The sequence below is a fragment of the Ylistrum balloti genome, unplaced genomic scaffold (assembly GCF_031769215.1).
Source record: "Ylistrum balloti isolate Yb309-2 unplaced genomic scaffold, AGI_CSIRO_Ybal_v1 Utg370452, whole genome shotgun sequence".
NCBI lineage: Eukaryota > Metazoa > Mollusca > Bivalvia > Pectinida > Pectinidae > Ylistrum > Ylistrum balloti.
Window position 1 is genome coordinate 1,853,371 of NW_026782300.1, and position 72,089 is coordinate 1,925,459.

Genomic DNA, 72,089 nt, shown 5'->3' on the forward strand with positions numbered 1-72,089 from the left:
GACATTTTGTGAAATAAGACAGATGAAATCATGAATATCATAAAAGAATTCGGGAGGCGTTGCCTAATAATACTAATCCGGAAATCTTCTGTGTAAATATATTGTACCGACAAGTCAGCTTATCTATAAGCTCTCTCTATAACTTATTCGAGTAAATATTTCAAAGGTATCTGTATCGGATAGCGTATATATTTAACCTCTGTTCTAAATTTAGAACTTAAGGTTATCAAGTATGTTTTGCTTTAACTTTCTACATCTGTTTTGTTTGTTTATTGAAATTTATGTTTATTTATATCAAGTTGCTACTGATTTTTAGAAATTTATTTTTAATATCTGGCCATATTTCAGCATTAACCTTCAACTAGTAAAGGTGGACTGGTTTCAAGCTTGACCACTCGACCTTTATTTATCAATGGAAATATACCACGCGGTAGACATCGCGTGTAGGCCCGGTTCATGTACACTTATCAAACGAAATAATTTCAAACACAACTCTTTCTATTTGGATTTAAACTGGAATTCCACTTTACATCCCTTATCAAACGTACACGGGTATATAAAGACTTCCATAATGGAAGTTAATTCAGATCATAATAAATAGTATCCCAGCACCTGTAGTTTTACTGAAATACGTCCGAGAAAAATGCGGTATGAAGAGCTACAACTCCGTTTCTGGCAGGTAAACCATGCATTTTGTGAAAACTAAAAAAGATATTTGTTTTATTTTTAAGTCGCAGATACATATTTGATAAAATTAATATTCCAGTGTTTTGTTTCAAACTTAAATACGAACGCTTTCAATGATTTTATCATTGCATCATTCTCATTTTACATTAATTTCGTTTCATGTGTTCAAAACTGAAGGCTAATGTTTTAATCATTTATTTTCAGACAATTTTGGCGATGTTTACATGTGTATGTCTCACTCGTACAATGCTGGTCCCGTGCAGAGATCCATCCAATTTACTTCAGCGTCTGGCGTCCAATAACCCTACCATCAACATCACACAGTTCATGTCGGACTTTAATGAAGACAGTTGCTCGGATGTAGTGCAATCCGAACGAGACATCACGCAACGATGCAATAACAGGGACATGCATCGCCATAGTAACCATCTACGTGACAGGTCAACGTGCCCTTGGGTAACGGAAGTGACGTGTGATATGAATAGATATCCAATTGATCTTCATAATGCACGCTGTTGCCGCCGTCATAATTGTAACGGAAGGTCCCATAACCACAATTGTGAGTCCATAACAATAATGATTACAGTGTTAATGAGGTCTGGGCGATGTATCAACGGATTTCATGAATATATCGAACAGCAAGAACAGATAAGTGTCGGCTGCACATGCGCAGCACGGCGACGTCACCGACATGGATGAACAATAATATTAATTTATCAACAGTGACAACATACATAACTAACCTTGCAGGTCGTAAATATGTATAAATTGACTTTGTTTGATGGACGATAGACGAGATTGCTATTTTACCTTTTTATGTTTGCCCATTTACCTTAAAACAGTATAATTTATGTTTTACTTTAAAATGCATTTGGTACATAACTTATTGGAGACGTTTTCCCGATAATAAAATGTTGGTATCCATGATAAGGGTATCACTTGTGTCCATTATCCGGAATAGTTAAGAGGTTTCCTTCCGAACCGGATCGAAAACTTCCGATTTTTTATTACATGTGAAGTGGCTTAGTCGTGGTATGTGTGTGGGTGATAGTAAACTATCGACGTCAGACCCTTTCTTCTTTCTCAAGATAAGGTTGTCTGTTGTCTGTCCGTCCGTCCGTCGGGTTGTCTGTCTGTTTGTCTGATTGGAGTGAACATTTTCAATATAAATAGAAGGGTGTTATACTGTTGCCCATTGTGCAATTTAATGTGTTGATGTGTAGTTGTATGCAGATTGAATCCATATGTTTCATTGTGAACTAGTAAACTTGAGTGTATGATGTATGGCAGGGTATTATGATGTGTTACACAAAATATTAAGTTATTGTCAAATAAGTTGATTTTACTGAATATTTATTTCTGTGAAATAAAAAGAAAAGTTGTGAAAACCTGTAAGAATGTTTTCTTTGGTTTTGAGATACATAATAGTACAACCAATGGAAGCTCTCTGTAATCAACACATTGTAAAAAGTTAGAAAATGAACATTAGGAAATTAGAAAAAAACTGTTACGTCATTTGCTCTTTACTGGTCAAAGTATCATTAAAACAACGACCACGGAAACACTGAAACAAAGACTAGATACGATTCAAAAGATGATGAACATTTACCTTATTATTCAAACAGAATGTGATCTTTCAATAGCTGGTTAGATAAATACACAAAAATTACAAATCAAAAAGATTCTATTATATTTGGTTCTAACTAATTAAAACTAACAGAAAAAAAACGAAATTTCAAACGAAATCAGAGATATCTTATGTAAAAACATTAACTGAAAATATGTTTTTAGCTCTAACGAAATGTTGTTTTCTAAGAATTTGAATGGTAAATATTAAACGATATTTCATATACTATAACGTACTTGATGACATCTAAAACATATTCTTACTTGGGTAAGACATCAGTTTTGTTTGCTGGTTAAGTTTCCAGCAAATCCAGTGTGATACAACATATTGTCTTGTGAGATTGATATCATTTCAGCATCTAGTGTTATCATGAAAGTCGCTGCACGTGTGTTCGGTGATATCCCCGACAGAGGACAAAATAACTAATACCCGATATTATCTCAGTATAACAGATAACTTTATTCCCTGAGTAAACTCCATCGACTCGGTGCAGCTAGCTGAAGAGGAGAAAACTAGTGTTATATATAGATATTATAGTAACGTACATTTCAGGTGAACCTCCTAGGATTTTTGTGTCAATTACCTTCAATTTTAATGCTCAAATAACACATGATAACAAAGGTCCTTATTTTATATAAATATCGCCTAAATGTATGGGAAAACGTGTGTGTTTGTATAGTAAATTTATCATTTCCTTATTTCGATACTTACCTTGATGTAAAAATGAAAAAAAAATTGCAAAATATTGGTATAGAGGAGGGATGTAAACAATGGACAATATCGTGTTAGATTCAGGTAAAAATTATCTGTTGCATTAGAAACCCTCCTCAGTATAATTGTCTGAACCGTAAAATTATATTTTTCCAATATAAAATTTTATCTGTTATTACTCTAAAAAAGGTAATAAATCATCCAAATAAGAACTGATTAACGGATATATCATATCGTATTGGACAAAGAGCTGAAAGGAGGTATGATGTGAGAAGGACAATTCACAATGTGTCATCATAGTTATAGTGGTTTTATACCACTGTTATATGCCATAAGTTTTAACCAATAACAACGGAGTGAATGATATAAAATAAACTTACATGATATTATCTGATATTAGTAATACTAAACTTATTTCAATCTATCTGCACATGATAAAACGAGCAAATAGCACACAGGGAATATATGAAATTTACATATACAAGTGTGCAACGCACCAAGGGTCCTGATGAAACATCACACAGGGAATATATTCATTTTACATATACAAGTGTGCAATGCACCAACGGCCTCGGGGAAGCCACACAGGGGGATTGCTTACATATACAACAAGGTCCTATATCATAAATGCACCTATATGTGATGGGTTTTTAACCCCATGGTGCCTCGAAATCGATATCACATTATCTATCAAGTCTAGTAAAGTAGGTCACCGCATAGCTTATGGTCACATATCAGATGAAATAATTTTAGGATGTAAACAATAGTTTGGTTCGTTGTACCAAATAATGTTAACTGACAACCTTTTTCGGTACAAAAATATACATGTATATAAATTACGCATACCTTGATGTTGTTGAATTATCATAACAATGGATCATGAAAAAAGTGAGTCTACAACAGCACTTGTGCAGGATGACACTTCAAAGAATAGGACTTATCGAACTCGTTGGTATGTTCTGTTTCTGGTGTCCATGATGAGTTGCATCCAGAACTGTGTATGGGCGGGCTGGGGTCCCATCGCCCAATCAGCGAAGGCTGTTTATGGCTGGAATGACAGTACCATTGACATGCTTGTCAATGCTGGAAACATCGCATGTATTGTCTTTATACTTCCGGCTTCGTGGCTTTTGGATGTCAAAGGTAACAAAGGCACATTTCATTTTTTTCTACCTTGTTTCCCGTATATAAAATGTACTAGATGTGTTTACAATGTAGATTCAAACATAATTCAACTTCTCCGATGTAGCGCTTGAAAGGTTGGTCAATAGAGGATAACAGCTATTGTTATTGAGGGTCACCCGAATATCAGTAGTAAACATGTGAAGAGACTGGGAAATGATTTCTTTCCGATGTCGAAAATAAGTTTCTGAATTTTCCTATATATACCTACCAGCCAAAACCTACCTACATACCTATATACTTTATATACCACTTATCTGCATATATAAACTGTATAAACATACATACATAAACCCACATACTTATCTTAACCTTTCTACATACCTATTTATGTACTGTATATAATACCAGTTTACATATATAGACCTATATATACATACCTGCTGTAGGTACCATTGGTATTTCTTCACTTAGCATGCATTTGGTATCATGCACACTATCAACATCATTGAATTTTATACCTTATTCTAGAGGGTCCGTTTATCACATTATTCACACACATATTTACACATTATCGAATTTTATACCATATTCTGGACTGCCAGTTTATCATATATATCATGCAAAAGATTGAGTGATATTAGAACGATACCTACAACCATCATGAACAAAGACATGAGGCACCTCTGATCAAACTCTTACGAAAAATCTAAAGTTTCATCTATATTCAACAAAAAAAAAGACTTTGATATTGTATTTTGAATTTCCAAATCTTGATATTACTGAAGCAAGCACTTCACTGTAAGCATGTTTATTGGTTTATCTGTCTGGTTAATAAGTATAAGGGGATTGAGATGACCCTGTATAGATATGGTATACAAATTTGTAATAATTATATCTATGTAGAGATTTGTTTGAAAACATAAGTACCTTGAAGTAATCAAACATTTTGTTTAATATATAACATATGTTCTATATGGAGCACATTTCGGTATAAAACATATTCACACAAATTATGTATCATGATCGTGGTCCTGATCAAGTCATTATCGGCCCCATAGGCTGTCTAGATTATGACTATACCATCTGACAGGATGAAATGAAGGGCAGTAACTCAGGAAGATCAGAATGGATAAAACTGACTCTACAACAGCATTGCTGCAGGATGATGGACTTATCGAACTCGTTGGTTTGTTTTATATCTGGCGACCAATCCCGTGGCAGTGATAGAACTATTGATATCCTTGTTCCTAGGGAACAAAGCTTGTGTACAGTGTGTAACAGTGAATTGTTGATAAATATCACTTTATTTTCAGAAACTGTCTGCGATTTTACTATATATTGATAGTATATACAATATAAATATTTGAATTGTTTTTGTACAACATAAGTGAAATCATTGAAAAATCTATGTCATTTATTTCATCATGTAATTGCAAAATAGTCAGTCTCCATGCTTATCAATTTTGCAAGGGCTATATTTTTCACCAGGAATGCGTATTGTTCCCGTATCGTGTATATTAATTTCGGTGTCAAATACAGGTCTTTTGTCAATGCTGGGAATATCGGTTGCAATGTTTTCATACTTCCGGCTTTCATGACCTTTGAATGCAAAAAATTATTACCCCATTCGGTATAAAACATTTCAGCATGGATTTTCAACTTCAATAAAACGGAAACTCGGATATGATCGTAGCTGGATGTTGTGAGGATCAGAAAACAGTGGTTTATATTTAACATTCCATTTGTGAGCTTTTGAGAAATTTAATTGTATGTCATATAGCGTTTTGTTTTTGGATTTTTTTAAACGTGACCAAATTTCAAAAGCTCAGGAAGCTTCCGTTTTGAATTAGAATCATAAGTGTTTTATACAAAGGATTGCACAAGTGAATTGAACTGAACATGGAACTCGGGTAAATAGTATCCCTCAAAGCGACACAAAGTAAATTTAGAATTAGATAAATCATAGTCAGCCAATTGATTAAACTACTTTATTCAGTTTCCTTTTAGGACTCTTCAGTGAAATCGAAATATGGTATCCGTGGTTAAAACGTCTATTGTTGCTATTGTTTAATCATGGTGTTTCATGATTGAAAACATTGTTAAACGATTCCCTATAAAATAATGGACATGTTTCCACTGTTGTGGATAGCTTAGATGAAAACATTCCGCCAAAAAATCTGAAAATGTAAACAAATAATATATCGTAACTTCCTCGAAAAAAAAATTCTACATATACATTTACATAAGAACCTGTCGATCTTAGAATACAAACCCACTTTAATGAATATTAACATGTATTCTGACTATACGTTTTTGTAATAGAAGCGTGTGTACTAACTTCATTTTATTTTATTATCTACATAACCAGGTATCCTGACTTTATATGTATATATATTTACTATATTAGCATGTATGTATACGTGGCTTCGGTCGCTTAGCTACTATAAGTACGATATGTGTGTTTTCTGTTATTAACTTAATTTCTAGTTAAGTATAGTTAAGTATTTTTATATATGATATCATTTCATCAGTTTTCTTATGTTAAAGTACAGTTTATATATCATTTATCTTTACCCACATAAGTGTTATCAATCCTTGAAATATATGCATGTTAATATATACGTTACTTACTTATCTAACCAAGAGGACCCCGAGGGAGATCGGCGTTTGGCTAAATAAGGTATTTAAATCCACAGTAGGTAATTTAGTATTATTACATAATTAGCATCTCTACTCTCAATATTTTTACTTCACTAGTGAAACCACCCTCCTGCCTACTAGCCAAACCTTCTTGCCTACATGTTATTACATTAATCTATTTTTAGGTGAGAGAGGGTGTAGTTTAACGACAATAACAGTTACCTTTTTCTGTAGGTCTGCGGTTATCTGTGGTATTGGGGAGTATGGTTATTGCCGTGGGGTCAGGGCTTCGCTGTATCACTACCAAACCTACACCCGGTACCTGGTAGGAGTCTTAAAATACAACTTATAATCATCGCTTAGATGCTTATCTTTAAAAAGTTGACGTATCATTTCTCATGACGTCTACCTAAATTTGAAGCAAAGCAAATCTACTCCTTAATTTTAAATATTGATATAAATATTTGCGACAAATTTGCTTGCTTCGATGACATTCAGGTTTATACAGATGTATCATTTCACAGGCTAATATTTCTCGGACAAATATTGAATGGTGTTGGAGGTACTATCGCCATGTCAGCGCCTCCTCTACTATCCGGAACTTGGTTCCCTCCACAAGAACGGACGACTGCTACTGGTGTGGGTATATTGTTCTCTTCCATCGGAAGTGCTCTGGCTTTTTTATTAGGTTTGTACATACGTAAACCCGTTTTCTTTATCATATTACATATATTCTGTGGTACTTTGGGAATCACCATTTTTATTTTTAGCTTGAGTTTGCCTCTCTTGCGAATAAAATCCGATACAGCGTGTTGATTACTAATATCTACCATACCGCTGTTGACAGCATTTAGTAACTAACCCGATATCACCAGATAAAATATCAGTTACATTTTATTCTTGATATTCTTTGGACAATGGTATCATTGTTTTCTTTTAACCAAGTAGAAGTCTTTTAACAGGAATCTATACTTTTTTCAGCTTTGTGTTTATTTCTAATTGTGTGTTTTTCATTTATTGTAAGAATAACGTTTAATTTTTGTTTTGATGTGTTTTACATTGTTTATTTATTTGGTTATTTATTTTCCTTATTCTTTGATAATTCTTATAGTTTTAACTCATAAATAACCCTGTCTTTGTTACTGATAATCTTTACCTATTTAAAAAACGCGAACTTCTGATTAGAAGTAAAATACACAGATTTGTATGTAGTTGAACTCGAGTTATCGCCCTTGACATACATCACGTGCAAAATGTAACACCAGCTATTTAAAAGTGTGATTAATTCAACATTAAATAATTAATTTAGGACAGTTAATAACTATCCCTAAAAATGAGAGAAGTATTTGTTAAATGGTACTAATTTTATTCCAAAATTATCGTTAGAAATAAAAACATTTTCTCCCAAAATGAAATTTACCCGATCTGTAAATGATGTTGAATCGCGTAGTTTTTTGTATAACTGAATAATAGAACTGAATATATATCAGCATTATCAGATGTGCATTTATGATCATAAATGAGTAAGTCTTAGAGGTTTTACTTCAAACTTGGTGACAAATTTAAGATTAAAAAAAAAAATAGAATGGTCATGTTTTGTCAGTATTTGAAATCATAATGTTGATGACAAAATCAAACTCTCAGGCAAAAATGCTCTAAGTATATTACACCTGTGACGTAGAAATATTACACAGCCAAAACACTGGATAGCAGGTGATTATGTGATCAATGTTGATATGTAGGCCTTGAATTGACGACTTTTATACCAAAGTTTTTACTGTGACTCATCACAGAACATAGCGAAATCTATAAAGGCTTTATTTATTTACCTTCTTGTTTACAACTAATCACAGGTCCACAGTTTGTCTCCGAACCACCGAGTTGCAGCGGAAATAATACGGATGGCAATTCTACTTGGTATGTATGTATATTAGCTGAACGAAAGGTCGACCACAACAGAGGGTTTGAGAGGGTGGGGTGGGGGAGGAGGGATGAACGCTAGGAATCTTAGTTAATAAATGATAAATGTTATTCTGACTGCTAAGAAGTATATAGAGATTATATTCTGACAATGGGTATGTTCTTCTTGTGAGGTTAAATTTTAATGATAATTGATAGCAACGTTATATACATAGACATTACACTTTGAAACTGGAAGCACGTCTTCACACTTGAAAAATGCAAGGGAAAAAAAGAAAAGAAAAAAAGATGAACCTTGAAAGATTCTGAAGATAGCATTCTCTTACCCTACTACATGTGATATGCGCATCACATCTCTAGAAATATAAGGAGACAAAAAGTAAGCAAATACTAAAAAATGAACAGGCAAAATTTTATAATTTTACATGATCTTTATTTTTCTCCCAATAGGTACATCTCTGCAACAGATGCAGCCTGTAATAAAAGTGGTGTAGGTATGTTGTTATATATTCTGTTTTCAAACAAATGACAAGGTTTACTTGAATTTTAAAAGTTTTTCTTACAGTTCAATACTCTTTACTGATTTATAAATCATTATATTCACAAATATTCAATGTATTGTCACTGAGGTTTACAATGAAATATATTAAAGTAATTTATCATAAACATATTAAGTATATTTTACAGATGTTTCAATGATACGAGGACAAATACTCACTTTGAATGAGCTTGGTAAGTTACATGGGTTTTATTCCTTAATAACATTTCATAAGCTGATTTTTGGGGTGGGGAAAATATGATTTTATGAAATAATTTACATTTTATGATATAAGAATCAGTCATTGGAACTATAAATGTCATTAAATTATGACAACGGTTTATTTTGATCAAACCTTAGTGAAGAGACAGTCACAAAAACATTCAATATACTTTAAGTATTCTAGGGTGTTTTTCATGTGGTGTGATATTTTCACAAAATTAGATATTAAAGTAGACAAGTTTGAATATGTAGTTGATATATCATACTTATTTAATGCTATAGGTATGGCTTGTTTAGGACATAAGTTTGCAACTTCAATGATAGTAAAAGTGAGTATAGATCAGGATACCGATTACTTACTGTTGTGCACGTGGTCCGTACGGGGACATATCAAGATATCATTTAATGCCTATGAGCAATTTTCGGTATTGGAGATCTCATGACAGAAATATTTCATATTGTCATCTCTGCCAAAGGTAAAAACGAGCTTGTTGTTGTTTACCGTTACTAAAACTTCGGAGCGGGTATGATGAAAGGACTAAGTTTTCTTGTTCCTATTTAATCACACGTGTCACATTGACAGATTACTTGTACATGCACTGTATTATGCACTGAATAAGCATCAAAATATTGGTTCAAAGCTGAAACTTCATTTCAACGGAAATAAAAAAAATATTAACAGACTGTAGGTGTCCCATTCTGGCACACGATTACAAATTAACACAAATAAATGTATTACTACCGAAATATTTTAATCGAAGTATTCAACACGTACCGAGGTAAGCCTTACGTTACATGAGACATATTCAATACTTAAAACAAACATTTCAATTTTCGAGAAAGTAATCCCTCCTTTATCGGATACTTGCCTTTGCTTATGCGCTGAACTCAATCAAAACTTGTACTAAAAGTGTATGTAACGATTCGGTAAAGCTGATAAGTGCATTAAAATCCAGTACATTGATGCTTGGTTTTATGCATGCTTCCATCTTGAAATGTCCCCTCCGGACTTCGTTCATTGTTGTTACGATGATCTGATAGGTTCGTTATGATTTTGCTGTAATCGCATTTGGATCAATATCATTTTGACGCTTATATTCCTTACAACCATAGGAAACAAACATTTAGATGATGTTAAAATGCCTATGTAACGTAATGCAGAGTTTGGTCTGGCCGCTGCAGTTGCTACACTGACGTTGGTCTATTTCCCTAACAAACCCCCATCCCCTCCAAGTGTGTCTGCGGGGGTAAAAAGAATGAAGTTCAAAGACGGACTTCTTTCTATCGTAAGGTCAGTAATAATAAGTTCAATCTTTTCTAATACAGCACCATGGCACATTTTCTTACATTTGAATATATATATTATCAGACAAATTCGGTCTTCAACTTCCTCTACGTGCTGTAATTTGAGATAATGTGAAGCTTGAATTAACTTAATCATAGATGCCAACCTAGCTGATAAACACACGAAGAGGTATTGCAACATTATCTAAATGGAAGTAAATTTACATTCAATGAGCATGGTACAAAAACATCAACAGTGTTATATCATGTTTGTACCATAATTATCTTTTCTAACGATAATTATTTTTAAACATTAACATAGATAACCGCTATTAGCATTAAACATTATTTTCTCAAACATGAATTCAATTTTTAGAAATGTTGTTAGCGGAGCAAAATAGCAAAAACATAAAGCAAACAATACCGTAATTTAAAGTTGTATTTCATGTTTAATGTGCCCAGTTTTGTGACAGGATGTTACCATTCTGGCATCTAGCCTTGGCCTTTTCTATCCCGTCCGGAATTTACGGCATGTGGGTCAGTACGCTGGATGTCAGTGTCCATCAGTTCGGCATTTCTCAGGTAAACTAATATACTACTAATACTGGTATTATCTTTTCGGAATTTCATAGTGCATATTCATGGTCATGCTTCTTTTCGGTAATTTTCTCTCGGTTAAGTAGTTTTATCGAACATTTGATTCTAGTGTGAAAGTTAATCATTAGAGGGAGAGGCAAAGATATGAGAGCGAGAGACAGTGTTAGAGAGACATGGAGACGAGAGAAAGAGAGAGAGAGAGAAAAAGAGGGAGGGAGAGAGTAGGAGGGAGAGAGAGGGGAGTAAAAAGACGAGAGAGAGAGAGAGAGAGAGAGAGAGAGAGAGAGAGAGAGAGAGAGAGAGAGAGAGAGAGAGAGAGAGAGGAGTAAAAAGACGAGAGACAGTGGTAGAGAGTAAGAGAGAGAGTGAGAGAGAGAGGGGGGGATAAAAAGACGAGAGACAGAAAATAATCAGATTGTGGCAACAACATCTTTAATTAGATTCTTGACAATGACAAGCAACAGGTGACAATTTTGGTCACAAATATAATTTGTCCCATCTCTACTGAACTATTAACATTCTGGTAGATCATATCTATGTATTGTCAGTTTTGTCTGTTTGATATCTGTATATATTTTTCTTTGAGAGAAGCAACTGGGTCTTAGTGGTCTCCCGGAATTGAATTCAAAACCTGTGGATCTTGAGAGAATACATTTTATTATGCACACAATGTTCATTATTCTGTAAATATTTTCAAATCGATATACGGTCTCTAAAGTTATTCTTATAACTATTTATGTGTCTGTTGAAAGATTTGAATTTTGAAGTAAAAGAAAACTCATTTGAATTCAGTTCTGCATGAGAATAACCTCAATGATTTGGATCTTGTTATATATAGACAAGCGGACTTATAAAATCTCACAACGAAATATTAAAATGACAACAGTGCAAATTGTTTAAAGCATTTGCTGTATTTCAAATTCCTTTTTATTCCTTTCTAACATACAAGGTTACAAACATGACCAGAATGTCTTGTTATCACCGTCCTACACAATGTGTACCACCTCTATACTTGTATCGCCCATGCGAGTGTATCTCACCACCTTCTCTTCACTCACTTTTATTGAAGGAGTCAGTGATCTTGGAGTGAAATAGCCACTGCTCACAAAAGCTGTAATGATATCGTTTTAATACAATATGTTTTAAACATGTTCAGACGTTAAAAAATGAAAATAACTCTAATCAAATCATGACATATATGACCATAGGGTAGCAAGATACTTTATAGAAGAAATTAGTAATTCTAATTGACAAATGTAATTAATTAAGTAATATGTCAATAAACAAATTATTAACTCTGTTTTGTGAAATCAATTATCTTTTAAATGATAACAGTTTTCATCAAGAATCATGTTGCTATATATCACGTATCTCTCACCATCAGACACCAATCACATGGGGTGAGAATCTCGCGTAAATGTTAGCAAGACGTTGTTCCTATTGTCTCACATCTGTATCTGACACTGGCTAACATCACAAACATAATACTGTGTAGCTCACACTGGCTGACATCACAAACATAATACTGTGTATCTGACACTGGCTGACATCACACACATGATACTGTGTAGCTCACACTGGCTGACATCACACACATAATAATGTGTATCTCACACTGGCTGACATCACACACATAATACTGTGTAGCTCACACTGGCTGACATCACAAACATAATACTGTGTATCCGACACTGGCTGACATCACAAACATAATACTGTGTATCTTATACTAGTTGACATCACAAACATTATACTGTGTAGCTCACACTGGCTGACATCACAAACATAATACTGTGTAGCTCACACTGGCTGACATCACAAACATAATACTGTGTATCTTACACTGGCTGACATCACAAACATAATACTGTGTAGCTCACACTGGCTGACATCACAAACATAATACTGTGTATCTTACACTGGCTGACATCACAAACATAATACTGTGTAGCTCACACTGGCTGACATCACAAACATAATACTGTGTATCTTACACTGGCTGACATCACAAACATAATAATGTGTAGCTCACACTGGCTGATATCACAAACATAATACTGTGTATCTTACACTGGCTGATATCACAAACATAATACTGTGTAGCTCACACTGGCTGACATCACAAACATAATACTGTGTATCTTATACTGGCTGACATCACAAACATAATACTGTGTAGCTCACACTGGCTGACATCACAAACATAATACTGTGTATCTTACACTGGCTGACATCACCAACATAATACTGTGTATCTTACACTGGCTGACATCAGTAACATAATACTGTGTATCTTACACTGGCTGACATCACAAACATAATACTGTGTATCTTACACTGGCTGACATCACAAACATAATACTGTGTAGCTCACACTGGCTGTCATTACAAATATTTCACTGGCCGACATTATTGCTGGCAACTATAACACAGGGGTAAATCTGATTACATTTGAATTGAGAGGTCCACTAACAAATACCAGTAGTTTTGGCTATGTATAGGGAGAGACAGTTGTTCTAGGAATATGTTTTCTTTTCAGATCGAGGCGGGTTGGCTTGGTTTCTGGGGATGTGTTGGAGGAACTTTACTCGGAATTTTACTTTCAAGGCAAGTAATCTGGAATTTTAATAAAATTTGAAAATAATGCCCACACTTGTATGAATTAACAAACCCAATGTTTGATTTAAAGATGGCACTAGGAATTAGTATGTTATATTATGGAGTGTGCAAGTGGAAAGTCTTTTTAGTCTTTTTTGTCATTTGTGTTTCTTGGCATACATTAGTTGACCAACGAGATCAGTGACAAATGAATCTTTAATAATCTATTGAACTCGTTTTCCATCAACAAAATTTGAACAAATGTTTTAGGATGATAGTGCAAAGAAAAAACATTAGAAACAGTAAAACAACAAGTAATGGTCAGCTGTAGAAATACCGTATATCTAGTTTCTTATTTTGCTTACTTTCTTCTTCATCCGTTTTATTATACGCCGCCGGAGGCGGTCGTATATTGGCGTCATCTTCTCCGTCTGTACGTACGTCAATTTCTTGTGAACGCAACTCCTCCTAAACTAATCATCAGATTTTCATGAACCTTGCTCAATATCACTACTACAATAGGTAGATGTGCGTGAAGGGGCGATTTTTCGATTCTTTGATTTTTGTAAGATTTATTCCATTTTCAACTTTGTATCTGTAGCTTGCTCTTAGTGTAGCTTTGTGAACGCAACTCCTCCTAAACTAATCATCAGATTTTCATAAAACTTGCTCAATGTCACGAATACAATGGTACGATGTAAATGAAGGGGCGATTTTACGGTTCATTGGTTTTTGTAAGATTTATAATACAGACATGTTAAAAGCGATAATTAAAAGGATCAATCTTGATGTTTATATTTTCTGACGGCGTATATTGTGTCCACGGCACTCTTGTTTATGTTTGCGAAAGTTTATTTCGTCGAACCTCTTTGAATGCTGAGATCGCGAAAATTGGTAGCCATGGAAGAAAGCTGTTTTGTTGCATACGATTATAGATTTTACCTATCAAAGAGCGACTGATTTATTGATTAATACAAGCGATTAAAGCAGAAAGGACGATTTGCCGTCCATGCTGTTGACAGGGAAATACTTATATAATGTCACACGGAGGTTTGTTTCGATTTCTTTGCAGATTTGCTGACCTATTCTATAAAAGGATGAAGCTCTTCTTAATTGGCACATATTCCCTGGCAACAGTGTTTTACGTCCTATTCACGTTAATGTGTTACCAGATTATACCTGGTAGTTCAGGTAAGATTTCAAAATTTCGGATATCATTCTTTTATATATATACATACATATCAACGTAATTATGATACTCTATCTAGGAATTCAAATGAAATACTGTCTTTAAAGATAGTATAGTTTAAATGTAGGTCATTGGTTGCACTCATTTCAAAATTATTTCATTAAAATGTCTGATTAATGTGCGCCATGAGAGTCTGGTAATTCAAAGAAATATCTGTCTACCAGTGTTTCCTTAAGTGTTTTCGATTTTATGTTATTTTTCACCTAATAAAGACTTGGGTTTGCATACCCGTCGCATACCGTCAAGAACAATTTAAGTGAAGTATCATGCCCAAGGACACAACCACGTCAGCACAGATCAGTCAATTGCTCGGCTTCATGAGAAACACAAACCGCCATCAGTACGAAGCATCGAACTTTGCACCTCGCATTTTCCCCCTGAGGATATTAGGACAGCACTCTAATCGACTAAGTTATCGCATTTAGTAATGTATTAAGGTTTCATGAAAAAACATTTATCGAAAATCAATCGAAAGGTCAACGAACAACCTAAGTTCCGGTCTGCGATCTTCCAACAGAGTGCCAGTAATATGCAGACCCATTAAATCCATTCTCGTAATGTTTTTTGTCGTGTCAAACATATATTAAATTGTGGGTTGCATAACTTTTGTATTTACAGTACTGATCAACCTTACATGTATCTCCGGAAGTGTTCTTGTTACTGGAGCCATACCTCTGTTTTATGAAATGGCCTGTGAGGGCGCCTACCCTGCAGCTGAAGGTGTCATTTCCGGTTGTATCACTCTCTTCCTGAACCTCACTGGATCCTTAGTTTACCTGTTATCTTTAATACCCAATATAGGTAGGTCTTAAAGCATTGAACAGCTTTCATTTTATCAATATAGGTATCTCTAATGATATATTCTGTTGTTGTTTCTCATATTCAATATAGGTATCTCTAATGATATATTCTGTTGTCTCTCATATTCAATATAAGTATCTCTAATTATATATTATGTTGGTGTCTCTCATATTCAATATAGGTATCCCTGATGATATATTCTGTTGGTGTATCTCATATCCAATTTAGGTATCTCTAATTTAAATGTAATATTGTGGTATATTTCGATTGTGTAATATACTCTTGAAGTTTTTTTCATTAGCCGGGCCAGTCAAAAATCTGAAATCAATAACGTTGTCATAATAGCGCCATGAAATGGATGCTTCCGTTTAACTTCTTCCACATTTGAATTAACAACCTGTCCAATTCTAATTTTTCTAAACTGTCTGATAAAAAGAATCTTAAATTTCACAACTAAAAACTTCTAAAACTCGTTTTAAAAATCAGATGTATTAAAAATTGATTTAAGATCAATATAATCAAGTCCAATGATGGATTCTGGCTGCCCTTTGTCAGTCATACCCAATATATTGTCGTTTCTAAAAATCATATTTGTAACAAGACAACAACATAGTAAATTACGATATACAAATACTCTAGAAAAGAATTCGTCTTCATCCTTATATAATAGCACATCGGTGACATCAACATTGAAGTATCAATGTATGTGGCGTTATAAAAATCATGTAATTTTAATAACTACGGCACTTTTCATTGCTGTTCGATCTCTTCACGTTTTATACAATCCTCTTTGTAGGAACTGCCTGGATGAACTGGTCCCTGATAGCCGCTGTGGCGACAGCTGCCCTATTAATGGCGACATTTAATGAACAGTATCGAAGACGGAATGTTGATGTTCCGGATAATACAAATCTTTCATAATGCATAGTTAAATGCCATTAAAATAACAACTAATAATTTAGGAACTCGTATCTTCCATCCTGAAGCATTTATGTTTCTTGGAAGAGACAACAAATCTGATTGATTTTCAAAGAATATATCTTATATAGACTTTCAATGGATTTGAAAAGTACTGAATGCATTTGAGAACTACTGAATGGATCTCTCTAAAAAATATTTTATAGGTTCCCCTAGCCCTTTGTTGCGTCGGTTTGATTTTGGGTCAGATCTGAAAAGCGAAATGGCCGACAGGCGGCCATCTTGGTTTTCACCAAGTAAATTTTGTTATAACTATTTCTTGAGAAGTACTGAATATCTCTCTCTCAAATTTCCTATGTAGGTTTCCATCGGCTCTAGTGCCCGTTTTATTTTTGGGACTGATCAGACGAAAACGAAATGGATTCCAGCTGACCATATTTTATTTGGTTCTTAAAGATTATTATCGCTCTTCCTGCAAAGAATTAATGTTCAATTTTCTTGTCAATAAGAGCAAAAACACAGAAGAGAAAAGAAAGGAAAAGATCCAACGTTCACAGAACAAATGAAGGTCAAACAATTGTTGGCGACAAGATCCCTTTGGAATTTCTTGTTTTGTTTGTTTGTTTTTGTGGGGAAGTTAAGTTAGATGGTTTGATGTATGAAAGACATTACTTACTGCACTTTGATATATACGTGAATGTATTATAACATATTATAGTCTCGGGAACAATCACAATGATATGGTAGCAGTCCACAGTTTGCCGTTGTTAGATTACTGATACATAAAAGGTTTTCATCAATTTTGACAAATAAATCTTTAATCGGCGAAGTCATGTTGAAGTGGACATCGTGTTAAACGATTTATTTTCAGAACTGTTTTTGCAGAATACTGGAGCTTATTTCTATGCAAACAAATCTGTCTAGACACCAAACATTGGCTTACAGGAAGTTTGGTTTCCTTAAAGTGAGCACGTCTTCCTGTTGTGAAGCTTCTCCGAGCTGAATTATGAGTACTTTGTCGATGAATGTGAAAATTCTATTTTGAAAGTTCTTTTAAACTGAAACTTGACGTGAAAGTGGTAGCTTTTTTGTAGTGCTCTTTTATCGAAAGAATATCAAGTAGATTCATTTTAAATCTATTTGATCTTTATCTATATTTTTGAAATCACACAGAGATCGGGATACAGCACCTTTCCTTTTTGGCGTATACAATCAATTTATATTTACCGTATATAGTAAATTGGTTTATACCTTTACTAAAAACAAAATTTGTCATTGGTTGTTCTTTAGACTCATCTTGATGCTTCAATTAAAATTCCATGATTTATTATGACATTTAAGTTTGTCCTCTTGTGTTGTTTCATCTTGTGTCGAACATAAGCGTATTTGTGATAATGATGCAAATAAACCTTTTCCATTTGAGCCGTTCATAATGATTAATACTTTCATGTAGTTGATAAAACGTTTTCCAGAACTGAAATAAAATCAATATATCATTAATATACGTTTTACACAATCCTAGTTCAATACCCCTTACCACTTTTCATGCCTTTTTTGTTACCTGTAACCCCATACCTGCTTGCAGAAAACACCTGTAGGAAGTGTAAATGATCAGTTATGATATACAAAGATAGTGATATATTACTACATTTAATATCGCGGATCATTCAGTGCCTGTTTCAGCTCTTTCTTTCTTTACTGTAACAATGGGTATGTATGCGATATTAAGTTCCAGTGGTAAATATTTCCCTGATCAAACAAAAAGGGTGTGACAACAATTGATGTACTGAACTAACACATTTAACACCCGGAACAGCTTATTGTTTCCAGTTTGTCATAAACATCGTATGGTATCTGTGTTTATGAGAGGCGATAGTTCATTGTTTATCTAACTTGAAGCCTTACGTGTCATAAGCATTCAACACAACATCAGTATTGTAAAATGCAAAACAAATCATGGAAAAAACCAATATGTCAATTATATCATCATGTTTGAAGCAAAATTTTTGTACATGTGATAAATGATAATTCATTATCATGCACAAGACAGGCAAAATAACGGAAAATGGACAGATCCAGTCTCAGAATGGGGGGGGCGGCAAAAATCTGATTCTGTTACCTCAGCTGAGTGTAGTTTGTGTGGTGTTAGTTTCGACAGAATGCAAGTAGAATCGATAAAATCACTGAAATATAGATATGAAAATACAGATGCATAAAAAATGAAAAATGGGACCCCCCCCCCTCTTCCCCCCTCCATAAAAAAACTCAACGGATTTACACGTTTCACAAAAGTCACCTCTGGAATTTGAAACTCTTCAAATCGTTAAAAAAATCTTTATGTCGATTTAATATGGTGTGTTTGAGATAAGAAAAAAATAATTCCAAAACGCCACAATTTTGTTCTTATCAGATTGCAGATTGGATCTGGACTGTGATTGAAAACAAATAGACAGGTCATAAACGTGTTATTTGAAAACCTCTTTATTCGCTTACAAGAATACTATCACGGCAGAGTAAATGAAAAAGATATAAATCGTGTAGTTTTGAGAGGAGACAAATATTAGATGCTGAGAAATCAGGATTGTAATAATTGTTAGTTTGGGAATAATAAGACAATTGAAGCTAACACGAATAGGCTTTTTTCCAACTTAGGAAACATATTTTTGAAAGGCTTACAATATACTTTAAGTCTTATGGTAATCAGCATTATGCTTGTTTTAATCAACTTATCCACATTTCATTTTGTGTTAGATTGCCCCTAAAATGGTGAATAAGTAACAATCGATACCAAATCATAAACTGCCCTGATGAATGAAAATTCTCAAACCGTACTAAACACAATCTTAACTTTATTTTCTCATATAGCCATGAAGTACTAAGAAACCATCAAACGAAAATTACACAATATAAAAATGCTACAATCCTGCCCATGAACATCAGTATCTGTAAACCAGTATCATAAACAGAACGAAATATATTACTTAATTACATGTCGATTCTGCTTCATTATTGCAAATGAATCTGTGTAACATTGTCCTTCTCATCATCTGTTAGCACGTCAGTACTCATTAATGGCGAGGTTTCATTCGTCACACAGCGTTAATGAAGAAGTGATATGTGGTGTCAATCTTCGATATAGCATAACCACGTCACTTTCTGCAACACTATACAGGCAGGCTACATCTGTTTTTCTGTTAAACTTGTCATCTCACTGTCCACAACTCGGTCAAGCTCAGGTATTGTGAAGATCCTCGGTATTCTCCTAATAAGGTAAGAACTATTGAAAAACGTTTGCTTCGCATATATTTGTATGTTTTGAATTCCATTTATATTTAATTTACGATAAAATAACTGTTTTGAATTCACTCCTTTTATTAATGTACGATAAAAAAATGTCAAAATTTTGGGGGAAATGTCGACATATCACTCATGTTAGCTTTTTCAGCATTTTCAATTTTCTTCGATGGTTCAAATTTTGGCTTTTGTACCTACAGCGCTCTGTAAAGTGGATGTATATTTAACGGAATTAATCTAAAATTCAATCTTTTATCGAAACAAGAGCGAAAAACAAAAAACCATGATAACAATTCTCTTTTAAAGAATTTTAATTTTCACTTCAAAACTTCAAGAATCGATCTGACTTTCAAAAACCAAAAATGACGACCTGTTGGCTAGATTACAGTCACTTGGCCCATGATCGTTTACCTCTATACGAATGAGTTTCGGGAGTCTAATTCACATAAATATCTACACAGAAGGATAGGTTTCAGCCGAATGTTTCGTCTCCTTCCTTATCTTATGAGATTACATTTATAAATAGATATTTCTGTGAGGCAATATCAACTCAAAATTTTATTCTTGCGACTATAACAAGGGAATTCCATAAACAACTTAGATATGTGACATCAATATTATCAAAAATAACTGTTCAATTTCCAAAATGAGCACAAATCGTTACAGCTGAACGAAATGCGTGTTACTGACATTATACCAAGATCGTCATTCGCTACATTATTGACTCTGTAACCCGTCACAATCCTGTGTCCATACCTGAAACACGTCATCAGATTACAAGGGTACAAGAAGAAACTATGTCTTTCACGGCTCTTGAGCGATGTTTAAGTTTTGATATAATAATATCGATTTATTTGTAGCTCTTCGCTCTGTTTACTTCCTGATTTGGGGTTTTCTTATTAATATGTGTGTCATTTCGTTTCTTTCCTTTGCAATCTATTGAAGATGCTGCTGTATTTCAGTGATCATATTGCATCTGTCCTTCTGTCCGTTTGTTCACCTACTTTTGAGAATACTAACATAATGATATTTTAATTTTTAAATTGTGAAATTAAAAAAAAATGCTGATAAATCTTTATAATAAACACAAGTATTTAGCTTCATGGCTTGTTAATCTGACTGACAATAATATATGCTGTATTGTGTATACCGATAGGATGGTTAATGTTTTGCAGTAGCCATTTATTCAAATCTGTCGAACTTGTCAGATAATATCTACATACATGTATACGTTGATATTATCGCAAATTCCAACTAAACCGTGTAAAGGATCCCTGTTTACCTGTCAGCCTTCATGTTAATTTTACAGCATACTGGTAGTTGTTTAATATTTCAAATGCATGCGCTTTTACAAAAAGAGACAGTTTACAGCCAAAATAATCTTCGCATCAATCCCTACAACTTTGAAATACAAGTATACAAAAAGTGAACGATTTTCAAGCGATTGCTGTTTCAGTATTTCGGCCGCAAATGAGCCCCAACCCTGGAGGTTAAAAAGTTCATCCAGATACCACATATTTTGCAATTTTCCAAGCAAAGATGATTTTATAGAATAACATATTATTTTACTATTTTGTACCTGTCCTGTGGGACAAGTTTAATGCTACTTTAAGTATTGATGCTAGTGGCTAAGGTTTATTTCTATTGACCTAGTGGTTTCTGAGAAGCTGAAAATATGGAAAAGTTAACAAAAAATATTGGTGACTTTTAACCCTTTGACCTTAAATATAATTTCTTACAACTTTCTTGTGAATATGAATTGTAGTTTCATTGCAGTACCTTGATTCCGCCCCAAAGCTGCCTCATCCCCAGAGGCTAAACAATAAATTCAGAGATCATAAATTTTGCTATTTTTCAAGCGCTACTTTTAGACATCATAACAATAAAAACCGCTTATATCAGTTGTATCTGCAAGCAGAGAATGAATTATTTATATTAACATGCTTTTTCACTGTTTTGGTCCGCCTCATGGGCCCCATGGTGGTGGGAACCACGACCACGACCCCTTCTGGTATTGAAGTGTTCACGACCAAGCGTTTCACGAGAAAAAGTTGAAATGTGAAAAGTTTAACGTACGACTCAAAACGACAGATAAAAGTTTATGGCCTTTGGCTTATGTGACCTTAAAAGCTATGCAAAATAACCTATAACAAGCATTTACCAGTTTGGTCCATCTCATATTTAATTCAGTACTATGTGGTGCCAGGATTTGATTGATGGTTGTTTTATTTATTTACAAGACTTCATATACTTTCTATAACAAAAAAAAAACTCCTCCTAGATACTTAACTTTATGAGAACTTTTAAAATAAATGTATGGTTCTAATGAAGATATAACAGTAATGACTGCGGCATTTGATATCAATGTCTTTAATAATGCAGTCGACTCTAATGGAATTCCAAGCAATATCTACGATCCGGAGATTTTATATCTTTTTTAAAATTTTGGTTATATGTGCTGTTTCAATATGATTATTTCGAGATTTGTATAATTATATAGTCGTTCAATCACTATCACATGACTGATTTGTTATTCAGTCAATATGTCCATGTAGCATTATTGAGTACATTTTAGCGCATTTTAATACAAATTTAGATAAGACACAGTGGAACCAAACAATAAATTAAGCTGCATCATAAAGATGTTTTGTCCTTCTATGACTCATCAGTGATGCCAAGGGCGGCCTAAACTTTAAACCTAAAAGGCGACCAAGGAAAATCTTCATATTTTGTTTTATGTTCTTCTCTTTTTTTCTAAATTTCATAAAGCTGATAATTTGAGAAGAACGTCCAGTATATGTGTATATTCTGAAAAGTGCCACTATTCAAATGAATTAAAACGTGGCATACGTTTTATTAATCCCATACCAAATAAAAACTCGTGTAAGATCCTACATGTTTACTGTAAATGTGGAAATGGAACAGTTGTCTATGTCTGCAATAGAATCATATTCACCAAATAGAATTATTTGGCGAACTTTCCAGAGCAATGAAATTTTATTTCAATTTTTGTATCTATTATCTCTTCCAATAACCGAACAGATATTTTTAATTTTAAAATGTCGACCGACTGCATAAGTAACGGGTGGAATATGGGATACGGTTTCAGTCAAAATGGGTTTTGTTATGGCTTTATTTCCTGCTCATGGTGATATTATTATTGTTTTATTTTTCAGGCTTTACAATGGACATGTTTGGTACCAATTCTATTCTTTCGTCATTTAATGACACAGGAGAAACCCTGAGTAACCAGTCCATCGATGTGACCCAGGCTCCTGATTCCACTACGTTTGCCACAAATTTGTCATTTAATGGTACCATAAGTCCAAATTCATCGACAGTAACAACTCTTGGGGCAAACGGAGATATTTTGTTGAAAATCTTAGAGGTCCTTCAGCACGCTAACTACTTCCTTTTACCGACGTTCCTGCTCCTTGGCCTCACCGGAAATGGCCTTACGATTATCATTATGACCACCCGACGCTACGCACATTTGACGTCACGTCTACTGCTGATGGCGCTGGCTATTTCTGACTCACTTTTACTTTTAACACAACCTCTAAATAAAATTTTCGTTATCAGATTGACTGGAATAGACCTCAGAGCATTATCTGAGGCTGGTTGCAAGATCTATTTTGTATTTTTTAAAACAGGTAAAATGACTTCATCATGGTTTGTGGTGTTGCTCTGTGTCGAACGATTTGTTGCTGTCTGGTTCCCTTTTCGCGCAAAGAGGATCTGTACGCAGAGGAATACTATTCTGTCTATCATTAGTGTTTATATCTTCATCGGTACTTACAACTCCATCTGGTCTCCTTGGTCAACCATTGTGAACGGGAAATGCCATCCTGACGCATATAACGCTAGCGATCCCGAGGACAGGGCCACATTCGGACGGTTTTTGATTGGGGGATGTAGCATTTACTCTTTTATACCGGCTGTTATCATGGTTATCCTGACCCCTCTGATCATCAAGAAACTTTTGGATCACAAGAAGAAAAGGAATGCCATTGCCAGTAACAAGAACAAAGTGGAGGAAACACGAATCACAGCCATGCTGCTCGGTATTGTCACTGCTTACATCATCTTGATCCTGCCAGTCACATTCCTACATGTCATCTCCTTTCTTCTTGGTGTCAGGGCATTTGGACAAAATCCAAATGGCTTTCTAATCTTCAGGGACGTCACACAGATTTTGGAACAAGTGAATTATGCCATCAACTTTTTCCTTTATGTCACAACCTCGCAGCAGTTCCGGCAGGGACTGATGGATCTACTTTGCTGCAGGAGATCCACCAAGCCAACCATATCAAGATCCAGGTTGAGTAAATTTTCAAGTCAAAAATGCTTGTATGGCAGCTCTCAGGGTTCCGTTTGTTCTAAATCGAGTGATTCGGATTTCGGGAACAAAAGTAGCGTTCCGACAATCAGTAGCTCAGAAAAGGAGCAGACCCTCCTGGAAGAAATACCTCGTGTGTCCTACCCATGAGAGAAAGCTTCATTTTCTTTCATAACTCGAGATGGTTTTGCTTACAGACAAGCAGTTCGGAGTCGTGCAGAGTTTTCAGTATTTTCATGTTGTGTATTTATGATATTGTTACTGATATGGCTAAATGTTTTGATTCCGTGTTGTGTTTACTAGTTTATAAAGAGATTTTCAAAACATATGTCAAATCGATGACAATTATTTATGGACAATCCTATGACTGAAATTTTACATATCCCTAACTGTGAGAGCCGGTAAGCATTTATATGATTTTGCATCCAGTTTCAACACACAATAACTAATATAATGTAATACGAAAAACTACAATGTCTATGAATCAGTAGTTAGAAGTCGATTTCAAGTGAAAAGGGTTCAAGAAGATTCGTTTATAAATTGTATCATGACTGACTGAGAAAGGCTCTGTTTTAATCCCCCTTCACTTCCATACCATCTTTCATAGTTTTAAGTGTTACGATATATATGTCATAATTTATTATATAAGCATGTATAAATTATTAGTGCTCTTTATAATGCGTGTTAAGTGACCATTATTGTATTCTTTTCTGCTTTTTTTCTTTATGTCTTATGTACATAATTGACTAACGTGTATTTGTATATAATAAATATCTAATTATCCAAAATAAGTAATTGTGTTGGCTTTAATATGCATATTGATTTATTTATCTATTTATTTATTTGTGCGATGTCATCAATCATGCAATAATGATTGAAGTGAGAAGCTGTAATTCAGCAAATATAATTTTTAGTTTATATCTAAACATCGAAAAGTTATTGTCGATACTGAAACAAAGAGTTCCCTTTTTATTTTTCAGAAAAAATGACTGAATTGTTGTATACGAGTTTTCATGATTTTGTTGAAGTATATATAATAAAATAATACTGATTATAAGTACATTAAGTTTTTCATTAAATTATCGAGGGTTTTATTCCCTTACAAGAATTATCGTCAATTTCAGTGATACCTTTTGAAAGGCAATCTTGTAAACAACAAAAGCCTGCAAAATAAATACATTGTTTGTGAAATATATATGCAATGTTCACACTGTAAATTATCTTTCGTATCATTCAGCTTAACTGGAATTTTCTTTTCTCTTCTACAACGATTACAAAGAAACGGAGAACAGAACAAAAAAGTTACATTCTTTTGAAAAAATGTCATTTATGATACTGTTTTGGTAATTTTATTTATCTAGTGAAAGACATCTATATGCCGTGGTGAGTACGATTCTTTGATAGCATTTAATAGCATGACTATGAACGCAGGCAGGAAGCATTTATATCCACATCAAATGAATACATTCAATGATTCGAAAAAAATGTTTGCGTTAATGACTTGTGCGAGAAGATAATTCTACATATCGACAACTGTAGATATAATCATTAGAATTAAGTATATTAAAGTCAAGATATATCTGTAAGTGATCATAGACATAACTCATAAGTATGTTCGAGATGTTGGACCAAAATCCTATTTTATTTGTAATCAATTTCACATGTAAACAAACACCCAGGCACAGAGACAATCAAGACGTACGTTTAGAGTTTTATGGCAAAAAATACAAATAGATACTGATAGAGCTTTCAGTGAACGTGACGTGGTAAGTGTTATAACAAAAATTATAAAAATGAACGCACTTCTTGTCGGATAAATCGAGAGTTAAACACATAAAAATTTGGCGAGTTTGCAAACTTTTTGCTACGCAAGTATTAGAAAAAGTCTGTGCCAGACACATATGACATCTGTACAATAATATAATGAATTATGAACTTTCTACAAATAACATCTTGCTTTTAGAAATAATTGAATAAGTTTTATCTTATACAAGGTATGCTGCTCAATAATTCAAGAAAAATATTTTAGAGTACAAACCTACATTTTTGTGTATATCAAGCTTTACCTTCGCTACAAAAACTTTGGATTCAAGTTACAGACGCGATAGGATAATGATATATTCAACAATTTTGGCGCAGTTGTCAAACTTTCTTAGGCAAATTAAATGGTGCATGTGATACAAATTGTTTTTATGGTGCTAAAAATGTTTGGCCGTTTAGTCGTAATGACTTAGAGACTAACAAATTTGTGAAATAAGTTTGTAAAATTTGTCGTAATATATGAAAAGAATTATCACTGCGCGGATGTCAAAACAACAAAAACTACCGACATGTCAACACAATCTGAATTCAATGTCAAATTATATTTAATTTCTTTAGAAAATGAACAAAATAAATATTCATACGTAAACTCCTGAACATGTGCGAGGAGAATAATAACATGATCCCGGAGAGTAATCGTCTTTTGCTTAATCACCATGCAAAATTTTCCAAGTAAGATATGCCATGTTCCTAGATAAGAACAACGTCAACATCAACGGAACTTACTGGTCTATTGACGAACTACAAACACTTCATTTCACATATTGTGATAAAATAAGTGTAATAAACATATACAAGAGAAACTTACACATATTTATTTATAATCAGAAACAAATCCTATATAACTATTTCTAAGGTCATATCACATGTCTATGATACGCCACTAATGATTCAGTGACTGAGCAGTCATTTTTTTCAAGAGTAATTAAAACCAATAATTTCTCAAACATTTTGTAGCTTCAAAAATACAAGTAAATATTTCCACAGTCGTTATTTGAATTTCTGATGACAATGAGCGATCTAACCTCTGTATCTGTCAATTTATTTTAATCGAATTTAAAAAAGTGAAGAAAGTTTGTCTGCAAAAACTGTCTCTGGTAAGATTTCAATATAGACATTTGTTTATTAGCTCTCATAATCTTTTATGTAATATGACATTTTGTTTATGTTAGTGGACAGCACACTTACAGGCATCAGATACCGTGACGAAATCATCCGCCTCACGGCCTTCCATTTGTGCAGCAACATAAAGGCACGCTGCAACATGATAACGCTCGCCCGCACGTCGCGCCGGCCGTTACTGACTGTTTGATCCAGAACAATATGAATGTGCTGACCTGGTCTGCAGTGTCATCGGATATGTCGCCTATAGAACACATGCTTGATGAGAGGCAGTGTCACTTACATCGTCTCCAAAATCAGCCGTTGACGTTACCTGCCCTGTCACGTGCGCTTGTGAGAATATGGAAACGTATTCCCCAGGTATTTTTCAGCACACTTGTCGGATCAGTGAGGCGTTGTTGTCAAGCATGCATCGTTTCCAATGGTAGATATATACGGTATTGATGAGCTGAACTTTGGTCAGAGAACGTCTGTGAAAACTGATCTCTATCCAAGACGCTGCTAATGCAATAACCATATCAGTTTAGCTGGTGTTAAATAAAGGTCAGCTTAAACCCTGTTGAATGATTTGTATAGAGAAACACAACAAAAAGGAAAAATAACTTTCACTCAAATTCATTTAATTGTATACATAAATAGCACAGATATTGATAAGTGAAGAAATGACATATTCTGTACCTCGTTCACACATAAGCTAATTTAGCCTGATATTGAGATAGGAACCAAATGGGTGGGGAAGCCCTATTCACAAGGTACACCTACACTATAAATAACACACAGTAACACAATTTTACAATAATATCAGGCATTATGTATATGTTATTCTTTTTATCATATTGGCACGTATCAGCTAATGTTTGCTTTATGAACTTTAATGATCAAGTAAACAATTCAGCAATCCTATGATATTGGTTATACATACACTTGATTCTTTTTTTTAGGAAACTGATATTTCTCTTTTCTATGTCTATTTTCTTTATATTTTAAATTTCTTTTTTTAACATATTTGCATCTTTTATTATTGATTTAATCATCAACTGTGTTAAATATATATTTTAAACGTAAAATAAACCACAAATATATACCATTGTCATACCGATACCATCACCATACTACTAAACAACTGTACAATTGAACTATTTCAAGCGCGTTTGAAACACGGAATATTTCACATTTGGTCACCATACATGTGAGAAATTTAAGTTTCTAACACTTCAGAGTTTAATGGTCATGTAGGATATTTTCAATGGAAATTTACACTAAAACTCAAATAAAAATCAATTTTAAATGTATACAAAACTTAGTCCAGTTTCTTAGCCACTTCAAAGCCTGTTTACAATGACCTATTCCATGTTTTGTTGACTGTTATTTGAGTGTATGAATTGTTTATTTATTTATTTTTACTTGATTTGATGGGATTTACAATGTGTTATTTTCGCAGTTTTATTGTTGCACAACACCTGGTTGTGGTGCTCACCTTGTTAATATCCTATCAAAAGAAGATTACGGAAATATTAATACTTGCCATTATCGAAGTGTATGCCCTCTTCAGACATCATAACAAAATGACGTTTAAATGAATAATAAGAAGTTACTGTATAATTAAATTAGATTTTCACTTCAAAAAACCGATATTAATCGTAGGATTTAGTGTAATATGCTATTCATTATTATGTTTTTCAAATTATATAGTTAATTTTCTAAAAAAAAAACACCATCAGAACACGATACTTTGAAACTACGATATCTTTTAAGGTTAACATGTGCTACACATCTTTTTTGATATATAACCCTCTGTTATCAAAACTTTATCAGTGAAACAATATGGCGATAGAACTTTAGGACTGTACTGGTTCACAGGTTAGCTAAATAGGTCATTTTATCATGTATATATTTATTCGTTTAGATAAGATAACTTCAGTTGCTGCAGAGCTCAAGCACGTAGCACTGTCTTACTAAAGCGTGACACATGAAAACATCCGTACTCTCTGAACTTATACACCAATACATTCAAGATATTTTCGAGGTATATGAGTAAAGTACGTTGGATTGCGTACGCGTTAAAGCATTTGTTTAACGTGCATGTAATTGCATTAATCAAACACATGTGTATTTTTTTATTATTCATATGTTTGTCTTTTGTACAATTTTTGTGAATGAAAGTGGGAGACATTGCTTATGGTCTTTAAGTCAGGAAGATTTACTGTAATCCGTGCCAAGTTTTAATTCACTGGAATAGTGGGACGGTTCATAACACAATTAATAAGTGCACTTAAATACGCTTGATATTACAATAAACTCATACAAAATTTAAATTTATAAAATTATATTAAATTTTTGGGACCGGAACATCTCAGCTGGCCCTTCACTTTAATTTCGACCAAATTCAATATTCCTCACTTACCTCTTGGGTTTCAACAACTTTAGTCCCTTGTTGAACTCTAAAAAGACAAAACTGGACTAAAATCATTCATAATTCAGAATAAGAGTTCACGGAAAATCAGACGCAATTGAGATTCATGGAATCAGTCGTAATGATATTAAATCAATGACAAATTTATGAAATTAATGTTTCGTGGACTTATCAAGAGTAATTTTGTGATTATGTTATCATTACGTTGGAAGATAATTGATCGTTTCACATAGCCTAGTGAAATTAAATCCATTGACGGCAATGTAACGAATCTGATAAGCAATGTGATAGCTGTATATCGAACAGCATTTTTCACATTCCACACAAGAGCGAACCTTGAATGTAAAGCCCTAACTATATTTAATTTAAAGAGAGACGTCATGTTGCGTGGTTTAAGTGCCCTGCTACTGTGCTGCAGTATTACACTCGGTAAGTGATATCATTATTTTCCATTTCGTTGTGACATAAGGCAATATTTAATTAGTGTTATTATCCATATAAAATTGCCTTTATTTAGTATGCTTTGTTCTACTATTTTCAATATCAACTAAAGGTTAGATAGTTACGTATTCATGCTGTACACAAGGATTAAAGATCGGAATAACACCGTGTAGTTTAGAGAGACAATGGGAAAAATCAGTATATCACTCAGTCATTTCATTTCAATGCTATGAGGTATTACACAAAAATATTGATTGAAAGATTCTGATATTTGACTTGATCAATCTGAAAATGAAATATCAACGTTCGGGAAATTTGGGACAAAATGGAATATACATTACATAATTCAAGTGAAAAAAGTTTCATTGCATGGATTTTCACGTTTAAAATGATAGTTGAGAGATATATATGAGAAATGAAGTTGCATTTTCCGATTTTTGTAAGTTTAAAAACGGTGTTATTCGAGAAAAATAAGATTACACAGTACATGTATGGATGGAAGGACGGATGGAAGGATAGATGGATGTGTGTGTGTGTGTGTGTGTGTGTGTGTGTGTGTGTGTGTGTGTGTGTGTGTGTGTGTGTGTGTGTGTGTGTGTGTGTGTGTGTGTGTGTGTGTGTGTGTGTGAGGGTGGGTGTGTTTGTGTGTGTGTGTGGGTGTGTGTGTGTGTGTGTGTGTGTGTGTGTGTGTGTGTGTGTGTGTGTGTGTGTGTGTGTGTGTGTGTATGTGTGTGTGTTAGGGCGTTTGTGTGTGCGTGTTAGGGTGTGTGTGTGTGTGTGTGTGTGTGTGTGTGTGTGTAATTTCAGACTTTTTATTTTAAGCATTTCTTCTCTTCTCTGAAGTCTTAAGTGAGGAATGCCCGGAAGAAGAGTGGAAACGATTCGGGTATAGTTGTTTCTTTTTCGGTGAGATACAAATATCCTGGCTTTATGCACAGGTAAGAATTCGATTACAATTAAGATAAATGCAAATGATTACAATAAATTAAACAGCACGCTCTTTTTTCATTAGTATTGATGATCTTGTCATAGATAATGTCATGTCTTTAAATGACGAAACACTGATTGACCTTATCCATTGTATAAATCTACATGAATAGGAAATCAAGAGAAAGACTCTCTTCCACATAAGCCGTATACTTAGGTCTGTACCTGCAGTTTCCATCAAGCCGTATGACACGTGTAATAATTTCGGTTTTCCTATTCTGATTTTTCCATTTTTATATAGTGATATTGCTGCATCCCCAGCCTATGGTGTTTACATGTCACATTTGATTCGGCATTCAATAAATTACCGATATCACGATTTCCTCGCAAGATGTCGACATGTGACAAATGATCAGAGCAGGTTGATGAGCATTAAAGATATGTCTTATTACCTCCCTTTATCGTCTTTGACAACTATACTGTTTTTGCGATATTAAGTTGAGTGTGATTGATGTCCAATAGTGAGTCTGATGATACTGTTTTTACCTTGTTTTTTTCTGTGTCCTTGTATTCCTATATTTCGTCCATATCATATCCTCGTTTAATCAAAATTTGAGTTTGAACTGTTGACGGTACACTTGTGTATTTTATGATTGTTTTGGAATACTGTAAACTTATTTAGGTATTCTCTTCCGATGTTATTCTCGAGGAATAAAACTTTCAACTAAACAAACCCATTCGAAAATTATTTATAAATCAACCTGTACGTTAAACAAAGCTAACGTGGTATAAAATCTAATGAATGATATGTCACTAACAGTTCAGGCTTCGAATATAATTTAGCATTATTTGTCTTCACATTTGTTTGAAGTCTATGATGTATTTTGTTTGTTCTCGTTGGTTGACTCAATTCAAACGTTATTTTGTAAACATGCTATTTTATGGGCGCTAAAATTCATTTTATAAAATTCATTATATTATATATATATATATATATATATATTGTTTTTCGAATTGATTCACATATATAAAACGAATTTCAGTACTTTTGTCACAGTATGCCAGGAGTAAATGCGCACCTTGCATATATCTTTTCTGAGGAAGAGAATGCCTTCATTAAGGACAGATTAAACTTTCGGAACTATGGTAAGTATTCTTTCTTTGTACGGTATTAATGAAAACAATTGAAATTTAACAAATACGACGATTTTTATATGGTGTTGTATTGTGCAGATCGTAAACATATTAGCAAAACTTGAAACTGAAACAGAGTAAAGTAATTTAATCAGTGATAGATCAAAGAATTATGTTTCAATTTTTAATTTCATAATCGATTATATTGTCAACAATTACAGAGTATAAGGACTCCTGTATTGAAAAGCTGATATGACTGTTCAAAACCTGAAATCTCTCCTTTATGTCATTTTATTTTATTCTTTATCTAGACAATTCCTATCACATTGGAGCAACCGACATGAATCGTGAGGGCACATTCTATTGGGAAAAGAATGACACACTGTTAGATGACTCCTATACCAACTGGTCATTTAATGAGCCTAACAATGCTGGTAGTAACGAAGACTGCTCGGAAATGAATCCTCGTACCGGAAAATGGAACGATATACCATGTACCGAGGCCCAGCGCTTCATCTGTAGGATGGAGATTTGAAATGTAACATCCATACTGGTTCTTGCCAGCACATTATACTTTGATGACGTTAATATTCTGCAAATATTTACTCTCGTTTTCAGTGACTTATTTCAGAGTTTCTGTTTGGGTCTATGAAATAATTTCCATCGGAGGTTACTTATTTAAAACACTTTGGGGTCAATGTCGACTAATGTTTTCAGTGAGATATTTTAGAGATATTAACACCTGTAATAGGAAACTGTTGTTTGTAACATTTATATTCATAAAGTAGCCTTTTTAGATATTTGTTATTAAATTCTATATTCTATATACACCAATAACATCTAACTATTGACATGTGCATTAGATTTAATATAGTTTTCTTCTGGAGGCTAATTACTAGCTGAAATGACATTGAAGCATAAATAATTATGTTAAATAATTGGCTCATGGTGGATAGAAATTGAAAACCATATCCAGTGTGATTATCGTTGCAACGACAGGACGCGCGCATGATTCATAGTTTGAAAAAAAAACCGCTATCTTATCTTTTGTACAATTCTTTGATATTTTTTTTATTTATTGTCGATATCATTACTGCCGAGTTTGTGACCTATGCTCTTACCTCATCACCCAATATCATCTAGGATGCATTGCAGAACTCTACACAGCTATGTAAACTTTGATATTTTTTTTATTTATTGTCGATTTTATCATTACTGAAAATATTTGTATGAAAATTCCTCAAGGAATGCTCCTAGCCGATGCCTTCCTCCTGTTCCTTGAGAAAATTTTATCAGCCGTTTTTGATGATATATGCAGAACTCTACACAGCTATGTAAACTTAAGGACCTGATTGCCACGTCATCGTGGTTATTATATCACTTGTAGATCTGCACGGTTACGTGTGAAAGCTACATTTACTGATGTATTGTTCAATTACTTTTGTTTATACAATTGTCAGCAACCTATAGAAATGATTTATTAATTACATGAGTTGTTCCTTACTTTAATAATTAACTCGGCTAATCAAAACCAACCAAACCATGAGTGATTGTGTTCTCCCTTTGTGTTGAAAAAAGATACCAACATTTAAACATGATCATAATCCAAACTCAAATTGTATGAAAATAGGGCAAAATATGAACAAAAGAAAGATTTACACGAAGACTCCTGAAAAGTACAAGGAGAATAAGACAGGGGTTCCGCAAGAGTAAGCTTCTTCTACTTCATCGATGACACCCGATAAACTTTTTTTCAATCCAAGTAAGTAATGTCACGTTCTCAAATGAGTACAAGGTATACAACAAAAGAACCAACAGGCAGAAGAATGAGCATCAAACAGGTCCAGCTTCTTTTTCTGTTTAATCGATTAAAGGATCACTGAAATTCAAAATTCAATCATTTCTTTTCATAATTCACACGTCAACCCATGTAAGATCCAAAGAAAATGTTACACTTACAAATGAAAAACAAACAATAACTGTCAAAGTCAAATATTTATTGAAGAAAAATCTACAAATAAAATAAAATCGTTTTTTCAAATTAACACAATATCTATAATACTATGACGTTGATGATATTGACTACTTCCTTGTTATCGGACGTTTACAAATGAAACGCATAACTATGTCACAAGGGATGTCATTCCATCTACCGCTCCGTGTATCAATTTCAGCACAGTTTTCCGGTGTTCCGAGGTGCTGATTAGGTTCACCATCATTCCAGTTTCCATATTCCAGTGCATCCCCGCTGTTGGTCCAAATAAATAATCCCTCATGTTGCTGGTCTGTTGCTCCGATGTAATAGTCTTCATCTCGAAAATGAATAGAGGATCAAATTGCTTTTATTCGATATGAAAAAGAATATTGCAAATCGAATATTATTTTTGTTTAGGATTAGTCTGTTTTAATCTAATAGAAGATTCGAGTGTGACGTTTCAATGGCTACAAGGTCAGCTTAATCAGACAAATGACCAGTGTCGAGTGTACTAGCACTGACTTTACGTAGTGTACGGAATCGTACGTTATCTACCAGCTTTTTCCTGTCGTACTAAAATCCTGTGTGCACTAAGGTCGAAAATAGTGGAACGAGATGGTAAACATAATATCGGAAAAAAAGAAATACACCAGATGTTAACAATATCCTGAAGTCAATTCGGCTACCTTTTGTCTAACACTTGGTCATGGATGTGCGAGAGTATGTGGCCTCCCGTTCCTACTGGCCCGCTGCGGCTTATCAAGATGGTCACCTTAACTAGTCACTATTTTGGAGTTTTCCTTGTAAATGGTTTGATTTTACTCTGTGGAATGACCTTTAAGATTTATTGATCTTGTACACGTTACTTTTTTCACCAATCAGATCCACTTCTATTTAAACCTGAGTAAAGCCTGTACAAATAGGACCTCTATATCTATATTGCAATTAATCTGTATAATCTGGATATTTTACATGAAGCTTTCATTAAGAATTCAAACTCTCCTATAAAGATAAACACAGTGTATTCGTGATACATACAATAGCGATAGCTATTCAGTCTTTGGTGGATCCATTCGTTCTCTTCCCAGGACAAAATATCAACAAGATGGCTTCCGTTTTCTGAACAGGATTCCTAAAAGGAAAGAAAAGAAAAACCATAATATGCCATTACATTTTCACAGGAAAGAAAAACCATAATATACCATTACATTTATATAAAGACGAGGAAAGCGGAAGAGTCGAGGCTACATTACAGTGTATAACGAAAGAAAAGGATCTTGGAATCATAACAGATAACAACCTCTATTTCAACCAACATATTCACGATGCAGTCAACAAGGCCAATAGAATAATGGGAACTATCCGAAGAACGTACACATATTTAGACAACAAAACATTTTGTTTATTATATAAAGCGCTTGTACGTCCGCACCTGGAGTATAGTGCCTGTGTATGGAATCCCTATATGCAAAAAGATATAAATGAGTTGGAAAATGTACAAAGGAGAGCAACGAAACAAATACCGGGAATGAAAGACCTAAGCTATGAAAACAGACTGAGGATCCTTAAATTACCATCATTGAGGCACAGAAGATTGAGAGGAGACATGATCCAAGTATACAAGCTAACACATGGAGGATATGATAGTGCTGTCTCTGAGGGTTTACTGGTCCCGAACATTAACAAAATAACACGAGGACACAGTCTTTCTTTATTAAAAAGGAGAAGCAGACTGAATTTGAGAAAGTACTCCTTCAGTGAGCGGGTGGTTAACTTCTGGAACTCCCTTCCTGATGCCGTTGTCACGTCACCAACAGTCAAAACATTTGAATCCCGATTGGATAAACATTGGAAGTAATTCCGATTGCATTTACAATCATGAAATAGACAATAACAAACTTATTCATCTTCGGGAAACTTGATAACTCAGATCTGGATATATATAGGCTGTAAAAACCTGCGTTCAGAATTATTATTATTATCATTATTATAAACGAGGAAAATGTCCACAATACGAAGATTGTGCAAAACCATTCAAGTGAAGAACACCTTTCAATATAAGTTTAAACTTAGTTAAAACTATTTTTATATAAATCCCAATACTCAACGATATTTTATCCAAACAATGAATTTAAATGCATTATACAGCTATTTCGTTCTTCTAGTAACTGTCAGTGACACTGAAAATCTAAATTTCAAAACCGAAGAGGCGTATTTTTAATGGGGAGGTATGTCCATCCCACAATTCAATAAAGTTGGTAATTTCCTGATAATTTTTAAAAGAACATCAAGTACACTTGTATATTCTATACCGTATCACTATCCAACTTTATCAAAACGTGACATACAGATGACGGCAAACCTCAGGCACTGAAAATCCAACAGCATTTTCTACCACTTGCAATCTTGAAAATTGTACAAATATAATAACATTTTTCAATACACAAACACAATGCTTCCAATAAAGTTTACCTTTGCCGACCGCCATGTTGTCGACCTTTCACTGAAAAAATAACAGGAATCTCGAAACTCCTTCCAACGGTCATCGTCTGTAGGAGGACAACGATTTGCTTGTGCTATAAATGTAAACAAACCGCAGTCTCAAATTTGATAACTCGAATTCAGACTTTCTTTCCTCTTCGCCGAGGTATTCTGTGAAGTTCTGACATACATTTTCGTGCACCATATGTTACGTTGATTTCGTCGTTACCTTTTGTTCTTTAGTCCATATGCGCAGCCATGTTCGACGAATGCTCCATACAAAGTGAATGTATAGTACTATATAATTTGTGCCTTCATATGTAATAAAGATAAACGATAACGTATTTAATTGATAACAGTTTAACGTAATACCTGTAAACATCGTGAATGTTTAATATAATACATGTAAACATCCGTGTATGTTTAATATAATACATGTTAACATCCGTGAATGTTTAACGTAATACCTGTTAACATTCGTGAATGTTTAACGTAATACCTGTTATCATCCGTGAATGTTTAACGTAATACCTGTTATCATCCGTGAATATTTAACGTGATACATGTAAACATCCGTGAATGTTTATCCCGCAATCTTAAGATCGCAAGTAATAGAGATTTGACAAGTAGTAATTGTCGTCTAACACAAAATATCGCCGAAAAGTACGGAACTCATTATTTGAAAAAATAGTTATTAAATGAATTCAAAACCGAAATATATTAACACATAAACAGTAACTTAAAATAGTAAAATCAATGTATATATGTATCATTATATAAGATTATAGCAAAAGTGAAAAAAAAAATGACACATTACCAGGAATTAAATCACCATTATCTTATATAGTATTTTTTGTGCTATGATAAAAAAAGGGGTCTTTCATTAAGATATTCTTTCTTTCATTCCTTCTTATTGTATGTGCCTTTTTCTTTCCTTACATATAAAATCATAAGAGAACATTTATAAATGACGGATATCATACCAAAGTAGAACTGTGTAAAGAAGTATAGCCTACAAGCATTGCAGAGGAAAAGATAGGTAAATGCATTTATATATTATTTCACTATAGTATTGTACAATGAAAACTGATTTGACCGCCACTTAGATACGATGTCTACATCCCATAAATGTGTGTCTTCTTTCTGCCTGATTTTACCAATAGAGTGTTAAACTTGAAAAGCATGATTAATGATACGGTAGATCAATTTCAAATAAAGCATACTAACCTGTAACCACACACAGACTGGACACTACAGTCAGAATCCAAAAATTAGTCATTTTGTAAGGCAGGTTGGGGAGACTTTTAACACACTAACCTAGCTTATTCAGCGTAGTGACTGTAAATACATATACGTTAAACAAATATGTGTAACATTTCGAAACGGGGCTTTTTGCAATAATTAGCATTTGACATTTACATTTGTAAAAGATCCAAATTATGTATGTAATTCGATAATGATGCATATTTTGTAGCATTAAAATGTCTACAATATTCAAACTATGAAGGATAAAAGCCTGATGTCATTCACAAGTAATATGGCTTATTATACTGTTGTCTATTTCAATTTATACTTTACATGACATCGGCAATACCAAGTAAACGGAGTGCACTCCAAATAAAACGAGAAGTGATATTTGCTAAGAGTATACTCCGTTTTTCATTTTTCTTCTTTATTGACCAATACATATTACCTTATAAAATTTTAATTAATCCTTCATTTTTAATCAAAGTTATTTATGGTTGGCTCTTTTCCTTGGTGATATCTCACGCCGCCGCATTCGCCAATCAAGCATGACGTTTCAAAATGACATCGATTTTTATATTTTATGGAGTAATTACATAAAATTTGGCCAATGAAAATGCATGTTTCATACAGGTTCGCAATTAGCCGATTAAGCGACAAATTTTAGTATTTCTTTATATGAATCTAAATGAGAAATGATTGATCAGAGAAATATATTTAGTTGGAAACCAACTCCGTAAATATATCAACATGTAAGCAACTGCAGTATTTTATCAATATCAAATATATCTACTTAGTTTATTTCAAAGTCACTTTTTCACATTCGTATTTTGTGTTGTTTACGGTAAATTCACGTTAAAAATATAGTTTTAATATATCGGTTAATTTACAGGTCACTAAATCATTATTATCTTAATAGGTAAAAATGGTTCACAGTATGCTATAATAAAAAAGACTTTGACAAGATAAAGTTTAGGTTATTTTTGTTTTTATGAACAATTATCAAATATGCTGCCGTAATTTTTTCACTACGAGCTGTTCGTTTCTTGCTGTTAATACTTTGAATTTTGTGGGTATGGTTCTAACATCTATATATTTGTTAAATAGTCGTTTATTTTGATTACAAAACTGCTTTAACAACGCTATATTTGTTTTGTCAACAGGGAAAGTCGCCACGTGAACATCGCTAGTGTTATTTCTAAACGTAGTGTCCTTATAGCAGCTGATTAATATTATGAGGTCCGTCACATGCTCCAGAGAAGGGAACAGTCTACCAATCTAAGTAGTAACCTTTTGCCTTTGTTATCAATATCTACAACCAGGGACGTATATAACCGATATTATACGTCCCTGCTGCAACGGATCAAGAGGAAGTTGTACAAAATGTACACAATGTATGCTTTGTTCCAATGTCCGCATTACTGTGTAATTCAACCGCGAGAAAACTCCCGTATGAAGAACACAAGAGAAGATTAAGGAGGCAAGAACCAGGAATTAGGGACCCTCGCCCGCGCTATATGTAACTGGCGTTTTATGAGAAAATTAATGGTTTATTGAGTTTGAACACGGACCCAATGGGACATTTGCCCAAAAAATATATGTCATTCGTAAAATATTGTTTTCTTCTCTGATGAAAACTTCAAAGTGTTCATATAAATGATGTAAATGAGAACATTTCGTTTCGGTTTATTTCTCAATCATTACAATATAACGCTCATTGGAAATGTATAACGTAAACAGTATCAAGGGAGGTAACCCCTACGTATCAGCGAAAATAGGCCTAAGCTTAATGCGATGTTTGGGGCGCCGTCGTTGACGTCAGTGACCTGAACAATTTTGGACGTCAGCAGGAAGTGGACTTTTCGGTCTATCATTTAATATGTGAATGCAGTGTTGACATAAATAAAGGTTTTTGTGGGACTTCAAACATTGCACCGGTCTACAAAATCATCGTACGTACTTTATCTTCAACGTTAGTATGACTAAAATAACTCACAAACAAAAAACAACAATAATATAAAAACATACGAACAATTCGGTAAACGGAATCAATATAAGCTTGTTTTCCTATCCCATATGTATTATGGGGATCCGTTAAATAGTTATATATTAGATATTCTAACTGACCCTTGCGCAGGGACATTTTGGCTCAATCATGACAAAAGCAATTTCTCCTTATAGTAAGTTAATGCTCATGTTATTACATGTGAAAATGACTTTTATTTTGTTGTGACTTACGTTTCATTATCATGTTTTCAGTCATTTGTCAAATGTTGGTGAAAATTCGTAAAGTATTTTGTATACAATAGTGTTCAATTGTTTATATTTAAAAAGCACGACAAAGAAATTCCATGTCAATTTCTTCATTTATTTCTCTAAATATGCCTCGAATAGGTTACTGTGTGTTACAGTCCCTTACAGCACCCAAAAAATGACAGATCTAACGTTAACACATTACACACACGTGTGTGGTGAAATTTGATCCTTGGTTAATTGACCTATCGACAATGACCTTTACTTGTGAAGGCTGGGGTTGGATTTCAGAGCTAGACAGTACACACATAACGTGTTGTGTGTTTCAATGCGACCACATCACAATACGTTGGAGCACACTGTTAAGTTAACATTTATACGATAAATGTCTGCAGTAATTTATACTTTGTGGGGTAAGAACTTTGGGTTTTGAAAAAGAAATATTGCTGCAAGTTCTCTGAGTTTGTTTCAATGACATGTAAAGTCGTGATAATCTATGGCCAACGTTGATAAGGACAGGAAAAAAGCGTTCCGGAAGTCCTGAGGTGAAAGCGTGCATTTAACTTAACCATTCACCATGGTTTGTCATGTCAAATTGTTTTATGAAATCAGTCAATAATTTCATATTTGTTAGGATAATTTTTCCGAGAACTCTTTGATCACGTGTTTTTCAATGAGTAATCATCACACATCACAGATCGTCAGTTGCGAGAATTTCTTTATACATAATTTACAAGGATATTGCCACTTACCGTCCTTTCAACGTACTCTTTATTAAGATCCGTTGTCCTCAAATTGCATAAACACGAATCAGACCTAATGTCTCGTTGTTAATGGTGATTTTAAAACCAATGTTACTAACACTATATTGTTAGGTATTGATCTTACCTTAACACCTGATAGATGTATTGAATCTGTAATCAGCATATCTTTATGTTTTAGGTATCTATCTGATCACTGACAATAATAACTCTCTTTTTTTGTTGACAGGTTTTCCGTCTCCGTAACTCCATAATGACTGTTCGTACCTAAGTAAACACGTGAACATGATAAAGATCTATATATTGTTTAAGTGTCACGCATTTCAATATTTTACTGTAAATCAATTATGCGCAGTACGACTATTAGTCACTATTTTTTTTATTTAGTTTCATTAGTATGATAATTACGTTTGAGTTTGAACCTTCCATCGCTGACAATTTGACAATTTTTTCTTTGTTTTTTTGTTTCATTTTTTTTTTCAAATTTGATTGAAGCGCTGAAATTCCATGATTTCGAACAATAAAATGCGTATACCTTTTCTGGTGAAATTTCAACATATTTCGAAAAGAATTACTAACATAACATGTTCCTTTTGACTAAAGAAAATCTAAGTAAAACTGAGTTTTTCGTACTTAAACCATTTTCCTTCTTCCTTCTTAGTACACAGTGGGAAAATACAACAATATGAAAAAATATAAAATTGTACAAATATCACTAGTTGTTTTATTACATCAATATACACAGCAGTATGCGCTTCAAAGTATCTTCTAATATTTTATATCCCATACCTGCAACAAAACTGCAACACTAATACATATAGGCTATCCAGTAGTGTCTTCAGTAATAACAAATATATTTCACTCGTGTGGCTAATATTTTTGGTATCTTTCACTTGTGCTATTAAATATTCTGTTTATTACATTTTCATCGCAAAAATTAACCAAAACAATGACAAACTTACCATAATTATAAAATGGGTAAGTTGACCATGCTTTTTCCAGACACTACTCACTCATTATACAACGATGTTGTGAGCGGCAAAAAAAATGAAAAATCAGTAAAAATATACAGACTCATAAATAAATAATAATGAATGTTTATTTGTGTTTGGACATGGATTTTGTAATTTATTGATGTCACTTATACACAATAAAATGGTTAACTGAAAAAATAAAAAAAATGTTTGATCAATTCTTCCGCGTATGAAAAAGTATGGCGCCATCCTAGTCGCTGCCACTATCAATGATAAGGATTCTTTTTGAATGCCTTGGTCCACACTCAAGACTCTCCGAACGGGGATGGGTTTGACCACTGATAACATAGTTAGAGTTACTGGCTTGCATCGTCTGCTGACTGCCATCAAAATGGAAAAATCGGGGTCTCTGATTGGTCAATCCTTAAAGTGATATTTTTCAATAGTGAAAAATAAAAAAAATAAAAAAAAAACTGATACTTTGCACAAGTGAAAAATATCACTTTTATCAGTTTGAGATATCCCTATGTTTCACTGCTAAAAATGTAATAAAACATCCTGTTTATCGCAATACGCACATATTGTAATTATATCAAAATTATTATTTCATGTGCATTTCTCTAATAATTAAAAAAGTCACTAGTATTGAAAAATCAAATATCACCCATAATGATATAATATTAAGACACAAATGCTACAATTACTAATGAACTTTGCCAACAGAGCAGTAATTCCCACTAATATTTCCGGTAGATTCAGACAATAGGACACAACTTATATAGGTAAAAGGATAACATTGTCTTGCCATTACTTGCCAGCTGCACAGTGACAACGTGTGATTTTAATCAAATGCATTACATAAAACTCAAACAAAGGAAATTTCAACAGAATCTTTATTCAAAGACAACATCGATTAAATGAAGGCAAAAGAGTTAGACTGAAACCACTGAAAAAGCACAACACGGGAGAAAAAGACCAGGTGCTCCGGAAAGGTAAGCGTCTTCTTCAAAATCGACAATACCCGCCATGTAAATCTTGGTTAGTTTAAATAAGTAATGTCGCGTTCCATATGAGAACACAGCAAGCAACATTAGAACCACCAGGGAAACTAAAGAGCATTCAAACCACTTACATCTTCATACAAGGGAATAAAATATCCACTAGAGACATGTGTCATGAGTTTTTCTATGTCTTGTCGACATCTGGCATGAAAATCATGATATCTGGAACGGGCCCTTTAATTAAAAAATCATCTGCGACATGTGGACACCATAGTTTGAAGAAGGAGCGATGCTGCTGTCCAGAAATTGGAAAGTCACAAAAGGGAAATTGAAATCATCACGCTTATCATACAGCTTGGTAGGGAAAAAGATCGTGTTCTACATATATAAAACAAGCGAGGTGTAAAGTGATCATAATGCCAACAGACAATTATTTGATGTCCATTACTCATCAACCCAACTTAATGTTGGGGACCTCACCTTATTCGAGCAGATTAGCGCCTAATCTATGTTATCGTTATACGACTCCGAAGCTTTAGATCCCCGAAAGTGAATATGGTGAGCCCTATACCCCACGAATCCTTTGACACTTGTTTATATTTTGTGTGTATTTTAAATCATTGAATGTCGTAATTGACGGATAGTGAAGTATTGAATGCGTGACACTTTAACAATATCGATTTAAAATACAAGCCAAACTCTGTTTATATTGCCAGCCAACTTATTACGTACAACATATCAGCTTGTACGTACCACTCACGGTCCCGTACGTGCAACATATCAGCTTGTACGTACCACTCACGATCTTATATGTACAGCTTCATATCGTGTGGTCGTGTACGTACATTTGACGTATTTTGAAGTTCAACATAACTTGTACGTACAACTAAGTACCTTGTACATATCAAACTTTGTACCCGAATAACCCTTATATACATACAACTTATTATCATCTGGTTATCTTGTTTGTTCAATTCATTTTCATACAACTGATGATCTTGTTCGCACGTAAAAGATAGATATAGGTAAAGAAATAGATAATGTACATCCAATTCAGTACATTGTACATATTACATTTATAATTACAACTGATTGATTATTAATAATTATCTAACATACTAACAGTCCTTTGTGTCCTTAAACAAATAATACCACTCAAATATGTTAAAATACAGAAAGTAAAAATTGTCATATTTTACATAGATCAAGACAATATGAGATAAGATATAATTGAAATGTGACAAATTGAACATTTTTTTGAAACATTATGCAGACATTACAAGCCAACTGTTCAGGGACAGTCATGCAATGTCATTCAAATATATCAAAATATTGTTTAGGATACCTCCACTAATTTGAACAGATTATCCGTTCCTCGCTCTTAAAGTACTGGATATAATATCTATTCAGTATTGTAATATGACTTGGAGAAAAAATACCTACCTGTGTAAATCACACTTAAGAAATCTGACTCATTATATTTCCAGGAAGAGGACTTGTATATTGAACGAACGGGTAAAGGACAAGGACTTGTACATTACAGTGACTTGTAAATTCCAGTTATATATAGACATTTGAAAAGGGGGTATACGACGTTCATAATCTTACATTAAATCAGCACTATATATACTCCATGAAACCTTTGATTCTTGTTGATATATTGTGTGTATTTTAAATCATTGAATGTACATAATTGACGGATAGTGAAGTATTGAATGCGTGACACTTTAACAAAGATAGATATAGGTAAAGAAATAGATAATGTACATCCAATTCAGTACATTGTACATATTACATTTATAATCACAACTGATTGATTGTTAATAATTATCTAACATACTAACAGTCCTTTGTGTCCTTAAACAAATAATACCACTCAAATATGTTAAAATACAGAAAGTAAAAATTGTCATATTTTACATAAATCAATACAATATGAGATAAGATATAATTGAAATGTGACAAATTGAACATTTTTTTTAAACATTAAGTAGACATTACAAGCCAACTGTTCAGGGACAGTCATGCAATGTCATTCAAATTTATTAAAATACGAAATATATATTGAGAAAAGTTTGTTCATCCTTTCAAAATTCAGGAAACGTGGAGAATAAAATTAGACCCGAGTGAAAACTTTAAATTTGACACTTATGCATGTGTTTTTCAATATACTAAAGAAACTAAACTACAGGCTTTTCAATATAAGATCCATCACAGAATTTTACCAACTAAAACTTTTCTTTTTAAAATCGGCATAGAACCGGATAATTCATGCTCATTTTGTAATAGAGAAGAAGAAACTATGAAACACGTCCTGTACAATTGTATATACGAATTAATTGTTACAGGAATTCACTATACGGTATAGTGAACATGACAATGTTCAAAATCATTTTATTCGGAGTACCACTGTACAATATTTGGTAATGCAACATTCAGTGGAAGACTAAACCCTTTCTTGTTAATGTTGAGATATCATATTTTTACCTGTAAATATCAAAACAGATTACCAACATTTCAATCATGTAAATTGTATTTCACTCAGGTTTTGAAAAATAGAAAAATATATTGCTAAAAAATCATTTAGAAAAAAAAATCAAGAAAAATGGGGAATATTTACTGGAATCTTGAACAGTTAGGAAACCGGAATGCAATGTAACTATAAGAGCACTTCTCCTTTATGTTAATTTTCAGCATTGTGTACCTGTAATACCTCTAAACAGTGGGAACATCTGGCATTTTTTTCTTAATAATATATTTAAATTCTTGATATAGCAACATAATTTCTATAAGTTTGATATCAACAGGTTACACAATGTGACCAAAATAATGATAAGTTTTTATAGTCATTAGTGTGTTCTGATACCCAAAAGGGGGGATCTAATCCGATCCATTTGCATTCAAAAAGCTGTGTAAAGTAAAAGAAATTAGAATGTTAGAAAAAGACTGAAATGTTTGCGAATGTGTATGGTAGAGAGAATATATAAATAATATGTAAAACAGGTATGAGTGAGAGTGAAACAATGAGGTAAATAATGTAATGTAAGAGTTGCATGTATTTAATATATATATATATAAGATATAATTTTAGACTTACTACTGAAGATCTCGTGGGTACAACATATCTTGTACGTTCTACTCACGATCTCGCACGTGCGTATAAAGGTAGTATACTGTACGCGGAATTCAGTACGTTGTACGTAATCGCTGTTATTATTACGATGGATTAATTACTAATAATTATCTAACATACTAACAGTCCTTTGTGTCTATAAAACAAATATTACCACTCAAATATGTTAAAATACAGAAAGTAAAAATTGTCATATTTTACATAGATCAAGACAATATGAGATAAGATATAATTGAAATGTGACAAATTGAACATTTTTTTGAAACATTATGCAGACATTACAAGCCAACTGTTCAGGGACAGTCATGCAATGTCATTCAAATATATCAAAATATTGTTTAGGATACCTCCACTAATTTGAACAGATTATCCGTTCCTCGCTCTTAAAGTACTGGATATAATATCTATTCAGTATTCTAATATGACTTGGAGAAAAAATACCTATCTGTGTAAATCACACTTAAGAAATATGACTCATTATATTTCCAGGAAGAGGACTTGTATATTGAACGAACGGGTAAAGGAAAAGGACTTGTATATTGAACGAACGGGTAAAGGACAAGGACTTGTACATTACAGTGACTTGTAAATTCCAGTTATATATAGACATTTGAAAAGGGGGTATACGACGTTCATAATCTTACATTAAATCAGCACTATATATACTCCATGAAACCTTTGATTCTTGTTGATATATTGTGTGTATTTTAAATCATTGAATGTACATAATTGACGGATAGTGAAGTATTGAATGCGTGACACTTTAACAAAGATAGATATAGGTAAAGAAATAGATAATGTACATCCAATTCAGTACATTGTATATATTACATTTATAATCACAACTGATTGTTTGTTAATAATTATCTAACATACTAACAGTCCTTTGTGTCCTTAAACAAATAATACCACTCAAATATGTTAAAATACAGAAAGTAAAAATTGTCATATTTTACATAGATCAAGACAATATGAGATAAGATATAATTGAAATGTGACAAATTGAACATTTTTTTAAACATTAAGTAGACATTACAAGCCAACTGTTCAGGGACAGTCATGACTATATAACGAGGCCAAGGAGGATGGCGGTCGCCTTGAATTCGCTCCGGCAATCTTTTGTATTCTCACCTACATTTATACGGTCTTCCTGGAGATACAAGGTATATACATATATACGGTTGATAAAGTGTTGAATTTGACTCATTGTGTCATTTTGGAAAAACTTCTGATCTGCTATTGAGTGTTTTTTGGTGTGACTATATGACTTCATACACTCTATATTTAGCCTCGCTATATAGGTAGTTTTGTATATACACACCATATTACAGTAGAGTGGGTACGCTGGAATTTTCGTCACGGTCTGATGATCCGCTATTATTAAGCTGTGTTGCCCGTTGTGCTCACGGAGGCGAAACTGCGTCTCCCTTTATTGGTCGCAATAACTTTATATTTTCACGTACGTGTTTGTAGTTTCAAGCATTATTACCAGTTCCGATCATGGCGTCAATCAGTGAGTCCTCTCAAGACCCGTCTCCTGCTGCGAAATCGTTTGACGATTCTTTATTCAAGCTTCCCAAAAATGAGTACATTGCCAAACTCTGTGAACTTTCATCAAATGCTGAAAGTAAAATTGCCTGGTACCGGGCCATTCTTTTCGACCGCGCTAAGGGTATTGACGGTTGCCCGACCTCTACTCTCGTTACTCGTAAGAATACCCTCAAGTGTCAAGCCTACTTGAAATATGCAAAAGACTGTTTCGCTTTACAACAGTTCTTGGATGGCGAATCCGTTTGTGAGATAGTAGATCTTTTCTCCTCTCAAAAACTTCCAAGGATGAATAGTCAGCTAGAAACTTCGGTTTTGGACTGTTCGAGCAACGTTATAGAGCAGCCTGCCCCTATCTCGCGCTCCGAGTTTGAATCACTTAAGCTTGAGGTGGCAAATTTGCACGCTTTGCTTCACGAATCCAGGGAGACTTCCAAAGTCCGTATTGACTCGGCGTTGGAGCTTCAAAAGAAACTGGACCAAGAAATGTCATCCCTTAAATCACAGTTAAATAAAGCTTGTGTGTCTATTAATAAAGTGTTTGACATTGACATTAAGCAAAGTTCTCCCCAGTCGTATTTTGCTGATAATATCCACTTGATAGCTTCCAAATTACTTTCTCTGGAAAAATTTAGGAAGTCGACTGCTTCTGAGATCGGCAACATTTCGAAGTTAATCAACGATAACAGCAGCGGTATCTCGCGCCTGAACGACGTCCGCTTTGGCAATTCGTCGGCTGTTCACAAAGACATTCGAGATATGAACGATCAGATCGCTACCTTCGCTAAGGACGTCCAGACTGCCTTAACCAATGCCTCCTCGGCTTCTAGTGGTGTTTCGTCTCTTAAATCTCGCATCCGGCAAATGGACTCAGAGATGAAAAATATTGCAGGAAAAGCAAAACACACAACTGACATTGCTGTGAAAGCTTTCGCCGAGGAACTTAGTGCTCAGTTAACCAAGTTTGAGGAATTTGTCCACGATGGCTTAAAGCCGCTCCCGACTGAGAAAGGCATTTCGCCTCCTAACATTCCTCATATAGCCCCACATGCAGCTCGTCTTGATCCTTCTCAGGCTTTTCACCGTCATGATGTCCAAACCTCCTCTGTACAGGATGAAGGAAGGACCGTTTCATGTGATGAGACCACTTCTCAAGGTTATGCTCTGTCATCGCCTAATGATGGTTCGTCTTCTCATACAAACCCATCTTGTGGCCAGCTGTCATCTCAGTTAATACAGTCGCCTCCCAGCTCACTTAGTCCAGATGGTCTCCAAAGAGCGAGAACTCCTCCGCCGGCAAATTCTCATGGATCATCTTGTGGTTTTGTGGCGGTTTCCAGACACAAAACTACACGTTTATTTCTTACCGGTATGTCAGCGGAATCTTGTTCTGTTGACGATATAAGAAGTTACCTACATGACCGTGGGGTCAATACCACTTTTGTTCGCCTTCTTAGAAGTAAGCGAAAGTTCTGTGTCTCTGCTAGGGTGAACGTTATTTCTTCTGATTTCCCCAAAACGAAGGAAGACAACTTCTGGCCCAAAGGTATCAGGTGTCGGAAATGGGTTTCCAATAACCGGTTCTACGGAAACGAGGCTGAAAACGCGCCCACACCTGATGGCGGGTTCGACTAGATCGGTTTACATTCTCAGTTTATCCATCTTTGCCCTGGTTATGTCAAACATTCGCTTGATGTCGTGGAACGTTACTGGCATAATGTCAGCTGCCTCTCATCTTCATGACGCGCTGACGACGGAACGCGTGGACATATGTGGAATATCTGAACACTGGCTTTATGAAGAGAACCTACATTTATTCGGTAGTATTCATCATAACTACCATTATTTCGCCATTTCAGACTTTTCACTGCATCCGCTAGCTGACCATCGTTCTCGTAAAGGAGGCGTCGCGTTGATGTGGCACAGTAAATTTAACGATCGTGTGTCAGTTGTGGACTCCGATGATGACAGGATTGTCATTATCAAACTCGTCCTTGACTTCGAAACTATTCATATCCTGCAAGTTTATTTTCCGACATCCCGATACGGCATGGACATGTACATCGAATATGTTCAAAAGCTAGATGAGCTCTGCTCGACTTTTTCCTTGTATGGCCCTGTAATTATCATGGGGGATTTTAATGCCCGTTTACAAGGCTCACGTGTTCCCGGATACGAAGATCAACGTGGAAGAATTCTTCAAAATTGTCTAGACCGTTTACAGTTGTTTGCGCTGTCAACTTCCAACCTCTGTAAAGGTCCTTTACATTCATATGTTCACTCAAAGGACGGTCCTACCTCCCTTATTGACCACATTATAATTAACACTAACTTGTTAGATCTTGTGAGTGAATGCTCTATTTTAGAACGTGGTTACCTTGACGTGTCGAACCACAGACCGATGATTTGTGAATTGGTATTTCCTAAGTTGGCTTCAGACGAAAATTCTTGTGAAAAACACTATCGTTTGTCTTTCAAATGGATCACCACAGGAGTCGCAAGGAATGTTGATGACTACCGTCAAGATCTTGTCTCACGTATCAATCTTTCATCCCTCCACACTGTACAGGAATTTAATTCCAAGGAAGCGGTTGACGATTACTCACGCGAGCTTCTGTCGTGTTTGCTAAAAGCATCAGAGCATACTTTGCCAAAACGTAAATTTTGTAAATTCTTGAAACCTTATTGGAACGATAAGCTCAGAGATCTTCCTCGTAACATGTGGAAGTGTCGTCAAGTGTGGGTCAGTCAAGGTCGACCCCGTAATTCCTTATCCTACCGTAATTATAAGGAAGCCAAACGTGTTTTCAGAAACAGACACAGACAGGTGTCCGAGGAACACATTGTTAATTTAAATACTGAAATTGAAAACTATGCTGATCTGAATCAGAAGTCTTTTTGGTCGATGGTAAGAAAACGTTGCTCAAAAACATCGGGCGTCGCTGGGGCTGAAATGAATTTTAACGGCGACGTTATCCGAGATCCTAGCCGACTTGCGCTTCACTGGGGAAAATATTTTGCAGATGTTTATTCCTATTCATCCTGCGAGTGTTTCGATGCCCAGTTTAAGGAAAAAATTGACGACTCTGTAAAACGTATTCTTTCTACCCATGATTTAGGTAATGTCTCTTTTGAAGATTTCTCTTTGGATGAGGTCAAACGCGTCTGCAAGACACTCCCTACAGGCAAGGCGGCGGGATATGATCACATAGTCTATGAACACTTAATTTTTGCTGATGATATTTTGTACTATTGCCTATGCATGTTGTTCAACGCCTTCCACAGATTAGAATATGTTCCACCTTTGCTCACCAAGGGGCTTATTTGTACTTTATACAAAGGTCATAACAAACCTAAATGTGACCCTGATAGTTATCGAGCAATTTCCTTACTTCCTGTTCTTTCAAAAGTTTTTGAAAAATTACTACTGGTGCGTTTAGAGGCAACAGATCTCTTCAAGATTAATCCTTTGCAAAATGGTTTTCAAAAGAATGTCAGTAGTACAATGACCTCTTTCTTAGTACATGAATCGATTTCCTATGCCCGTGAAAACGAAAGTAAGTTGTTTGCTTGCTTCCTTGACGCTGCCAAAGCCTTTGATTGCGTCTGGCATAATGGCCTTTTGTTTAAATTGGCTAATATTGGTTTTAACTCGAAATTCGTCCATATTATTGCTTCACTATACGAAAATATGTTTAGTGCCGTTCTTCATCAAGGGTTTGTTTCCGATTGGTTCAAAGTTTGCCAGGGCACGCGTCAGGGAAGCATTATCTCCCCTTGGCTGTACACTGTTTTTATTAATGATTTACTGAATGAACTGTGCTCATCAAGTTATTCATTTTCTATCCATGGCACCAACGTCACTTGCCCGACGCAAGCCGACGATATCACATTGCTCTCACTTTGTAAACGTGGCCTGGACAATCTTATGGATGTCTGCTATGCGTACAGCATTAAGTGGCGTTTTATGTATAATGCATCTAAGTCAACTGTCATTGTCTTTAATGAAAGCAAAAATGCCTATTCCAAAAACACCCGAAAATGGGTTCTGGGTAATGGGATTGTTTCGGAGTCAGCCAATACGAAACATGTCGGCATTTTTCTTAACAAGTTCAAAATTGGATCTCCAGATATCCATGACATTGTTAACAGGCTACGCAGTCAATGTTTTGCGCTACTTAACTGCAACTTTTTTGATACTGGTATGAACCCTATCACGGGTGTGAAATTATACAAGTCTGTTGTTATGCCAAGATGCCTCTTCGGCTGTGAACTCTGGTTTTCTCTGACAGATTCAGACTGGTCTCGCATTGAAACTGTACATCACCTTTGTGCAAAACTCATTCAAAGGTTCTCTCGTCGCACACGTTCAGACATCGCTCTAAGCATGTTAGGTCTTACTTCTATACAAGTCGAGGTCGATTTAGCCAAACTTCGTTTTTTTGCTAGTCTATGTAGACTTGATACTCATTTTTCCGCTAAAAGATTGTTTATGCTTCGTCTTTTTCATAGTTATTTTGAAGTCTGTAAAGAAGAAAAAGATCTTGTCTCAGATGTTTTGAACATATTTCATGAGCATGATTTACTTGATGTGTTACATACATTTTTGCAATCAGGGTACTTTCCATCGAAACAAAAATGGAAATTTTTGACAAAAAATGTCTTATTGCGTAATTACACTACTGACTGGAAACAACGTCTTCTTCTCGGCAGTGACTTTTCTAGGTTTAACTATTTGCAAATCGAAATTAGGCCTTCAAATATCTGGCTTCTTTCAAAACGTTTCCCATCTTTGGATAACATTTGTGCTAGCGTTGCTAAATTATGGACTATGTCTCCTTCTTGTCAGCTAATGTGTGCAAAGTGCAGCACGTTTGTAAATGACGCAGTCGCACATTGTTTATTAGACTGCTCACATATAGATATTTTGTCTCTACGTGATGATATTTTTACCAAAATTGTAAATGATTACCCTGTACATGTTTATATAACTGTTGACCAGGCTTCTCGTGAGGCTCAGGTAGCCACATTTCTCTGTTCTCCTCCCGAAAATATTCAAGACATTTTCGGAGGATACGATGACCTGTTCTTCCACTTTTTACGTGATTGTTGTGTGTTCTCCGAAAAGGTGTCTCGCCTTACATTTCAGTAACTTCTTTTGATAAAAGGTTGCTATCATCGACTGCATTGGTGTCATTTGGAATGCTTTAGTAATTTAATTGCTCACTTTCTCTTTCTGGATATTTACTTCTTTATTTGATCGACAACTAATCTCACTATCTTGTGTACATGTATCTTAAAATATGTTAATATCTTTTTCATTTATTTTGTAACTCTTCATCTTTTGGAGGAATAAAGACAATTGTATATGAATTAATTGTTACAGGAATTCACTATACGGTATAGTGAACATGACAATGTTCAAAATCATTTTATTCGGAGTACCACTGTACAATATTTGGTAATGCAACATTCAGTGGAAGACTAAACCCTTTCTTGTTAATGTTGAGATATCATATTTTTACCTGTAAATATCAAAACAGATTACCAACATTTCAATCATGTAAATTGTATTTCACTCAGGTTTTGAAAAATAGAAAAATATATTGCTAAAAAATCATTTAGAAAAAAAAATCAAGAAAAATGGGGAATATTTACTGGAATCTTGAACAGTTAGGAAACCGGAATGCAATGTAACTATAAGAGCACTTTCCTTTATGTTAATTTTCAGCATTGTGTACCTGTAATCTAAACAGTGGGAACATCTGGCATTTTTTTCTTAATAATATATTTAAAATATAGCAACATAATTTCTGTAAGTTTGATATCAACAGGTTACACAATGTGACCAAAATAGTAATAAGTTTTTATAGTCATTAGTGTGTGCTGATACCCAAAAGGGGGGATCTAATCCGATCCATTTAAGCTGTGTAAAGTAAAAGAAATTAGAATGTTAGAAAAAGACTGAAATGTTTGCGAATGTGTATGGTAGAGAGAATATATAAATAACATGTAAAACAGGTATGAGTGAGAGTGAAACAATGAGGTAAATAATGTAATGTAAGAGTTGCATGTATTTAATATATATATATATAAGATATAATTTTAGACTTACTACTGAAGATCTCGTGGGTACAACATATCTTGTGTGTACGTGCGTATAAAGGTAGTATACTTAAAATACGTTGTACGTAATCGCTGTTATTATTACGATGGATTAATTACTAATAATTATCTAACATACTACAGTCCTTTGTGTCTATAAAACAAATATTACCACTCAAATATGTTAAAATACAGAAAGTAAAAATTGTCATATTTTACATAGATCAAGACAATATGAGATAAGATATAATTGAAATGTGACAAATTGAACATTTTTTTGAAACATTGCAGACATTACAAGCCAACTGTTCAGGGACAGTCATGCAATGTCATTCAAATATATCAAAATATTGTTTAGGATACCTCCACTAATTTGAACAGATTATCCGTTCCTCGCTCTTAAAGTACTGGATATAATATCTATTCAGTATTCTAATATGACTTGGAGAAAAAATACCTATCTGTGTAAATCACACTTAAGAAATATGACTCATTATATTTCCAGGAAGAGGACTTGTATATTGAACGAACGGGTAAAGGAAAAGGACTTGTATATTGAACGAACGGGTAAAGGACAAGGACTTGTACATTACAGTGACTTGTAAATTCCAGTTATATATAGACATTTGAAAAGGGGGTATACGACGTTCATAATCTTACATTAAATCAGCACTATATATACTCCATGAAACCTTTGATTCTTGTTGATATATTGTGTGTATTTTAAATCATTGAATGTACATAATTGACGGATAGTGAAGTATTGAATGCGTGACACTTTAACAAAGATAGATATAGGTAAAGAAATAGATAATGTACATCCAATTCAGTACATTGTATATATTACATTTATAATCACAACTGATTGTTTGTTAATAATTATCTAACATACTAACAGTCCTTTGTGTCCTTAAACAAATAATACCACTCAAATATGTTAAAATACAGAAAGTAAAAATTGTCATATTTTACATAGATCAAGACAATATGAGATAAGATATAATTGAAATGTGACAAATTGAACATTTTTTTAAACATTAAGTAGACATTACAAGCCAACTGTTCAGGGACAGTCATGCAATGTCAGTCAAATATATCAAAATACAAAATATATATTGAGAAAAGTTTGTTCATCCTTTCAAAATTCAGGAAACGTGGAGAATAAAATTAGAACCGAGTGAAAACTTTAAATTTGACACTTATGCATGTGTTTTTCAATATACTAAAGAAACTAAACTACAGGCTTTTCAATATAAGATCCATCACAGAATTTTACCAACTAAAACTTTTCTATTTAAAATCGGCATAGAACCGGATAATTCATGCTCATTTTGTAATAGAGAAGAAGAAACAATGAAACACGTCCTGTACAATTGTATATACGAATTAATTGTTACAGGAATTCACTATACGGTATAGTGAACATGACAATGTTCAAAATCATTTTATTCGGAGTACCACTGTACAATATTTGGTAATGCAACATTCAGTGGAAGACTAAACCCTTTCTTGTTAATGTTGAGATATCATATTTTTACCTGTAAATATCAAAACAGATTACCAACATTTCAATCATGTAAATTGTATTTCACTCAGGTTTTGAAAAATAGAAAAATATATTGCTAAAAAATCATTTAGAAAAAAAATCAAGAAAAATGGGGAATATTTACTGGAATCTTGAACAGTTAGGAAACCGGAATGCAATGTAACTATAAGAGCACTTCTCCTTTATGTTAATTTTCAGCATTGTGTACCTGTAATACCTCTAAACAGTGGGAACATCTGGCATTTTTTTCTTAATAATATATTTAAATTCTTGATATAGCAACATAATTTCTGTAAGTTTGATATCAACAGGTTACACAATGTGACCAAAATAATGATAAGTTTTTATAGTCATTAGTGTGTTCTGATACCCAAAAGGGGGGATCTAATCCGATCCATTTGCATTCAAAAAGCTGTGTAAAGTAAAAGAAATTAGAATGTTAGAAAAAGACTGAAATGTTTGCGAATGTGTATGGTAGAGAGAATATATAAATAATATGTAAAACAGGTATGAGTGAGAGTGAAACAATGAGGTAAATAATGTAATGTAAGAGTTGCATGTATTTAATATATATATATATAAGATATAATTTTAGACTTACTACTGAAGATCTCGTGGGTACAACATATCTTGTACGTTCTACTCACGATCTCGCACGTGCGTATAAAGGTAGTATACTGTACGCGGAATTCAGTACGTTGTACGTAATCGCTGTTATTATTACGATGGATTAATTACTAATAATTATCTAACATACTAACAGTCCTTTGTGTCTATAAAACAAATATTACCACTCAAATATGTTAAAATACAGAAAGTAAAAATTGTCATATTTTACATAGATCAAGACAATATGAGATAAGATATAATTGAAATGTGACAAATTGAACATTTTTTTGAAACATTATGCAGACATTACAAGCCAACTGTTCAGGGACAGTCATGCAATGTCATTCAAATATATCAAAATATTGTTTAGGATACCTCCACTAATTTGAACAGATTATCCGTTCCTCGCTCTTAAAGTACTGGATATAATATCTATTCAGTATTCTAATATGACTTGGAGAAAAAATACCTATCTGTGTAAATCACACTTAAGAAATATGACTCATTATATTTCCAGGAAGAGGACTTGTATATTGAACGAACGGGTAAAGGAAAAGGACTTGTATATTGAACGAACGGGTAAAGGACAAGGACTTGTACATTACAGTGACTTGTAAATTCCAGTTATATATAGACATTTGAAAAGGGGGTATACGACGTTCATAATCTTACATTAAATCAGCACTATATATACTCCATGAAACCTTTGATTCTTGTTGATATATTGTGTGTATTTTAAATCATTGAATGTACATAATTGACGGATAGTGAAGTATTGAATGCGTGACACTTTAACAAAGATAGATATAGGTAAAGAAATAGATAATGTACATCCAATTCAGTACATTGTATATATTACATTTATAATCACAACTGATTGTTTGTTAATAATTATCTAACATACTAACAGTCCTTTGTGTCCTTAAACAAATAATACCACTCAAATATGTTAAAATACAGAAGGTAAAAATTGTCATATTTTACATAGATCAAGACAATATGAGATAAGATATAATTGAAATGTGACAAATTGAACATTTTTTTAAACATTAAGTAGACATTACAAGCCAACTGTTCAGGGACAGTCATGCAATGTCAGTCAAATATATCAAAATACAAAATATGTATTGAGAAAAGTTTGTTCATCCTTTCAAAATTCAGGAAACGTGGAGAATAAAATTAGAACCGAGTGAAAACTTTAAATTTGACACTTATGCATGTGTTTTTCAATATACTAAAGAAACTAAACTACAGGCTTTTCAATATAAGATCCATCACAGAATTTTACCAACTAAAACTTTTCTATTTAAAATCGGCATAGAACCGGATAATTCATGCTCATTTTGTAATAGGGAAGAAGAAACAATGAAACACGTCCTGTACAATTGTATATACGAATTAATTGTTACAGGAATTCACTATACGGTATAGTGAACATGACAATGTTCAAAATCATTTTATTCGGAGTACCACTGTACAATATTTGGTAATGCAACATTCAGTGGAAGACTAAACCCTTTCTTGTTAATGTTGAGATATCATATTTTTACCTGTAAATATCAAAACAGATTACCAACATTTCAATCATGTAAATTGTATTTCACTCAGGTTTTGAAAAATAGAAAAATATATTGCTAAAAAAATCATTTAGAAAAGAAATCAAGAAAAATGGGGAATATTTACTGGAATCTTGAACAGTTAGGAAACCGGAATGCAATGTAACTATAAGAGCACTTCTCCTTTATGTTAATTTTCAGCATTGTGTACCTGTAATACCTCTAAACAGTGGGAACATCTGGCATTTTTTTCTTAATAGTATATTTCTTGATATAGCAACATAATTTCTACATGTTTGATATCAACAGGTTACACAATGTGACCAAAATAATGATAAGTTTTTATAGCCAATAGTGTGTTCTGATACCCAAAAGGGTATATATATATTGCGTGTTTTTTTTTAATCACTGAATGTGCCTAATTGGCGATGGGTAAAGTATTGAAATGCGTGACACTTTAAGAATATATATATAAGCTCTGTTAATATTGCCCGCAAACTTATTACGTACAACATATCATCTTGTACGTACTACTGGCGATCTTGTACGTTCAACATATCATCTTAAATGTTCAACTCATGATCTCGTGGGTACAACATATTAGTTTGTACATACTACATCACGTCCTCGCAAGTGCAGCATATAATGTTAGACTTACTACTCACGACTCGTGAGCACACACATTTCATCTTGAACATACGACTCACGATCTCGTGGGTACAACAGAGGAAAATCTTTATCCGCCAGCTTTAGAAGAAACAGCAGAAAGTCACCCATCTCTTCACTCTTCAAAAGATATTTGGTGACTAGTTTCAGTAAAGTACGTTCATCTATATGAGACAAGAATTTCTTTCCAAATAACTTTGATTCCTCTTTTTTCAAATTGAAAAATTCCCTCAGGTCTTCCAACTCTTCGGTAGAATTATTCATCAAGACAGCATTGCAGATCACTTCTTCTAGATTCCCGTTTTTCCAACAGTGAATCCTGGCTTTTGACAAGTCATTCTTGATATCAGTATATGGAATATCTGTTTCTGTTTCTCGCCATTCCTTTATCCCAAGCATGTCTTTTATTTTCTTCCTCTCATATTTGTCCATTTCTGGATTTAGTAGAGCCTTGACAGTTGATGCAACTTCTTTCTCCGAACAGGGGCCCTCCGTATTTATCATTCCTATTTTTTTCATGAATGTCTCCTTGACGTGGCCCCCTTTTTTCACTAGGTACGGGCGACATATTTGTATTACTTTCGCGATCTCATGTGCTTTAAAACCTCCTTTTTCTAATTCCGTCTCCATTTCTCGCTGACATTCGTCTTTAGACTTTTTCACGTTCTTCTGTATCTCTTGCTTAACTTTTTCTATGTGCTCCTTTTCATTGTAGTTTTCAGAACCAAAATCTTCCAAAAGTGTTTTCGTATACTTCCACCTTTCTGTCAGTCTCCAGCACGAGTAGGCCACATCGATATCAAGCAACACAATATACGGAAGATCAATTTTATCTGCCATATCCGTCACATTTTTACGACATGTCTGTCCGTCCATGTAAACAACCACCAGTCCAGAAACTAAATTTCTCAAACGTTGTAATTTTTCGGTCAGGTTTTCACATTTGTAATACTCTTTGACAGCTTTGTACGTTTCGAGGCAAAACGTAGGCTGAAAAATCTGGTCAAATACCATAGTCATAACTGTTTTGTCGTGGATCCCTTCTACGAACAAAACAGATGCTGCAAACATAGTGTTTTTCATTTCCTCGTGAATGAGTCTCGCCCTCATGTTCTCGTCTGATTTTACACTTGATACGCTGTGAACTAAGTTTCCACTATGGCTCCGCTTTTGTCGACATATAAATGTACGATCGATTGACCAACGATGAATCATGGCAGGATTGTGAGATACAATTAGCATAACTTTTCCTTCGACATCTTCAGACCTCAAGACAAGATCCCTCATCTTCTCGATCATTTGGGGATGCATGCCCTTGTCCGGTTCTTTCAAACATATCGTTTGAAACTTCTTCTGAACCAAAATCAAGGCAAAATGCATTGCTTCTATGATTCCTTCAGGAACCCTTAGTAATTCAATTCGTGTCGGTTTACTTTTCTTTCCGTTTCTCAGGAAAATATCGTATTTCTTTTCTCCATCTACCGTGGAACGTCTGTCAATTTTTTCGAATGTATATTCAAATGGACATATCAGTGTTTTGAAGATATGATTTGCTTTCTTCAGTTCCTCTGTATCCTCTGAAGGCAGTAAAGACTGAAGAATTTCTGCTCTATCATTGGCATCAGCGTGTTTCTTTTTTCTGCGCTCTTCCCTTGTCCGTTCTGGGCCTTCGTTATCTTCATCATTTTCCCATGGCCTATCATAACCACTCTTGTCCCATTGTATAGGACCTATGGACCGCTTTGCGAAGACGGAAACAGATACGTCCGAGAGTTTTTCAAATATTTTTAAGCATATTGACGGCTCATGTCTACCAGGAGTATGTTCCCAGTTATCCAACAACACTAAAAGGTCTTCGATCTGGCTAGTTTCAGGAGCCTGAAAGTCTTTGAAAACTGGTATGCGTCCATCTGTTAAATGCCCACATTTGATATTGATGGGGTCCCACTCTTCTTCCTGAATTTTATATTCCCAAATGTTGAGGAAATTGTAACTGACTTCGCCAATATGTACTTGGCACAGTTTATAGACGATCCATTCAATCCGATCATGTGTCGCTTTTTTTATAAAAGTACAAGCAGAAATATCAAAATCTTCACAGCCTTTTTGATTTATGTCTTTACACAAAGAAAGTACATTTCTAATATCGGTGTTATGATCAACATGGTATTCACTGATAATGAAAGCTGGGTTCTCTTCACTGTGAATTTTGTAATGAGATAAATATTTCTTGGTGGAGACACATCGCCTAATAAGATCCAATATCAATCCTTTCCCAACAGCGTTACTTCCAATGATAAAATTTGCTCCCTCTGTGAGTTTTAACCTTTGGAAATCAGAGAAATATCCAAAGTTTTTAAAAGCGACCGATTTCAGCATTTTATCTAAAATATACAATGACATAACATTTACTTTATAGATACAATGCATGTTCAAAGGATAACAGATATATAACACATGCAGTGAACCTACAGCAACATTTCATCATGATGTATCTATGGAGACTTCACTGATTTACACAAATTCATACATCCGGGGAATTCATGATTTCTTTAGGTGAAGTGCAATTGATCGAGACCAATATAAAGATTGGCTATATAAATTTCAAGAACTGCTCTTTATGTAAGGTTTGGGTGAATTTGGTAGGTTACCGTCCTATAACAAATGTATCAATAGATACCAAATATGTATATATGTAATGTACACATTTGTGATAATAAGGGAAAGTGGTGAAGGTGAGGTGAAAACATTTAAGGATTGAATCTTGCTTATGTCGATTTCATGGGATGATGAATTGAGTTCGTCTTGAGACAAATTTAATGAACTTGGGATCTTGTACTATCAACCAAATTGCAGTGCGAAATATACGAGCTTACATGTGAAAGGGTTAGAAATACTGCAGGATTATTTTTATCATTCAAATTAAAATATTGATGCTGGGTATTTTCTTGTTGTTGAATGAAAAGTTTTTAATCAATAAATTATTTTATGTCAATTTTTTTTAACATTGCAAATGTGTAATACCCCGAAGCCCGAGATTTCATTGTAAAGGTTTTCCCCGATGGTTCAAACTCTTTTACGGAAATTTTGATAAATTCTATATCTATAGTATTTCTTTCTCTGCCATTTTATGTTATCCCCGAAAAGAATGGAATGGAGACCATTCGAATATAACAGCCTTTGCAGAATATACCCAATGGAAGATCACTAGATTAATCTTTAATAAGGATATATCTTAATCTTTTTCAAAAGTATTCAATGAGAAAATAGACTTCAATGCACAAAAGATATCATAATTATCTCTCTACTTAAGTTAACAAATAATTCGCGTCGAAACATTTTCGTGATCGGTATTGACCCTGAATGGGGAACCTTTGTAAATGACCTGAAGTAATCATGTGCAAAAAATAATGAACACAGACAAAAACATTAGCTGAACGTATTCACCGTTTCCGAGTCCTTGGTTTTAAAAGGAGATCGGGTCAGAATTGTGATATTAGTATATATGTGTGTCTGTGTGTTTTATTCAGGTAGCACACGACAATGACGTAATTCATGAATAGAAGTTAAGCTTAGATTTGTATTTCAAGGCCCGTCGATATTCAAAGTCAATTTGCCCAGTCTGCTTGGCTAAAAGTAATGCAGGAAAATCGGAAGAGATCATCTCAAATTAAAATCACCTCTATTCCTCTCGTCTTGATATTGTAACCATTACTATTGCAGCTACTTCACTATCAAGACCACTCCAAATAACGACCAGTTTTGCAATGAATTTTACCAAACATCTCAGATCACTGAACAGTCATACACAAAATTATCTGGTGTGCATTTCACAGTGTACATCTAACAGGGATCAGATCAGTAACCTATATTTAGGTGATAAACTCACAGCTTCCATAACTGTTTGTTAACATTACAAAGATAGCATATTAGTTTAGTTCCTGTTACCTAGGCCCCGTTTGAATGAATTAAAACGAGGCATGCAGGTAAGGGTAAACCTCAGATTGAAAGTCAGCCAGAGGTGCCTACCACATGCAGTCTCGAACACTTTACAAAAGACACAAAAATGGATCACAACCTTTCAATTCAAGTTTGGAAATAGCTAAAGTAAATTGAAATAACGTATGAAACTACATTATATATACAGTAATTTCGCTCTTCTAGGAGTTGTTTGTGATACCAATTTTTAAGCCTAGGGGAATGGTATTGATCGAAATAAAGACGAACATTCGAATTGTAAATTAGAGCTATCGAATTGACATCCATACAAAAGATACACGTATAAATAGCACTTATATACAACATTACTCTTACGCGATATTAGTCGATATCAGAACCTCAAATTAGATTATTTAATTTAAGTTTTCGTAATTCAATTCATCAAATGTTACAATAACAAAGTCGTTTTTTTAAATTAGCGTCAACTTCAGTGTGTAATTCTGATCTTTATATCAAGTTTAATCAGTAATTAGGTAATCTTAACACTTACCATGATCACGATACAGCTTCTCTGTCGTTCAAACGTCAATTAAAATCAATTCTTAGTATACACTGTCATTTGCTATGAACATGTTTCTGCAAGTCTTGTGCACATTTGTTCATATTGGAACATTGTCAACTTTTTTTTTTATATATATACATCTCAGCGATAATCCCAATAGGTTATGTATATAAACAGAATTGTTATTTCAACATTCTTAGTTCTTGTGTATCGACTTTTATCAAAAGTATATATGCATTGCAGTGTTACAGTGCAAACATAAAAACACAGGAAGTAATGAAAAAAGTGTTGTTTAGATAATACGCCTGTAAAATACCCACAAATATAAAAGAAATATATATAAACCATCAGTTGATACTATGTGTTACTTAATTCCTGGTAAATCATACATTAAACTTGAGTGAGGGAATTCCACGAACTAATGTGATAGTATGAAATAACAAACGTCGTAGATAATAAATCAGAGGGATTTCCCAACATCGTACAACGCAGAGGCGAAAGTATGACTAAGCAAACATCGACCGAATGTATACAATTAAAACTAGGGAATCCCGATAAGTTCATATCTTAGTGCTTAATTGCTTATACATGTCGAAAAAATAATTTGATGCAGAAAAAAATGATAAAAATGTTGTGATTCGGTTCTTTCAGATATTTTAAAAGATATTCTCTTTCCATGCGTCAGTTTACTTAATATTTTAAGTGTTATTTCCGTACTAATATCTTAATATATTTCACTGACATTGCAGAAGGACAGGACAAGAAACATGTCAAAAATTATCTTTCTTCGGTTGACCACTCAACCAAAGTGAATATTTCCGTGTTTGATATTACTCCAAGGGTTTTCCCATGAGCTCCTACTTCCGCAGTGATAATTACCAAAATCCATACTTTCAAATTATTAAAGGATGTGGGCACTGTAATATTTTTGTCGATTAAGTTTGAAAGTGGTTGATATGTAGTTTCTTCAGAGAATCGCACTTTGGACATCACCGTAGAAGTTTGAGTGTTATGATATCATTCTTAGGGAACTGTCTGGAGCCCCTTTCAGTGTTAAAATGCTTTCCGTCCCTTATTTACCCATTAGCTACACTCCACCTGTCAATCAACGAAAGGTAAGACTTACCAAAGAGTTGAGTTAAAATGTATTGTTTCGGAAACCTTCCCTAATTTGAACAGATTATCCGTTCCTCGTTTTTAAAGTATTGTGTATGATATCTATCCAATATTGTAATATGATTTGATGTTGTAGACACTGATTCCCTATCCCTTCCCAATAACTCGAAATGAGAACCCGGTTTGCCCTTAGACCGATATGCTTTTAAACTCTTAATACTTGAACAAATAATAAGAGAAAAACAATAGATCCTAGAGGGATCTTGGCGCCGACCATTGTTTGATCTTTATATGCTCTTTGAAAGTTGGATCTTTTCCCTTCTTATCTCTTCTCTGTTTTTCGCTCTTAATGATAAGAAATTTGAACATTCCTTTGCAGAAATAGTGATGATAATCTTTTCCTGTCAAATACAAAATGGCCGCATGGAAGCCAAAATCAAACGAGCACCAGGAGAGACCAAAGGGAACATACGTATGAAATTTATGAGATATCGATTTAGTACTTCTTAAGACATAGCAATAACGATCTTTACTAGGCAAAATCCGAGATTGCTGCCTGTCGGTCATTTCGTTTACTGATCAGTCCCAATCAGGCACAACTAGGGACTTTAAGGAAACCAAACATGAAATTTGAGAAATATCTACGCTGTAGTTCTCAAGAAACTAGGGACCAAGGAGATCCTACATATGAAATCGAGAAAGATCCATAAATGCTTCTCAAGCAATAGCAATAACAAACTTTCAAAGTTAAAAAAATAATAACAATAATAATAAACTTTATTTTCTGATGATTACATATTTAGCCAACAGCTAATCTTCCATATGGTCCTTTTGTTAGTAAAATACAGTATATATATGTTAGTAAAAAGTTACATATTGTATATACATAGTAAACCTGTAGTAAGAAAGCAATACCACATATAATAATTTGGATTGGAATATCACAGGATGCATAAAATTTGAATAGCTCCAGCCTTATACACGTATATAATAGTGTAGCAAAGACAAAGAAAAATGACATAACACCAATAATATGAAAATGCGTGTTTACAATGTTGACACAAGAAATACAATGGAGGATAAACAGTTAATTATGGGTTAAAAGTTATTATTAAACATTTTAGTAGTCCAAAAATTACATGGGCACAACTAAAGATCAAAGGGAACTTATATATGGAATTTGAGAGAGATCCAAGATTTCAAGAAATAGCGATAACAAACTTCATTGAAAAAAAAAATCAAGATAGCTGCCTGTATTTTTGATCAGACCTAAATCAAACTGATACAGGCGTAATTTGAATAAAGTTCCAACCCAGGTTCTTTTGGTTATAACGTAAAGTTTTATTTACACATCGACGTTAAATTACACAACAGGCATCATCCCAGGAAGTATACACAGGTGAGGCGAAAAGTTCGAAAAGTGAAACAATCCTACGGACTTAAACAATTTTAGGTTTCAGGGCCGAATAGTGAGAATTGAGGAGAGAAAGTGTATAGAGGTGCTGCCGGTCCAATCGCTCTCCCCAAAACTCTCTGAGTAACAAACTACACCTCGATTTATAGATTCTGGTCACACTGCCCATACGGATTTAACCTTTGACACGAAACTGATAAGAAATGTGACCATATTTGGGCATAAGTTGTGTATTTCTTGATCATGTGACCACTCCATCCCCCCGATACTTCACCATCCTCTCCCCAATTTTGACCTACCAATTCTAATGGTCAATTTATGTGATTTTGGCCAGGTACTAACACTTGAGAACAAAGCTTGAAGATACATACTATACTATTTAGGCGGTCCTGGTCAGGATTTCAATTTCGTAACGAAGTTTGACATCCCAATTCTAATAGTCAATATCAAAGGCCTCAATAGCCATTTCTGTAATTACCCTCACGTTACACATGTACATTCCCCTATAATGAGTTAACCAGTCCACCTGCGATCTCAGGTGCGTCGTTATGGGATACACCGACTGACCTGTGTGTACTTTCCTGTATATAAGATACATACGTATATAATGAATATATGTTTGTATATATTACGTAATTGACCCTTATTTTGTTACATTCCTCCCCTTCTCATAAGATTCAATGCCATTGAATCTAAATATCAATCCCGTTATATATTGATATGCATATGTTTACATAACAAAATAAGATGCTTAAATTTAACACAGTTCCTTCAAAGAACAATTAAGTTCAACAAAGTTTCTTTAGAGCACAGTTATATTTTAACACAGTTTATATACACAGTCAGGTATCCACAAGCATCCCCTCAACAAGGTACATCCATGGAACATTATCGGTGAGTCGCACAAGTTTTCGATTAGTCCGATAAGGTCATAGGAGGTGACCACGCGATAACCACAGTTTGTTCACTTATGTTCCTTTCACACTAGCCTTAGTGTCCAGTCGGCTGTAATATTTAAATGTCCTCGAATTCCTGTCTGGCCGCAGATTTAATGTTCACCACTGACGTTGGACTTTAAATCCCAAGTCCTGCTCTATGCAACCTTATTGTCAGTCTGGGTGTATGTTCTCCACATTCACTGCAGTTACGCTGAAGGCGATAACCACGCCCCTGCGACATAGGAAGTGACGTCACTGTCCTTGCACAGTCTCCTCAGCCCGCAGTTGAAATACAGTAGGGTATATTGGTGGTACTGCCCTCTGTGGTTCGGGTGTCTCTGTACTCAACACAGGAGCACTAGGATTAACGTTGTCTGCTTGTGACGCTGTTTTCCTGTCTTGTAGAACGGCGACCTCATAACTTGGCGCAGCTCTAACGTCTTTCTTACCATACCTAATCATGGTCAACCAGTGCTTTTTCCCTTTTAGCCTTTTGTAATAACAATAAATGAATATACCCAGCCCCAGGCCTATAGTGACAGCGGCACTAATTACTACCGTTTTCCATATCGGAAACCGTTTCTCAGGTTTGATCGGCTTTAAGTTATGCAATGTTTCAATAAAGCGATTCATTGGAATGTGCTTTACATCCTTCAGTTGTTTCGGCAACGTTATACGTGTAATATTCGGTAATGCGGCGTGGAAGGGCGCCCATAACTCGATATTGGAAATATTTGAATAGGTCTTTATCAGTTCATCGATTGGGTCGACAATATTGAATTGACTTTCTTTCTGGTAGAAAGGTAAAAGCTTGATGAAATCATTTGAGGCTGTGCACGACTTATTTAAACGAATAACCCCCAATGGTGGTTCGACAAGGATACTACGTTCGCCAGATTGCATAATTCCGTTGTTCCGTTTACATGCTACTGTAAAGCGTAGCCTCATTTGAGAAGCGACGAGCCACGTTCCATCCGTTAAATATTCAGCTTTAGGTAAGATTGTATTTGGAGCGACTATGGTTTTACAATTTCGTTTAATCTTTTCCTTTGATTTTGTAAACAGCGCTATTAGACATAATTTACTGAGATTTGTCGGATAGACAGGACTTTTAATTCCACAATATTTCATTACTGGATTTACGCAATTGTTTAGTTCATCGGGTTCTAAGAGTATGTAATGCGTATGTTCGGTGTTTATTGCGAACGAGTCTGACTCTATTTGATAATTCGCCACCATACCAGCCATTAGCGACTCTGGTACTAGGTTCGTGGGACCTGGTAGAGGCAAGTTATGGACCCGATAAATATCAAACCTCCCCTGGGCGTCTAATAAAGGGATTGATATAATAACCAATATCTTACTATCCTCTAAGACCGTAGTACACGTTAGAAACTTATAAAAGTACCATAGACTGACATTCGGATCTTCTGGTAGTCTTAAGTCGTTTGGCAAATTAACTTTAACCGAATGAAGTAACGTTCGAAGATTACCTGGTGACACTGTACTAGGGGATAAATGACCTAATGATAACATATTAAGTTGAAGACTTATATGCTCTAAGTAGAACATTGCTTTTTGCATCATTTGCTTAATGTCTTCAATTATCTTATCCAGCTGTGCGTATAATTGAAGGGCCCCATTCAAATCATCTATCCTTTGTTGCAAGGATACTGATATATTCACTAAGTTCTGATCCAACTGAGATACGCTAATTGCTAGGTCATTGATTGCCTGTCTGTTTTGGGAAATCTCGACTCTAGATATATTCAAAATTGACATGTTTTCTTCTAGGACATGTGTAATGTCCTTTTGGTTCCGTCCGAGCAGGGCTATATTGTCTCGAATAGAATCGAGATCCGCCTCGGACACAGTACCAAATAGAAAGCCAAGTGCCTTACCTATAATTGGTAACAAAGCTCGCCTTGACCTAGACCTTCCGTGCAGGAGTTTATAATCTAGGAAGCTAGCCATCAAGGTGTTGTGAGTAGTTCTTAATGTTTCTAGCATAGATCTGAGACCTACAAACACATTCACGAACCCGGTCCTTCTTAGAGTTTGTGAATCGAATTGCTTTACTACGGTAGCAGCTAATTGGTTTGCCACTTCAATGTCACCAGTTAAACGAGTCATAAAATCCTCGTAGGGCTTCATATCCAATACAAAAGTGACCAACCACCTTGACCTGGTAGTCGTGACATCATTAACCTTGTGAAAAACGACATTTTCTTCTACAATAATAGCACTGGTTAAACCAAGTATAAGTATTAGTAAGAAAAGCTTCATCTTGCCTTTCTTTTCCCTACAAAGAAATAAAGACTACAATATTTACATTACCAAGGCCTATAATAAGTCAGTTATTGCTACCAGCAAATTCTTAACCGACCTACTAGTTTTTGTTTTAGGTTTGCCACGTTTAACCTTTGGCTTTTCAAGAACATGATCAACAGACATTAATTCCTCGTCATCAAGCTCTGAAGAGCTATCATTATGGGGATATAAGGACTGTTGCTCATCATCGCTTACATCTGAACCTTCAAGGTCATTATCATTTTTAGTAACCTCTGATCTACGCTGTCGAAGTCTCTTAGCTAACTCCATTAACGGAATATCCTCCTCCTCGGAGGAATTATCCCGCTCCTTACGGAACCTTTTGGATATCTTGGCCAGTGGTGTATCAGAGTCAGAGTCTGAAGATACCTCTTCGCTGCTGTCACTGTCTTTTGTCGGCACAACGTAAGTGGATTGTCTAAGCTGTCTGCCTTGCTTGGTCGGTAGCTCCCATTCATCTATTTTTGCCAAACGTAAGTGTTCAGCATGCGCTTTAGTGGTGCGCCCGTCAAGTTGGCTTTTTATAATGAACGTCACAGGTGTTGTCTGTTCAATTATTCTATAGTAAGGTTGCCATTTACCCTGTAACTTACTTTTCCTTAAATGATTTTTATAATATACTGGATCACCCACTTTGAACTCTAGAGGCTGGCTATTTTTATCGGCGTACTTAGCCTGGCGCTTTTTGGCTTTCTTTAAATACCGATGGACTAAAACAAAGGACTTGTGCTGCTGTTCTAGAGCTATTTTGTGTTGTTCCTCCCCCATATATTTCCTTCTAGGTTTTAGCAAGCTATCTATGGGGAGTACGACATCCCTGCTGTATAATAAGAAGAATGGAGAGAACTTCGACGATTCACTGATGTTAAATCTGACCGCAGCTAGCGTTTGGTTTAGGTACAAATCCCATGTTGTCAATTCATTTTCTATCTTTTTGGATAGGATGTCGTGTAACGTTCGGTGAAATCTCTCAACTTTTGCGTTGCTTTGTGGGTGATAGTAAGATGTTTTTACATGGCTTATGTTTAAACTTTCGAGCACATGTTTCACGACACGATTGTCGTTTTCTGTCCCATTATCTGTTACAATTTGTAAAGGAGCCCCATACCTAGGAAATATTTCTTCAATTAACAGGTGGGCTATGTTCTCTGCCGACTTGTCTGGCACAGCAAACGCCTCCGGCCAACCACTGTAAATATCTACGAAACTGATTATATACTTATTCCCGGATAGAGTTCTTGGATACGGTCCTGATAAATCTAGTCCTATCTTAGCAAAAGGATATGGCGGTATATCCGTTTCCTGTAATTTTGGTTTTCTTTTCTTTAGCGTACGAGTCTGACACGTGACACAACTGTTAATGTAATCGTACAGTTGTTTATATAGGTTTGGCCAAAAATATTTTTGTCTAATGGAGTCAAATGTTTTATCTATGCCCATGTGTCCGTTCTCATCATGATATTGTGTAACTACCTTCCACCTAATATGTTCTGGTACATACAACCTAAGTACTGGTTCGTCATCGGGGTCAGATAGATAATAAACAACTCCCTCTAATACCATATAATGTCTTTGTACATGACCCTTCGCATTCCCTTGTTCTAACTGACTTTTGACTTGCTGTATTTCCTTATCTTTTAGTTGTTCTGTAATTAAATCGTAACCTTTTATATCACTGATAGGTTTTTCAGCTACTTCTTGATAATCTAATTTACTGCTGGCGAACTCCCTAGGGCTGAATTTATTGGAATTCAAAGTATTAATTTCAAATGCTTTATCACTGATATCTGGTTCACCATTTAACTTGTCCTCACTTGACACTTCCACGCTCTGAGGAGTGCGCGACAGAAGGTCGGCACAACTATTTTCTGGTCCCGCTATGTATTCTATCCTACAGTTATATCCGGCTATCCCTAAAGCCCATAGTTGAATTTTCTTGTTTTGCATAGGTGATTCTAATAGATACTTAAGCGGCTTATGATCAGTTTTGATAACGAACTCTGCATTGTGCAAGTAATGATCTAGCTTCTGAAGCGAGTAGTGAATAGCGAATGCTTCCTTCTCTACTGTTGACCACCGTGTCTGTGTATTAGATAATCTATGAGACAGGTAATATACCGGACGTTCCTCACTATTGTGTGTTTGGGTGAGACACGCCCCCACACATGTGTCACTGGCATCAGTGTATAAAGTATACGGCAGACCAGTGTCTGGGTAGGCCAGCACAGGTACAACAGTTAAACTTGTTTTCAGAAAGTCAAACGCTTCCTGGCAATCAGAGGTCCATTTAAATTTTGCATACTTTTTGGTCAATTCTATCAATGGTTCAGCTATTTTCGAAAAGTTTGGTATAAAACGTCGGTAATAACTTCCCATGCCTATAAATCCTCGTACTTCTCTCACTGACTTAGGAGCGGCCATGGATTGAATAGCCTTGACCTTGTCAGGGTCAGGTTTTACACCATTTCTATCTATAACGAAGCCTAGATACTTTGTAGATGGTTGAACGAAACAACACTTCTTTAACTTCAGTTTTAGATGGTGTCTTTTCAGTCTGTCAAATGTTTGCTGAATATGCTTTAAATGTTCATCAATAGTTGAAGAAAATATCAGAATATCGTCTAAATACGCAATGGCAAAATCTTCGAAACCTTGTAACACTCTGGACATGAGTTCCTGGAACACTGCTGGAGCATTTGACAACCCGAATGGCATTACATTAAATTCAAATAACCCCTTGTGACAAACAAATGCAGTTTTCTCTTTGTCTCGTTCATCCATTGCTACCTGCCAGTATCCTGACTTTAAGTCTAGAGTCGTAAAGTATTTAGCTTTTCCTAACAATGCCAAAATATCATCAATTAACGGTAGCGGATACGAATTAACTTTTGTGACTTTGTTTAATTGCCTGAAATCTACACAGAATCGTTTTGTTCCATCTTTTTTCTCCACTATAACTACAGGGAAGCTCCATGGAGAAGTTGATCTGCTGATTATCTTAGCTTGAAGCATCTCATCAATAGCATTATCTATGATCCCTCTTTTATTGAGCGGAGTTCTGTATGGTCTCATTCTAATTGGAGGATGTGTCCCAGTGTCTATTTTCATTTCTACTGTTTTTGTGCTACCCAAATCTGAATCGGTTTTGGCAAAAAGTTCCTGATTTCTATCTATTAAATCCTCAATAAACGGTCTATGTTCTGCTGTTACCTGAAGTTCATTTTCTATATCCACTGACTCGTCACCGTGTCCACCTTTTGACCCCCGGGGTATATTGACAGACATTACACATCCCGGTACATTAACGACCTTCCCGATTGTACATCCCTTCTTGAGTTTGATCGTTTTATTAGTGCTGTTAACAATCATCACTGGAAGTGCGTGGCGCTCATTTACCTTAGCTATAGAATTTGCAACCATTAACCCTGGTTCCTCATAAGTATAACCTGATTCTATAGCCGACACTTGTAATGTCGCGTTTTGTAAATAGTCCCTATTCTTAACCTTACCTTCACAGATGGTTACGGT

At 34.6% G+C, this 72,089-nt stretch overlaps 4 protein-coding genes across 4 annotated transcripts; 3 read left to right on the forward strand and 1 right to left on the reverse strand.

The window, feature by feature from the left end:
- Positions 1–3,897: 3,897 nt before the first annotated feature.
- On the forward strand, positions 3,898–16,920 carry LOC132555082 (solute carrier family 49 member 4-like). The gene is made up of 11 exons (XM_060219421.1): positions 3,898–4,168; positions 7,025–7,115; positions 7,315–7,478; positions 8,644–8,707; positions 9,161–9,204; positions 10,632–10,761; positions 11,228–11,336; positions 13,891–13,958; positions 15,022–15,140; positions 15,817–15,999; positions 16,796–16,920. Exons 1-11 carry the CDS (start codon positions 3,898–3,900, stop codon positions 16,918–16,920), a joined length of 1,368 nt encoding a protein of 455 aa, XP_060075404.1.
- A 6,475-nt stretch (positions 16,921–23,395) lies between these two features.
- On the forward strand, positions 23,396–24,700 carry LOC132555083 (lysophosphatidic acid receptor 6-like). The gene has a single exon (XM_060219422.1). It carries the CDS (start codon positions 23,396–23,398, stop codon positions 24,698–24,700), a length of 1,305 nt encoding a protein of 434 aa, XP_060075405.1.
- A 5,575-nt stretch (positions 24,701–30,275) lies between these two features.
- LOC132555107 (perlucin-like) lies at positions 30,276–33,208 on the forward strand. The gene is made up of 4 exons (XM_060219451.1): positions 30,276–30,335; positions 31,191–31,285; positions 32,318–32,420; positions 32,720–33,208. The coding sequence occupies exons 1-4, from the start codon at positions 30,287–30,289 to the stop codon at positions 32,941–32,943; spliced, it is 471 nt and encodes a 156-aa protein (XP_060075434.1). The 5' UTR covers positions 30,276–30,286; the 3' UTR covers positions 32,944–33,208.
- Positions 33,209–34,388: 1,180 nt separating this feature from the next.
- On the reverse strand, positions 34,389–38,163 carry LOC132555106 (perlucin-like protein). Its single transcript, XM_060219450.1, has 4 exons — positions 38,092–38,163; positions 36,856–36,959; positions 35,422–35,515; positions 34,389–34,720 (listed from the first exon to the last, which is right to left on the reverse strand). Exons 1-4 carry the CDS (start codon positions 38,141–38,143, stop codon positions 34,491–34,493), a joined length of 480 nt encoding a protein of 159 aa, XP_060075433.1. The 5' UTR covers positions 38,144–38,163; the 3' UTR covers positions 34,389–34,490.
- Between the last annotated feature and the right edge of the window lie 33,926 nt (positions 38,164–72,089).

What these genes read in the sequence shown, in the direction of transcription:
- LOC132555083 (XM_060219422.1), top strand. Translation starts at nt 23,396, where the DNA reads ATGGACATGTTTGGTACCAATTCTATTCTTTCGTCATTTAATGACACA.
- LOC132555107 (XM_060219451.1), top strand. Translation starts at nt 30,287, where the DNA reads ATGTTGCGTGGTTTAAGTGCCCTGCTACTGTGCTGCAGTATTACACTC. An exon ending in TATCCTGGCTTTATGCACAG is followed by an intron (nt 31,286 to 32,317) that starts GTAAGAATTCGA and finishes AACGAATTTCAG; the next exon opens with TACTTTTGTCACAGTATGCC. An exon ending in ATTAAACTTTCGGAACTATG is followed by an intron (nt 32,421 to 32,719) that starts GTAAGTATTCTT and finishes TTCTTTATCTAG; the next exon opens with ACAATTCCTATCACATTGGA.
- LOC132555082 (XM_060219421.1), top strand. Translation starts at nt 3,898, where the DNA reads ATGGATCATGAAAAAAGTGAGTCTACAACAGCACTTGTGCAGGATGAC. An exon ending in CTCGGAATTTTACTTTCAAG is followed by an intron (nt 13,959 to 15,021) that starts GCAAGTAATCTG and finishes ATTTCTTTGCAG; the next exon opens with ATTTGCTGACCTATTCTATA. An exon ending in ATCTTTAATACCCAATATAG is followed by an intron (nt 16,000 to 16,795) that starts GTAGGTCTTAAA and finishes TCCTCTTTGTAG; the next exon opens with GAACTGCCTGGATGAACTGG.
- LOC132555106 (XM_060219450.1), bottom strand. Translation starts at nt 38,143, where the DNA reads ATGACTAATTTTTGGATTCTGACTGTAGTGTCCAGTCTGTGTGTGGTT. An exon ending in CAGTCTGTGTGTGGTTACAG is followed by an intron (nt 36,960 to 38,091) that starts GTTAGTATGCTT and finishes TTACATTTATAG; the next exon opens with CACAAGCAAATCGTTGTCCT. An exon ending in ACTGAATAGCTATCGCTATT is followed by an intron (nt 34,721 to 35,421) that starts GTATGTATCACG and finishes TTCATTTTCGAG; the next exon opens with ATGAAGACTATTACATCGGA.